Genomic DNA, 65,678 nt, shown 5'->3' on the forward strand with positions numbered 1-65,678 from the left:
TCGCTACACTCGCATTAACATCTGCTAACCATGTGTATGTGACAAATAAATTTGATTTGATTTGATTTGATTTTGATTTGATTTACTCAATGTTCACCTCTGGAAATTTGAATAAAGTTGGGTAATCTGATATGCATTACGTTACATTGGTCAAAACTAGGCCACGCCTAGCTACCATTCCTAATTTCCTTCTTCTTTTTGGGTGCCTAATTCCTTCTTCCTGATGCAGTACTCGTGGTGGGTTAAACTGATTTTGTTGCTAGCAGTTCCTGTGGGTCAGAGCATATTTTCAATCTTAAATTGCAGCAGTGGTATTATTTAAAAACATTTTTTATAGACGTTCCTATTGACAGATGTAGTTTGAGACGTCTGAAGAGGTGGAAAGCATTTCAGTCTGAGTACATACAGCAACTGTGAGTGGCCAAATGTTACTATTTCAAAGAGAGAGTAGGTTTTCTGTTTCTCCATGAAAATGTTTTAGAAGTGCATTTACTACCACTCTCCAATCTAAACTTTTTTATACATTTCATACGGTTTCAGATTAATTGTGACCCTGGTATTAAACTTGTAAATCTATATTTGTTTAAATCTGGAATCACATTGAATTGAAGCTAAAATACAAATGTGACCAACCTGCTTATCTTTCTCAATGTTGTCAATGCTACAACCTGTACATTTTTCATATACAGTAAACTTTGTATATCACATTTTTGTTTGTGTGCTGGATCCTTTCAAATGGCCTATTCACTCTTATCAGTATGCACTGTTGAGATTGCTTTGAGGCACAGTACACAGTACATCCTGTTCAAATCTAACCCAAACACAACTACTGATTTATTTTATTATTATAATTTTTTAGGAGGTGGATCAGCTTTAATATTGCAAATACATTGTGGCATCTATCAATGTAATTGTCTGCATCATTTCCAATTCCACATATATATATATATTTTTAGAATTATATATATTATTTTAAATACAGTATATTTGTTTATATATTTTCCTTCATTATTTTCCCCTAACCTTAGAAGTAAACTAATTGACAACAGCACTTAGTTTTCTATTTTAAGCTTTAAAATACTATATACATTTTGTGGACACAGTATATTTTACACAAGTTATCTTTTGATTGTTTTGTCCCATCCTTCATCTACCCTCACACCCTCACATCTATCTCTGAAGACCATCCTGTTTTGATTTATATTTGCCAAATATTTTTCAACTTTGCTGTGATGTTCCACAAAGTCACAGTATGTAATTTGTGTAGCTAATTGTATCATACTATTCATTCTGTCCTCTCACTGTAGGCAGGAATTGCTCTGGATTGTCGAGTAACTAGTGTACACATGCATTGCTTTATTGAATTCTTTATAAGCATTTGTATGGGTGAAATCTAGACGTGGGATACTGTACGTCCTACAATTCATATTATATTGTACGACCGCTATTCCATTGGTAGCCTAATGTAATGCAACCTAATGTAACATATCATACTAAAGCAGTCACACGTAATTTAGTGACAGGTGGCTCGGCTCCGGCAGCTGGATACTATATGGGACCCACTCCGCTTCTCACCACTTTCCTTCAATTGAAAATGAATAGGAAGCATTTTTTTCACCCCGTGGTGCTGCTTACTAGTGTATACCATGTGTTACACCTCGAACACAGAGGTTATTGCCGTATGGTACGTTTTATGTAGTCTTCATTCACGCGCCGCATCACAATAAAATGAATCATGCTACACATTAGCAACTTCTTTGGCGGTTAACTACTGCTACCACATGACAAAGCACAAACTGAAGAAATCAAACGCATGCGACACTCTGCACTCAGTGCCACCCAGCACAACCCAATCCAGCAAATGATTTGCAGCAATTCAGATTGCCTCCCAATGAAATGAATGGACTTCTCCCAATGAAATGAATGGACTCCTGCCCGAACGCATGCAGTTTGAGGCAACCGATGTGCACGAAGAGTTTGGTCAGGATGTGGCAATTGGTTTAAGCAGGCACAACTAAAGCATCAAATCAAATCACATTTTATTTGTCACATGCGCCAAATACAACAGGTGTAGTTACAGTGAAATGCTTACTTAAACGCCATTAACCAACAATGCAGTTTCAAGAAAATACCCCCCCCCCCCCACCCCCTCCCAAAAAAGTAAGAGATAAGAATAGCACCTAATTAAAGAGCAGCAGTAAATAACACTAGTGGGGCTATATACAGGTGGCAATGGTAAAGAGACAATGTGCGGGGCTACTGGTGTTGAGGTAATTGAGGTAATATGTACATGTAGGTAGAGTTAATAATGTGACTATGCATAGATAATAAAAGAGAGGAGCAGCAGCGTTTGGGGGGGGGGGCAATGCGAATAGCCATTTGATTAGCTGTTCAGGAGTCTTATGGCTTGGGGGTAGAAGCTGTTTAGAAGCCTCTTGGACCTAGACTTGGCTCTCTGGTACCACTTGCCTTGTGGTAGCAGCGATAGCAGTCTATGACTTGGGTGGCTGGAGTCTTTGGTCATTTTTAGAGCCTTCCTCTGACACCACCATTGGCTCATTTCTTTCCTTGTGGCCCCCACAACGGCCCATTTTTTCCTTGAGGCCCCCATATAGACTTGTCAAGTATGCTGTTCCATGTTCATCGTCTGGTTTGTTATTATGTAAAAAATTGTAGGCGACTATTTATCCACTTGCAAATAAAAGGCCAGAAAAACGTTTGCCTCCTCACTGCATCCACCATGACGATCTATCTCACAGCCTGCTTTCAGGTAAGACGCAGTGAGTCAGATTTAAAAAAATAAGATTGATGAATAGATATCAAATCAAATCAAATTTATTTATATTGCCCTTCGTACATCAGCTGATATCTCAAAGTGCTGTACAGAAACCCAGCCTAAAACCCCAAACAGCAAGTGATGCAGGTGTAGAAGCACGGTGGCTAGGAAAAACTCCCTAGAAAGGCCAAAACCTAGGAAGAAACCTGGAAAGGAACCAGGCTATGTGGGGTGGCCAGTCCTCTTCTGGCTGTGCCGGGTGGAGATTATAACAGAACATGGCCAAGATGTTCAAATGTTCATAAATGACCAGCATGGTCCAATAATAATAAGGCAGAACAGTTGAAACTTGAGCAGCAGCACGGCCAGGTGGACTGGGGACAGCAAGGAGTCATCATGTCAGGTAGTCCTGAGGCATGGTCCTAGGGCTCAGGTCCTCGGAGAGAGAGAAAGAGAGAGAGAAAGAGAGAATTAGAGAGAGCACACTTAAATTCACACAGGACACCGAATAGGACAGGAGAAGTACTCCAGATATAACAAACTGACCCTAGCCCCCCGACACATAAACTACTGCAGCATAAATACTGGAGGCTGAGACAGGAGGTGTCAGGAGACACTGTGGCCCCATCAGGGCCAAACAGGAAGGATATAACCCCACCCACTTTGCCAAAGCACAGCCCCCACACCACTAGAGGGATATCTTCAACCACCAACTTACCATCCTGAGACAAGGCTGAGTATAGTCCACAAAGATCTCCACCACGGCACAACCCAAGGGGGGGGGGGGGCGCCAACCCAGACAGGATGATCACATCAGTGACTCAACCCACTCAGGTGATGCACCCCTCCCAGGGACGGTATGAGATAGCCCCAGTAAGCCAGTGACTCAGCCCCTGTAATAGGGTTAGAGGCAGAGAATCCCAGTGGAAAGAGGGGAACCAGCCAGGCAGAGACAGCAAGGGCGGTTCGTTGCTCCAGAGCCTTTCCGTTCACCTTCCCACTCTTGGGCCAGACTACACTCAATCATATGACCCACTTAAGAGATGAGTCTTCAGTAAAGACTTAAAGGTTGAGACCGAGTTTGCGTCTCTGACATGGGTAGGCAGACCGTTCCGTAAAAATGGAGCTCTATAGGAGAAAGCCCTGCCTCCAGCTGTTTGCTTAGAAATTCTAGGGACAATTAGGAGGCCTGCGTCTTGTGACCATAGCGTACGTGTAGGTATGTACGGCAGGACCAAATCAGAGAGATAGGTAGGAGCAAGCCCATGTAATGCTTTGTAGGTTAGCAGTAAAACCTTGAAATCAGCCCTTGCTTTGACAGAAAGCCAGTTTAGGGAGGCTAGCACTGGAGTAATATGATCAAATTTTTTGGTTCTAGTCAGGATTCTAGCAGCCGTATTTAGCACTAACTGAAGTTTATTTAGTGCTTTATCCGGGTAGCCGGAAAGTAGAGCATTGCAGTAGTCTAACCTAGAAGTGACAAAAGCATGGATTAATTTTTCTGCATCATTTTTGGACAGAAAGTTTCTGATTTTTGCAATGTTACGTAGATGGAAAAAAGCTGTCCTTGAAATGGTCTTGATATGTTCTTCAAAAGAGAGATCAGGGTCCAGAGTATCGCCGAGGTCCTTCACAGTTTTATTTGAGACGACTGTACAACCTTTAAGATTAATTGTCAGATTCAACAGAAGATCTCTTTGTTTCTTGGGACCTAGAACAAGCATCTCTATTTTGTCCGAGTTTAAAAGTAGAACGTTTGCAGCCATCCATCCAGATATAATTGTCAAACCGACAGGCATGTCTGTGTGTAGCTGCTTTTAGCAACGTGGTTGTCACGAATTCCGCCGAAGTTGGCCCTTCTCCTTGTTCGGGTGGTGTTCGGCTTTCTAGTCACCTGCTTTCTAGTCACCATCGATCCATGTTTCAGTTTCGTTTTGTTTTGTCTGTATTACACACACACCTGGTTTCTATTACATATCACGTTCCTTATTTAACCCTCTGGCATACATTCCTGTTCTGTCCGTGATTGTTTATGTCGTTAGTGGTTGTGTTTTGTGCTAGTGTTTTTTGTATGTTCCTATTTGAAATTTTGCTTGATATTTTGAGTAAACTCAGTTATGTTACTCAATACTTGTGTCCTGCGCCTGACTCCGTTATAACTCTGCACCCAATCGCTGACAGTGGGTGTATTTACATACACTCGGGTTGCTCCTTATTGTATTGGGTTGCACAAAAACAGTCTGTGTGAAGCCATAAGTTAAATAAAATTATATTTCAACTTTATTTGCCAGCGGACAGGACGGTTGGTCATTATGAGACAAAAATATCTTAAGGAACGTATTATTCAATAGACTTTCCAAACACGGAAGTGGGTCTGTTGTAGACCCACTTCCTATGTCAAAATAAAAGTAATGCACGTGCACTAACTTGGGGGGGACTTTTATTTTGACATTTGTTAAGCAGAGAGGGAACGGGTCTACAACAGACCCATGTTTGTAGCCTAAAAGTGTTCCCAGATATAGGTTTGGATTGCAGAACTTGGTCAGATCCAGACCATTGCTTGAAAAACAAGATACAAAACGTCAATGTTAGTGGTTGTCCCTCTTGAGATGCTATACCAACAACATCGTCAGTGCACACTTCCTCAAAATAGTCTGAATGAATCTAAGATAAATCAAGAAATCTGCAATACATTTTGACGTGTTTGCTGAGGAGGTCTTACTCGCGCAATTTTAACTAAGGCGTTTGGTGCAGTATTTCTCAATAATGTGCATAAAAAGTAGCCTCTCGTTGAATGTGACAACGAACGCTTATTTGAAGAATCCTGTCCATAGTTCCCACTCCACTAGGAGGAGCCAAGCAGAATTTGTATTTATTTCAAAATACTTTAATCATAATCATACTTCATCAATATACACTACATGGCCAAAAGTATGTGGACACCCCTTCAAATTAGTGAATGTGGCTATTCAGCCACACCCATTGCTGACAGGTGTAAAAAAAATCGAGCACACAGCCATGCATTCTCCATAGACAAATATTGGCAGAAGACTGGCCCGTACTGTAGAGCTCAGTGACTTTCAAAGTGGCACCTTTCCAACAAGTAAGAATGGGACCGCCGAGTGCTGTAGCACTTACAAATCGTCTGTTCTCGATTGGCATCACTCACTACCGAGTTCCAAACTGCCTCTGGCCGCAACGTCAGCACAATAACTGTTTGTTGGGAGCTTCATGAAATGGGTTTCTACGGCCGAGCAGCCGTCCTGTTTTTTCTTCTTCTCAGTGTTACCTCAGTGCCTTGTTGCATACAAGATGCATGTTTTAAAACATTTCTTATTCTGTATATTCGTATTCTTCTTTTAACGAAGTAAGCCTTGTAAACAAAATATCAGATCAATAAAGGCATGACACAATCTATAATAGCCTAGTTACATTAACAGTAAACAAACGCAGGAAACAAAAGGTGAATGGTGATCCAAATAACCAAAACAGCCTACAGCCTACTACAGTGAGATGCAGCCATGCACAGCTGTCTTGCCAAATACACTGAGTTTACAAAACATTAGGAACACCTGCTCTTTCCATGACATAGACGGACCAGGTAATTCCAGGTTAAAGCTATGATCCCTTATTCATGTCACCTGTTAAATCCACATAAATCATGAATAGGAAGAGACAGGTTAAATAATGATTTTTAAGCTTTGAGACAATTGAGACATAGATTGTGTATGTGTGCAATTCAGAGGATGAATTGTGCAAGACAAAATATTTAAGTGCCTTTGAACAGGGTATGGTAGTGGGTGCCAGGCGTAATGCTTTGAGTATGTCAAGAACTGCAACACAGCTGGGTTTTTCACGCTCAACAGTTTCCCATATGTATCAAAAATGGTTCACTTACCAAAGGACATCCAGCCAACTTGACTGTGGGAAGCATTGGATTAACATTGGCCAGCATCCCTGTGGAATGCTTTCAACACCTTGTAGAGTCCATGCCCCAATGAACAGAGGCTGTTTTGAGGGCAAAAGGGGGTGCAACTCAATATCAGGAAGGTATTCCTAATGTTTTGTGCAATCAGTGTAAATAGGGCTATACAGGCCCGCTTCAAACATGGAAAATATTGCCGCTCGCTCATGACTTCAGCATTACGCTGTGATATGGCACAGTACACTTATTTTTTTTTTGTGACAAACCTTTTATTTACTTTTGTAAAAAAAATTAATTCAGAGGGGGCATATACAGGTATTTTTTTATTTTTCTTAATGCATATGAAGATAACCCCGTCCCATTTTCCCCCTCTGTCCTCATCCACCCACCCGCATTCTCCTTCCCCACTCGGATACCATACCTCCCACCCCGCCATTCTAACCTCGTGCCCCACCCCAAAGAAAGCATGGCTCCCACTCCTTCCCACCCCCTCCCGTACCACCCTTTTCCCGTGGGCCTGAAAGCAAAGAAAGTTACAAAAGTCAAAATAAATATATTTATAACTAAATACAGCAAAAAAAAGAGATGTCCTCTCACAGTCAACTGCGTTCACTGTCAGCAAACTTAACATGTGAAAATATTTGTGTGAACATAACAAGATTCAACAACTGAGACATAAACTCAACCAGTTCCACAGACATGTGACTAACAGAAATGGAATAACGTGTCCCTGAACAACGGGGGGGGGTCAAAATCAAAAGGAACAGCATTGAGATTGCCTGCAAGGAAAACAAGCTCAGTCCGATGATGCTGTGACACACCGCCCCAGACCATGACGGACCCTCCACCTCCAAATCGATCCCGCTCCAGTGTACAGGCCTCGGTGTAACGCTCATTCCTTCAACGATAAACGCAAATCCGACCATCACCCCTGGTGAGTCAAAACCGCAACTCGTCAGTGAAGAACATTGCAATTTATTGCCCCGGCCATATCTGCAGTCCTCATGTCTCCTTGCAGCATGCCTAAGGCATGTTCACGCAGATGAGCAGGGACCCTGGGCATCTTTCTTTTGGTGTTTTTCAGAGTCAGTAGAAAGGCCTCTTTAGTGTCCTAAGTTCATAACTGTGACCTTAATTGCCTACTGTCTGTAAGCTGTCTTAACGACCGTTCCACAGGTGCATGTTCATTAATTGTTTATGGTTCATTGAACAAGCATGGGAAACAGTGTTTAAACCCTTTACAATGAAGATATGTAAAGTTATTTGGATTTTTACAAATGAGCTTTGAAAGGCAGGGTCCTGAAAAAGGGACATGGGGATTTAGCTGAGATTGTTCTTTACAGAGTCAAGTTTATTTGTCCAGGCCTCAATTGTTTCTTGATTAGCACCATTCATTCTAGCTGTCGATTATTATAGTGTTTGAACATCTAAAAATAACTGTATCCACTGGTTAAATGGGAATGTGTGAGGTGGTTTCCATCTTAGAAGAAACTCACTCACTGCATGTCAGAAGTAATCTTCTCTGATTGATTGAGAGATTCAACGGCTTATCACCATTAAGAAACATAATAGATGGAAAGCCTTGAATATTTTAATTCATGCACTTCTAAATTAATTTTGTTACTTTGCCCCAGAAGCATTTGACTCAGGGGACACAGTGAACAGTTGGGAGTTGGGGACAATTTTATTGAAAAACACTTCCTTGGTGTTAAATACAGTCTGTTAACAAACTTAAAATGTATCAATACATTTTCCATAATCTTTTTTTATTTTACCAGGCAAGTCAGTTAAGAACAAATTCTTATTTTCAATGATGGCCTAGGAACAGTGGGCTAACTGCCTGTTCAGGGGCAGAATGACAGATTTGTACCTTGTCAGCTCGGGGGTTTGAACTTGCAACCTTCTGGTCCAATGCTCTAGCCACTAGGCTACGCTGCTGCCCCTTTACCAGTTAACGCGTGGCTAAGATTCAATTAGATCTGTGGACCATACTTTTTTAATAGCTAGCTCAGAATATGAGCTTTCCAAAAGTTGTTTATATATTATAAAGGTCAGTCCTTTTGAGAGCCTAGATAATTTATTTATAAATCCCCCCATTGGATATTTCGGTATTTGGGTTTCCCCAAGAGACTCCATAGGCCAGCATAGCTTGACCTAAGTTGTAAATATAGAAAAAAGGAGTTGTTTGGTATGTATGTGTCTTATAAACCTTGTAATGTTCTCAAACCATTGCTGTCCATGATATCGGTAAGGGTACGGATTCCACATTTGGACCATTGGGGAGGATACAAAAGGCCGCCCTCCAGCTCGCAAGGCATTATTGTGAAATATTGGGGTATGGGCATGCCATTTTGAATCCCAGTTACATTGTTTTTAAATTTTGCGCCAAATAGAAATGGTGTGAGCAATAACAGAACCAAAGCATACTTTACATTGTTTAAAGGATATATCAGTGAAGACCACCTCTTCCAGGGCAATAGGAGACACCATATGTCTCTCTATACTCAGCCAGGGGGCAGAAGAGTCATGTCTAAACCAATTTTTGATGGGGTGAAATGCTAGAGCGTGGAAATACATTTTTTAAAATTATGTACAGATTGTCCTCCTACTTTTTTCCCTCTTTGTAAATGTGTTAATTTTATTCAGTGTCGTTTACTTTATCATATACATTTTGAAACTGCACTAGGAATTGTATCCCAATAGCCAGAAGGAGGAGCCATGGGAAGCATTGAACTACAAAAATTCAGCCGTGGCAATATATTCATTTTGACAATAGATATTCTGCCGCTTAAAGCAACTGGGATGTTAGTTCATCTACTGAGGATGGATTGAATTCATTTGAGCGTTCTGTTAAAGCTTCTGGCAATGGTTTTATCTAAAGAAGGAAATATATCTAGTTCCAAATATTTACGTGTTAAGTGCCTTTTTCAAGGAGGGACGTGCAGGAATCAGGAGCAGGAGAGCAAGGAAGTCCCAGTGGCACAACAGTTTATTCCGAAAGTCCCAACTCAACAACAACATGGGGGGGAATACGCCCAAACGAGGTCGCCACACCCAGGGAAAATAAACGATACACACGGGGGAGAAACCTCTACTCCTACACATATACCAAACCGGTTCAACTGCTGTGTGAAAGGAAAAAAAAGACAGCAAAACAATCCCGCACAAAGACTAACAGACAGCGGAGGTAAATAAACCCACCGAAATCAACTAATAGGACACAGGTGTAAACAATACAGACAGACACAAACAAAAAGGAAAAATGGATCGGTAGCAGCTAGTAGGCCGGCGACGACGACCGCCGAGAACCGCCCGAACAGGGAGAGGAGCCTTCGGTGGAAGTCGTGACATCCTCCACCGGCACCCAGCATCTCTCCTCCGGACCGTGCCCCTCCCAATCCACGAGGTACTGCAGGCCCCTCACCCGGCACCTGGAATCCAGTATGGATCGCACTGTGTATGCCGGTGCCCGCTCGAAGTCCAGGGGGGGCGGAGGGACCTCCCGCACCTCAGCTTCTTGAAGCAGACCAGCTACCACCGTCCTGAGGAGAGACACATGAAACGAGAGGTTAATACGGTAATAAGGGGGAGCTGTAACCTATAACACACCTCGTTTATTCTCCTCAGGACTTTAAATGGCCCCACAAACTGCGGACCCAGCTTCCGGCAGGGCAGGCGCAGGGGCAGGTTTCGGGTCGAGAGCCAGACCCGGTCCCTCGGTGCGAACAACGGGGCCTCACTGCGGCGGCAGTCAGCGCTCGCTTTCTGCCGCCCTTCGGCCCGTTACGAAGATGGAAAAAGGCTGCTCTTGAAATATTTTTTAATATGTTCGTTAGAAGAGAGATCAGCTTCCAGAGTCAAGGTCCTTCACAGTTTTATTTGAGACGACTGTATAACCAGTAAGATTCATTGTCATATCCGACAACAGATCTCTTTGTTTCTTGGGACCTAGAACTAGCATCTCTGTTTAGTCCGAGCGTAAAAGTTAAACAATTGCAGTCACCCACTTCCTTACGTCTGAAACACAGGCTTCCAATTTAGGCAATTTTGGGGCTTTACCATGTTTCATCAAAACCTGCCCTCTGGTAAACAATGTGTGATCGCTGGATGATTATATTGCGGGTAATGAAGTTGCCAATGACTAGGGTTTTCAATTTGTCATAGGTAATGGTCGGAGGCTTCGGCGGCTCAGACCCCGTAACAGGTGGAGGAGAGACCTGAGAATGCTCAGGCTCTGACTCATTGCTAGGTGTGGAAAACTGGTTGAAAGTTTCTATCGGCTGAATGAGTGACACCGGTTGAGCATTCCGACAGCATTTCTTTCCAGAAGCCGTGAGAAAATTGTTAGACGGGGACTGTGTGGGGAGATTAACACTACTACTTGTACTTACTGGTGGCACGGATGCTGTTTCATCCTTTCCTACACTTAAATTACCCTTACCTCACGATTGCGTCTGAAGCTGGGCTTGCAAACTCGGCTATCCTCACCATAAGGCGATAGTTCTCCTGCATATTAAGAGTACAGCGACTGCAATTAGAAGGGTTAATGTTACTTAGCTTTTTTGGCTGGCGGAGGTCCTGCAGACTCATGTCTAAAACAGTCTTCTCAGAGAACAAAGGGGAGGACCATCTTCCTAAGTGAATTTCATAAAAAAACATGTTTTTTTAAACATTTGAAAAGTTATAGATAAAACTATACTAAATATATTCACGGCACCAAATAATTGATTAAAACACACTGTTTTTCAATGAGGGTCCACAGTAGCCTCAACAGCACTCTGTAGGGTAGCACCACGGTGTTGCCGGAGGACATCTAACTTCTGTCCTCCTCTGGGTACATTGACTTCAATACAAAACCTAGGAGACTCATGGTTCTCACCCCATTCTATAGACTTACACAGTAATTATGACAACTTCTGGAGGACGTCCTCCAACCTATCAGAGCTCCTGCAGCATGAACTGACATGTTGCCCACCCAATCAAATGGTCAGATCATGAATCTAGTACTGAAAGCATAAGCTACAGCTAGCTAGCACAGCAGTGCATAACATTTTGTGAGTAGAAAGACAATAGTTTAACAGTTTTGAACAAATTAATTTATTCAAAAATGAAGGAGGACGTACTTAGCTAACAAATGCAGCTAGCTAGTTGGTCTACTCAGACACCCTTCTCAAACAGAGGGATGCTATGTTAGCTCGCCGGCTATGACTATCCAACACAACACTGGAACTCTTCCAAGCCAAGGTAAGCTTTGGTTTTACAAATGTATTGCCACTGGGGCCCACCCGTGTCCCCCTCAACTACCAATTGGATTAGTTGAGCTTTCAGGTGTAGCATGCTTTTTCTTTGCTGACTACACACGTTGGTCAAAGTGGCCAATTAATTCTCGCATTTAGCTGTGGACACCACAAAGGTCAATCCATGTTTCAGTGCAGTATACACGGTCGGCATAGTAGAGACCGGCCTTGAGAATCATACACACTGAAGGTAGACGGGACCAAGGATCCTTCTGGATGTAGAAATAGAGAGAGCCATGACTTTCTTTATGTGAAAAAGGTGAAACCACCACAGATTTGGTGGTGAGTCAGGACGAGACAGTCAGGCAGGCAGCGTTTCTTAGCCAGTCAAAATCATGATTCAGCTGTCATAATTATTCTGGATATATACAAAAAAATAATTTCAGTCTACAAAAACTGGCAAGCGACATTAAACTCAGCTTCCAGCAAATATGTTTCTCTTAGATCCAGAAGTGGTTTCACCTTTGCACATCTAGAAAGTCATGGCTCTCTCTATTTCTACATCCAGAAGGAGCCTTGGCCCCGTCTATCTTCAGTGTGTACTAAGATTCTCAGATTTCATTACCTATTTCCTCAGTAACAATCTCACTTATGAGCCCTATGATTTCATTTTTAATACGTGTGACGTGTATGTGGCATTGTGGGGTATGGTGCTAAACCCCTTGGAAAGTTCATTTATTTTCGGAGAATATATTCCATCATAGACAGAAAAAGTCCACTGCCCCCTCCCCTCTTGACTCTATCGTGTCCAATGTCCTCCTCAGTGGTTGCTGGTTTGAAACAAGGAACTCAATAACGTCCACAATCGCTGACAAATACATGCGATTTCTTGCCAGCTGCCCATCATTAACAAGTGTTGACACTAATGTTCCTCATTGCACTTTGAAGTTGTTTTTCTTTCCATAGTGCAGTGCATTTCTAACTCTCTTTGCTTGATGGGTGCCTAGCAAATATTTTAGTAGTATCAATAGCATTCTTCAAAATACCGAGCTTTGTTGAAAGCCTTGTCTGCGTTAGCATTGGACCCAACACAGAACTTTCTACATGGAAAACAGAATGCCGCAATCTGCAGCAACCGAGTATTCCAGCCACTCTCTTCCTATGAACCATTAAATTAAATTAGCTGGAGCTCGGCAGCGGCTTGGCAGCTGTCTCATGGTTTGATGCTGCTGCTCATCACTCTCCTTCTCCTTTGTTTGGATACTTTGGCGAAGCCAATTTCTGATATCCATCGTGGAAGATTAGCTGGTTCGAGCTAGCTAAATAGGCTAAGGCTAATAACACTAACCCTTTTTACAGCTGGCTAAGAAGCTAACTAAACTCAGTAGTGGTGGAGCGTGAGGCAGAGTTGTGTGAAGCAGCTTCAATGGTACACTTGACCCCACCCTTATTAATCAAGATCAAATATTACAGGTGGAGGCATATCATGTTATTCCTTTAGCCCACCACAGAGATGAGAAGCATTTTCCCCACTTTTTATGGAAAACCAAAGGAGTCATCCCTAACTGCCCAGTGGCTTTCCATAGCCCCCTACACACAGATTTTTATTTTATTTTCGCCAACCTGTCGTTCAATCATTTAAACTGTTTTGCTATTTATATAAGGGCATAAAACTAAAACTGAGAGGGCTTAAGCCCCCTTTAGCCCCTTCATGGAGCCGGGTATGCCCCCTTCTCTACAAGTGTTCTAATCTAGGCCAACAAAAACGTCACACAATGTCTTCATAATATATGCGCAAACTGTTCCGACTGGGAAGCATGGGACAGGTTTTAGAGTTCGGAGAGTACAATAAGCCCTTCTCTGCCAGTGTTCTAATCTAGGGCAATAAATGTGTTAATAGTTTTAGCTTTGTGGACACAGGAAGGACTACATAGTGTGTGCTATTCTGTCTCACAACTTATTGAGAAGCATGCAGATCTTACAAATGAGAGCGTATATGCTGGGGCTTCTGTGTCTCTTGTGTGTTTTCAGTTCTGTGTGGTCCCTATGATTCATGGAACTTTATACAACGGTGGGTCTAATCATGAATCGTGCTGGTGTCTATTCCACAAGTTGCCACCGGCTAAATCGATGATGTGAAAATGCCTATTTACACTGTTCCATCTGACTGCGCAATCCATTGTCTCATCAGCCCAGCCAAGCAATTTATGAACTTGATCTGCACTATAAAAAGCATCTAGACATTATCTCACATTTCTTTTAGACTAACAGTTAGTTTTCAACAGAGATTTGTATAAATCTTGCTGTCTGTCTCTCCGACATTTGCAACATTGTTTCAATATTCAAATTTGAGCTCCTGCTGTCCCATAGTAATGAACGTGTCGTGAGTCGGGACGAGACAGACAGGCAGGCAGCGTTTCTCAGCCAGTTGAAATCATGATTCAGCTGGCATCATTTTTATGGATATATACAAAAAAATGTCAATTGAAAAAAGGTAAAATGAATCGCAGCTAATTTGCGGTCATTCCAGCTTCACTTTGAAGTGATTATGTTACTGTAGTTGTGTTATTGGATAGTTCCTCTGAACAATAGTGTCCTGACGAGTGAGCACATTTTCCATGTCAGATGAAATCGCGGCTCATCGGTTTATTGTTATGGATGTATCCAAATAAATGTTTAAACAGCTTAAACAAATGCAAATGTGGCTACTTTACTGTTATTCTGGCTTCACTTTTTGACGTGACTGAAAATTAGCCTTAGTTGGCTAGCTAGCAAGCAAGGGATAAGAATGTTACCAGCCAGTATGGCAATGGAACATTTAGAACGAACGACTGGGTCGCGTCCATAGATACAGAACAAACAGCCTGAACGACTGGGTCACATCCATAGATACAGAACAAAAAGATTGAACGACTGTGTCGCATCTCTAGAAACCCTAGATTTGTGTCAGGACTATATTTTGCTAAAGGATGAAATAGTATGAATAAATTAATCAAAATAACATTTTGAATGAAAATTTGTCAATTATTTGAATATGTTGGTAATCCATTGTATAAAAGTGACAATGCCCTCAAAGCCGGTGTTTAGAGGATATATTGGCACGATTTGCATGGTTAACAATACCCATGGCAAAATATATCCTCCAAACACCGGCTTTGAGGGCATTATCACTTAAATATAATTTCATATCTATTATGTTTTGCAGATTCCGTTTTCTGCGTAGACTGTTGTTTTCTGTTCCGCATTCACTTCTGTATTAAATAATCTGGCAGTGATAATGGCCTCACGCTGAGAGTCCACTGATGACCTTATTAGCTGCTGTACGACTAACTACAGTTACTGAACACCCTATGTATCTTTTGGCTGACATCTCTCTCTCTCTTTCTCTCTCTCTCTACCTAAGCCTCATGTACTCACCCACACATATCTACACATACCAGGGCTTAAGGTTTAATTGTCTGTGGATGGTTTTCACACACCACACATGGACTCCACACATGGACTCCCAGCCGCGCCCTCAGAGCATGCGCAGACCAGCTGGCTGGTGTGTTTACAGACATATTCAATCAATCCCTATCCCAGTCTGCTGTTCCCACATGCTTCAATAGGGCCACCATTGTTCCTGTTCCCAAGAAAGCTAAGGTAACTGAGCTAAACGACTACCGACCCATAACACTCACTTCCGTCATCATGAAGTGCTTTGAGAGACTAGTCAAGGACCATATCACCTCCACCCTACCTGACACCCTAGACCCACTCCAATTTGCTTACAGCCCAAATAGGTCCACAGACGATGCAATCTCAACCACACTGCACACTGCCCTAACCCATCTGGACAAGAGGAATACCTATGTGAGAATGCTGTTCATCGACTACAGCTCAGCATTTAACACCATAGTAACCTAATAGTAAAACTCGTCATCAAGCTCGAGACCCTGGGTCTCGACCCCGCCCTGTGCAACTGGGTACTGGACTTCCTGACGGCTGTCCCCCAGGTGGTGAGGGTTGGTAACAACATCTCCACCCCGCTGATCCTCAACACTGGGGCCCCACAAGGGTGCGTTCTGAGCCCTCTTCTGTACTCCCTGTTCACCCACGACTGCGTGGCCACGCACGCCTCCAACTCAGTCATCAAGTTTGCGGATGACACAACAGTGATAGGCTTGATTACCAACAAAGACGAGATGGCCTACAGGGAGGAAGTGAGGGCCCTCGGAGTGTGGTGTCAGGAAAATAACCTCACACTAAACGTCAACAAAACTAAGGAGATGATTGTGGACTTCAGGAAACAGCAGAGGGAACACCCCCCTATCCACATCGATGGAACAGTAGTTGAGAGGGTAGTAAGTTTCAAGTTCCTCGGCGTACACATCACAGACAAACTGAATTGGTCCACCCACACAGACAGCATCGTGAAGAAGGCGCAGCAGCGCCTCTTCAACCTCAGGAGGCTGAAGAAATTCGGCTTGTCACCAAAATCACTCACACACTTCTACAGATGCACAATCTAGAGCATCCTGTCGGGCTGTATCACCGCCTGGTACGGCAACTGCTCTGCCCACAACCGTAAGGCTCTCCAGAGGGTAGTGAGGTCTGCACAACGCATCACCGGGGGCAAACTACCTGCCCTCCAGGACACCTACACCACCCGATGTCACAGGAAGGCCATAAAGATCATCAAGGACAACAACCACCCGAGCCACTGCCTGTTCACCCCGCTATCATCCAGAAGGTGAGGTCAGTACAGGTGCATCAAAGCTGGGACCGAGAGACTGAAAAACAGCTTCTATCTCAAGGCCATCAGACTGTTAAACAGCCACCACTAACATTGAGTGGCTGCTGCCAACACACTGACTCAACTCCAGCCACTTTAATAATGGGAATTGATGGGAATTGATGTAAAATATATCACTAGCCACTTTAATTTTTTTAACCTAATATAATGTTTACATACCCTACATTATTTATCTCATATGTATATGTATATACTGTAATCTATATCATCAACTGCATCTTCATGTAATACATGTATCACTAGCCACTTTAAACTATGCCACTTTGTTTACATACTCATCTCATATGTATATACTGTACTCGATACCATCTACTGCATCTTGCCTATGCCGCTCTGTACCATCACTCATTCATGTATCTTTATGTACATATTCTTTATCCTTTTACACTTGTGTGTATAAGGTAGTAGTTTTGGAATTGTTTGTTAGATTACTAGTTGGTTATTACTGCTTTGTCGGAACTAGAAGCACAAGCATTTCGCCACACTCGCATTAACATCGGCTAACCATGTGTATGTGACAAATACAATTTTATTTGATTCCATGCACCACCCTCATTGGAGGAATGCAGATAACATTCTTACAAGAGAGAGAGTCACACACTTAAAATTCATATGAAATCATTCTAAACGACTAGCGTCATAACATATTTCCAGTGAAGTGAAATCTTAGCGCTACAGCACACCATGACATTTTAGATGATTCTGTGCTTCCAACTTTGTGGCAACAGTTTGGGGAAAGCCCTTTCTTGTTTCAGCATGACGGTACACCCATGCACAAAGCGAGATTCATACAGAAATGGTTTGTCAAGATCTGTGTGAAAGAACTTGACTGGCCTGCACCGAGCCCTGACCTCAACGCCATAGAACACTTTCGGGATGAATTGCAACGCCGACTGCAAGCCAGGCCTAATCGTCCAACATCAGTGCCCGACCTCACTAATGCTCTTGTGGCTGAATGGAAGCAAGTCCCCACAGCAATGTTCCAACATCTAGTGGTAAGCCTTCCAAGAACAGTGGAGGCTGTTATAGCAGCAAAGGGGGGAACAGCTCCATATTAATGCACATGATTTTGGAATGAAATGTTTGATCATGTAGTGTACCTTAAAAAAAGGGAGGGGCGGGGATCTGAAAACCAATCAGGACGTGACCAAAAATTTTCCTCATGCAGCGTGACACATCTCCTTCGCATAGAATTGATCAGGCTGTTGATTGTGACCTGTGGAATGTTGTCTCACATCTCTTCAATTACTGTGCGAAGTTTCTGGATATATTGGCGGCAACTGGAACACGCTGTTGTACCCGGCGATCAAGAGCATTCCAAACATGTTCAATGGGTGACATGTCTGGTGAACATGCAGGCCATGGAAGAACTGGGACATTTTCAGCTTCCAGGAATTGTGTACAGATTCTTGCGACATGGGGCCGTGCATTATCATGCTGAAACATAAGGTGATGGCGGCTGATGAATGGAACGACAATGGGCCTCAGGATCTCATCACCACCACCACCTCTGTGCATTGAAATTGCCATCGATAAAATGCATTTGTGTTCGTTGTCCGTAGCTTATGCCTGCCCATACCATAACCCCACAGCCATGGGGCACTCTGTTCACTATGTTGACATCAGCAAATTGCTCGCCCACACGATGTCATACACACTGTCTGCTATCTGCCCGGTACAGTTGAAACCATGATTAATCCTTGAAGAGCACACTTCTCCAGCGTGCCAGTGCCCATCGAAGGTGAGCATTTGCCCACTGAAGCTGGTTAGAACGTCGAACTGCAGTCAGTCAGTCAAGACCCTGGTGAGGACGACAAGCATGCAGATGAGCTTCCCTGAGACGGTTTCTGAGAGTTTGCACAGAAATTCTTTGGTTGTGCAAACCCACAGTTTCATCAGCAAATTGGGGACCAACTCCATATTAATGCACATGATTTTGGAATGAGATGTTCGATGAGCACGTGTCCACATACTTTTAAATTAATGTAAATGTAGTACATCACACATTAAAATACAAAAACAGTCGATGACACAACCAAGCCCAAGACGGGCCAGCCTACATCTATCCAACACAGGCTAGCGGGCACCAAACCACCATGGACCAGCCCACACCAAGACCAACACGGGTTAGCCCACACCAAGACCAACACGGGTTAGCCCACACCAAGCCCTGCACAAAAAAACATTCTGCGTGCACGAACGGCCTTTCAAAAAACCTGCCGAACACCAAAACAAACAAAAACATCACACAATGTCTTCATAATATATGACAACATTTTCTGACTGGGAAGCATGGGACAAGCTTTAGAGTTCAGAGAGTACAATAAGCCCCCCTTCTCTGCCAGTGTTCTAATATAAGCCAATAAACGTGTATGTCGTGGATTCTCTAATCCCAGTTAAAATAAGGAAACAAGGAGAGTCAAAGTCCACAAAAACACTAGAATAGTTTTAGCGCTGTGGCCGCAGGGAGGACCACATAGTGTGTGTTATTCTGTCTCATGGCTCATTGAGAAGCATGTAGATCTTACAAATAAAAGCGTATATAAGCTGGGGCTTCTGTGTCTCTTGTGTGTTTTCAGTTCTGTGTGGTCCTTGATGATTTATGGAACTACATCATTTCATACCTACTATGTTTTGAGGATTCTGTTTTCTGTGTACTGTTGTTTTATGTTCCACATTCACTTGTGTGTTAAGGAATCTGGCAGTGAGAATGGCCGCACACTGTGAGTCCACTGATTATCTTACTAGCTGCTGTACAACTAAATACAGTAACTGAACACCCTATGTATCCTTTGGCAGACCTCTCTCTCTGTCTACGCCTCATGTAGTCACCCACACATATCCACACATACCAGGGCTTGAAGTTTTAATTGTCTATGGGTGGTTTTTACACACCACACATGGACTCCACAAGTGCAACTCCATGGCCACCCCCATTGGAGGAATGCAGTACACATTTTTATAAGGTGGGAAAGAGAGAGAGAGAGAGAGAGCAAGATCATTTTAAACAGCTAGCATCGTAACCCCCCACTCCTATGAGAGCCATAAGCAAATAATAAAGGCAACTAACATCTGCATTTCTCTTGTATATCCCAAGGTAATTCTCCTATAAAACAGTCCTATAGCTATGTATTCAGTACCAGTCAAAGGTTTAGACACATCTACTCATTCCAGAGTTTTTCTTTATTTTGACTATTTTCAACATTGTAGAATAATAGTGTAGACATCAAAACGATTAAATAACACATACGGAATCACATAGTAACCAAAAAAGTGTTAAACAATTTTTTTATTTTTATATTTGAGATGCTTCGAAGTAGCCACCCGTTGCCTTGATGACAGCTTTGCACACTCTTGGCATTCTCTCAACAAGCTTCATGAGGTAGTCACCTGAAAAGGTGTACCTTGTTAAAAGTTAATTTGTGGAATTTCTTTCCTTCTTAAGGCATTTGAGCCAATCAGTTGTGTTGTGACAAGGTAGGAGTGGTATACAGCAGATAGCCCCCAGCTCAAATTAGCAAAGAGAAACGACAGTCCATCATTACATTAAAACATGACGGTCAGTCAATCTGGAAAATTTCAAGAGCTTTGAAGCTTTCTTCAAGTTCAGTCGCAAAAACCACCAAGCGCTATGATGAAACTGTCTCTCATGAGGACTGCCACAGGACAGGAAGGCCCAGAGTTACCTCTGTTGCAGAGGATAAGTTCATTAGAGTTACCGCCCTCAGAAATTGCAGCCCAAATAAATGCTTTGCCAAGTTCAAGTAACAGACACATCTCAACATCAACTGTTCAGAGGAGACTAAGTGAATCAGGCCTTCATGGTCAAATTGCTGCGAAGAAGCCACTACTAAAGAACACCAATAATAAGAAGAGACTTTCTTGGGCCAAGAAACACGAACAACGGACATTAGATATTAGACCGGTGGAAATCTGTCCTTTGGTCTGATGAGTTTTAGATTTTTGATTCCAACCGCTGTGTCTTTGTGGACTGATCTCCGCATGTGTGGTTCCCACCGTGAAGCATCGAGGAGGAGGTGTGAGGGTTTGGGGGTGCTTTGCTGGTGACACTGTCTGTGATTTATTTCGATTTTAAGGCACACTTAACCAGCATGGCTACCACAGCCTTCTGTAGTGATACGGCATCATATCTGGTTTGTGCTTAGAGAGGTTATCATTTGTTTTTCAACAGAACAATGACCCAACACACCTTAAAGCTGTGTAAGGGCTATTTGACCAAGAAGGAGAGTGATGAATTGCTGCATCAGATGACCTGGCCTCACCCGACCTCAACCCAATGGAGATGGTTTGGGATGAGGAGGACAACAGAGAGAAGGAAAAGCAGCCAACAAGTGCTCGGCATATGTGGGAATTCCTTCACGACTGTTGTAAAAGCATTCCAGGTGACTACCTCATGAAGCTGGTTGAGAGAATGCCAAGAGTGTGCAAAGTTGTCATCTAGGCAAAGGGTGGCTACTTTGAAGAAGCCAAAATATATTTTGATTTGTTTAACACTTTTTTGGTTACTACATGATTCCATATGTGTTATTTCATAGTTTTGATGTCTTCACTATTATTCAAAATAAAGAAAAACCCTTGAATGAGTAGGTGTGTTCAAACGTTTGACTGCTAGCTTTATTAAATAGTACCCGCAAAACACCAGTCTCAATGTCAACAGTGAAGAGGCGTCTCCGGGATGCCTCTTCACTCCTACATTTACATTTTACATTTAAGTCATTTAGCAGACGCTCTTATCCAGAGCGACTTACAAATTGGTGAATTCACCTTCTGACATCCAGTGGAACAGCCACTTTACAATAGTGCATCTAAATCATTTAAGGGGGGGTGAGAAGGATTACTTATCCTATCCTAGGTATTCCTTGAAGAGGTGGGGTTTCAGGTGTCTCCGGAAGGTGGTGATTGACTCCGCTGTCCTGGCGTCGTGAGGGAGCTTGTTCCACCATTGGGGGGCCAGAGCAGCGAACAGTTTTGACTGGGCTGAGCGGGAACTGTACTTCCTCAGTGGTAGGGAGGCGAGCAGGCCAGAGGTGGATGAACGCAGTGCCCTTGTTTGGGTGTAGGGCCTGATCAGAGCCTGGAGGTACCTGGAGGTACTGCGGTGCCGTTCCCCTCACAGCTCCGTAGGCAAGCACCATGGTCTTGTAGCGGATGCGAGCTTCAACTGGAAGCCAGTGGGGAGAGCGGAGGAGCGGGGTGACGTGAGAGAACTTGGGAAGGTTCTCTCTGTCTAGAACTCTGCCTAGAAGGCCAGTATCCCAGAGTCGCATCTTCACTGTTGACGATGAGACTGGTGTTTTGCGGTTACTATTTAATGAAGCTGCCAGTTGAGGACTTGTGAGGCGTCTGTTTCTCAAACTAGACACTCTAATGTACTTGTCCTCTTGCTCAGTTGTGCACCGGTGCCTCCCACTACTCTTTCTATTCTGGTTCGAGGCAGTTTGCGCTGTTCTGTGAAGGGAGTACTACACTGCTTTGTACAAGATCTTCAGTTTCTTGGCAATTTCTCACGTAGAATTGTCTTCATTTCTCAGAACAAGTATAGACTGACGAGTTTCAGAAGAAAGTCCTTTGTATATGGCCATTTTGAGCCTGTAATCGAACCCACAAATGTTGATGCTCCAGATACTCAACTAGTCTAAAGAAGGCTAGTTTTATTGCTTCTTTAATCAGAACAACAGTTTTCAGCTGTGTTAACATAATTGTAAAACGGTTATCTAATGATCAATTAGCCTTTTAAAATTATAAACTTGGATTAGCTAACACAACGTGCCATTGGAACACAGGAGTGATGGTTGCTGATAATGGGCCTCTGTATGCCTATGTAGATATTCCATTAAAAATCTGCCGTTTCCAGCTGCAATAGTAATTTACCGCAATAACAATATCTACACTGTATTTCTGATCAATTTGATGTTATTTTAATGGACAACAAAATGCGCTTTCTTTCAAAAACAAGGAAATTTCTAAGTGACCCCAAACTTTTCAACTGTGGTGTATTCAATTAGTGTACAAACATTAGGAACATCTGTTCTTTCCATGACATAGAATGGCCATTTGAATCCAGGTGTTAGCTATGATCCCATTTGAATCCAGGTGATAGCTATGATCCCATTTGAATCCAGGTGAAAGCTATGATGCCTTATTGATGTCACTTGTTAAATTGATGTCACTTGTTAAAGATGAAGGATAGGAGACAGTTTAAAGGAGAATTTTTAAGCCTTTTAAGCTTTGCCCCCAGAACAGTCTCAATTTGTTGAGGAATGGACTCTACTTGGTGTTGAAAGCGTTCCACAGGGATGCTGGCTCATGATGACTCCAATGCTTCCCACAGTTGTGTCAAGTTGTCTGGATGTCCTTTGGCTGGTGTAGTATTCTTGATACACAAGGGAAACTGTTGAGTGTGAAAACCCCAGCAGTGTTTCATTTTTGACACAAACCGATACGCCTGGCACCTACTACCATACCCCGTTCAAAGGCAATGAAATCGTTTGTCTTGATGATTCACCCTCTGAATGACACAAATACACAATCCATGTCTTTAAAAAAAATCCTTCTTTAGTCTGTCTGCTCCCCTTTTTCTACACTGATTTGAAGTGGATTTAACAAGTGATATCAACAAGGGATCATAGCTTTCACCTGGAGTCACCTGGTCAGTCTGTCATTGAAAGAGAAGGTGTCTTTAATGTTTTGTATACTCAGAGTATACAGTATTTATAGTTGAAGTCGGAAGTTTACATACACTTAGATTCGAGTCATTAAAACTTGTTTTTCAACCACTCCACAAATGTCTTGTCAACAAACTATAGTTTTGGTAAGTCAGTTAGGACATCTATTTTGTGCATGACACAGGTCATGGAGTACCTGTGGATGTATTTCAAGGTCCACCTTCAAATTCAGTGTATCTTTGCTTGACATCATGGGAAAATCAAAAGAAATCAGTCAAGACCTCCGAAAAAAATTGTAGACCTCCACAAGTCTGATTAATCATTGGGAGCAATTTCCAATTTTCATCTGTACAAACAATAGTACGCAAGTATAAACACCATGGGATCACGCAGCCGTCATACCGCTCAGGAAGGAGGCGCGTTCTGTCTCCTAGTACTTTGGTGCGAAAAGTGCAAATCAATCCCAGAGCAACAGCAAAGGACCTTGTGAAGATGCTGAAGGAAACAGGTACAAAAGTATCTATATCCACAGTAAAACGAGTCCTATATCGACATAACCTGAAAGGCCGCTCAGCAAGGAAGAAGCCACTGCTCTGAAACCGCCATAAAAACCCAAACTACAGTTTGCAACTGCACTTGGGGATCGTACTTTTTGTAGAAATGTCCTCTGGTCCGATGAAACAAAAATAGAACTGTTTTGCCATAATGACCATCGTTATGTTTGGAGGAAAAAGGGGGAGGCTTGCAAGCCGAAGAACACCATCCCAACCATGAAGCACGGGGGTGGCAGAATCATGTTGTGGGGGTGCTCTGCTGCAGGAGGGACTGGTGCACTTCACAAAATGGATGGCTTCATGAGGAAGGAAAAGTATGTGGCTGTATTGAAGCAACATCTCAAGACATCATTCAGGAAGTTAAAGCTTGGGTTTTCCAACTGGACAATGACCACAAGCATACTTCCAAAGTTGTGGTAAAATGGCTTAAGGGCAACAAAGTCAAGGTATTGGGGTGGCCATCACAAAGCCCTGACCTCAATCCTATAGAAAATCTGTGGGCAGAACGGAAAAAGCGTGTGTGAGCAAGGAGGTTTTACCCAACTTATTGTGGGAAGCTTGTGGAAGGCAACCCAAAATGTTTGACCCAAGTTAAACAATTTAAAGGCAATGCTACCAAACACTAATTGAATGTATGTAGACTTCTGACCCACTGGGATTGTGATGAAAGAAATAAAAGCGGAAATACATAATTCTCTCTTCTAATATTCTGACATTTCACATTCTTAAAATTAAGTGTTGATCCTAACTGACCAAAGACAGGAAATATTTACTAGGATTAGATGTAAATATTTGAGTATACCTTTTCACGTGACAACACTGAAGAAATGACACTTTGCTACAATGTAAAGTAGTGAGTGTACAGCTTGTTTAACAGTGTAAATTTGCTGTCCCCTCAAAATAACTCAACACACAGCCATTAATGTCTAAACCGCTGGCAACAAAAGTGAGTACACTTTGGGCCCAATTAGCCATTTTCCCTCCCTGGTGTCATGTGACTCGCTAGTATTACAAGGTCTCAGGTGTGAATGGGGAGCAGGTGTGTTAAATTTGGTGTCATCTCTCTCACACTCCCTCATACTGACTGGTCACTGGAAGTTCAACATGGCACCTCATGGCAAAGAACTCTCTGAGGATCTGAAAAAAATAATTGTTGCTCTACATAAAGATGGCCTGGGCTTTAAGAAGATTGCCAAGACCCTGAAACTGAGCTGGTTTAACTGGACAGGTTCCACTCAAAACAGGCCTCACCATGGTCGACCAAAGAAGTTGAGTGCACGTGCTCAGCGTCATATACAGAGGTTGTCGTTGGGAAATAGACGTATGAGTGCTGCCAGCAATGCTGCAAAGGTTGAAGTGTTGGGGGGTCAGCCTGTCAGTGCACAGACCATACGCCGTACACTGCATCAAATTGGTCTGCATGGCTGTCGTCCCAGAAGGAAGCCTCTTCTAAAGATGATTCACAAGAAAGCCCGCAAACAGTTTGCTGAAGACAAGCAGACTAAGGACATGGATTACTGGAACCATGTCCTGTGGTCTGATGAGACCAAGATAAACTTATTTGGTTCAGATGGTGTCAAGTGTGTGTGGTGAGGAGTACAGAGACAAGTGTGTCTTGCCTACAGTCAAGCATGGTGGTGGGAGTGTCATGGTCTGGGGCTGCATGAGTGCTGCCGGCACTGGGGAGCTACAGTTCATTGAGAGAACCATGAATGCCAACATGTACTGTGACATACTGAAGCAGAGCATGATCCCCTCCTTTCGGATGAGTGGGCCGCAGGGCAGTATTCCAACATGATAACGACCCCAAACACAACTGCAAGACGACCACTGCCTTGCTAAAGAAGCTGAGGGTAAAGGTGATGGACTGGCCAGGCATGTCTCCAGACCTAAACCCTATAGAGCATCTGTGGGGCATCCTCAAACGGAAGGTGGAGGAGTGCAAGGTCTCAAACATCCACCAGCTCTGTGATGTCGTCATGGAGAAGTGGAAGAGGACTCCAGTGGCAACCTGTGAAGCTCTGGTGAACTCCATGCCCAAGAGAGTTAAGGCAGTGCTGGAAAATGATGGTGGCCACACAAAATATTGACACTTTGGGCCCAATTTGGACATTTTCACTTAGGGGTGTACTCACTTTTGTTGCCAGCGGTTTAGACATGAATGGCTGTGTTGAGTTATTTTGAGGGGACAGCAAATTTACATTGTTATACAAGGTGGACACTACCTACTTTACATTGTAGAAAAGTGTCATTTCTTCAGTGTTGTCACATGAAAAGATATACTCAAATATTTCCAAAATGTGAGGGGTGTACTCACTTTTGTGATATATATATTAGCGACTCAGTTGGGGTCTCAACCTATGGTTGAAAATTACAATAGTACACAAGTTGCAATTGTGATATTTGGTTGTGCAACAACAGTTTATCTCTTTAAATGTCAGTCACAAATCTGCTGACAATTTTTAGATTGGTAAATTCATCTAGCCAGCTATCTAAACCTGTAGTAATCATTGCCGAATACTGCCCGGCCACTTAGGGCATGTGCCCAGGGGACCTGACCTCCGTGGGGTTCCCCTTGATTTTTTTTTAGTCACTCTCACTCAGATATCACATTAACATGACATAAGTCATAGCAAAATATGTAGAACGGCAGAAAGCTTGCTTTAAAACTGCAACGTTTTCTCTACACCCCAAGGCAAAATGTATAGAATTGCAGGAAATTAACTTTAAAATTAAATATTGTCTCCCTGCTGTCAAGAGGGTACCACTAAAACAATTTGCCTGCGGAGTGGGGGGGGCCCCAACCAAATCTCGCTTAGGACCCCCAAAAGGCTAGGGCCGGCCCTTGTTATCAGGAGCAAGGCAGCAGCAGCATAGTAGCAACTGTTTATTCATGTCTGCACATGTACACACACACACACACACACACACACACACACACACACGCACAAATGAGATATGCTGAGACAGGTATCTCCCATTGCACAGACAGAGAGAGAGAGAGAGAGAGAGAGAGAGAGAGAGAGGTATTTATTCTCATCCACTACGGGAGAGGAGGATATCACGCTACCTTGTTTGAGAATGTGATGAAAGAGTTGAGCTAATGTGTTTGTGTTTCTGGATTAATTTATGACCCCTGCAGCTGTGCAAATAGCAGTGTTGAGCAACATTCCTCACTGCAAAGGACAGGCTGTGTTTCACTATCATAACAATAGACCATCACTGTATAATTAATCTGAGGAGCATAAAATATGGAACGACTTTACATTTCTTTTGAATACATTCATCATAGGTCTCAATGCGCTGCCCAGAACACCACAGCATATCGACAGAACAATGTTAGATATTATAATGGAGACGGGAGAAGGAACTTTACTGCAAAAGGCTCTGAAAGCCCTTAAACACTGTATAAATAGGTTGTTGTAACATTGGTCTTATTCTGCATTGGTAACATCAGTTTGATCTTTGATGTGGAATTATATGTAAAAAGAAACATTTATACATGAGTTGTCATCTGCATGAATGGACTGACACAATTAGTAACAGTAAGTACTGATCATTTTGTCCTTTACATTTTACTAGGAAAGTCAGTTAATAACAAATTCTTATTTTCAATGACGGCCTAGGAACAGTGGGTTAACTGCCTGTTCAGGGGCAGAACGACAGATTTGTACCTTGTTAGCTCGGGGATTCGAACTTGCAACCTCTCGGTTACTAGTCCAACGCTCTAACCACTAGGCTACCCTGCCGCCCCATGTCTAGATGTGTAGAATTATGTAAACAAATAAACTATATATGTTGATATGGACACAATTATTATGGTGACTCAGTTAGGCTAAGTTTGAACAATTTCAGCTAATTCATTCAGTGTGGACCTCTCTGGTGTCCTAGTACTGCTTCGGGGCACATGCAGCTCATCGCTGCAAACACATGAATGTTTATTTACTCATCCCAGCCTGCCTTCATCAAGCGGGAACCAGGCTTTGATATTCATTACAGAGTAATTTGCTGGTAATATCTCAGCCAACGTTATGACTGTAATTATGTCTGTCAGTCAAACCAGGCTTTTAATATAATTGAGTCATAAGGAATTAGCATAAAGTCCAATTTGTTAGATTATGCGTGAATTTTGAGAATGATAGAAGTGAATGACAATGACTGGGAGGATATTTGACAAATTACTTGACAGAGGATCATTTACGGACTTAAACAGACACATACTGATGTATAGTTAGCGCGCGCATACACACACGTACACGCACGCACACACATGCACACGCACGCGCACGCGCGCGCACACGCACGCACGCACGCACACACACACACACACACACACACACACACACACACACACACACACACACACACACACACACACACACACACACACACACACACAGTGTTATGAGGGCCAGAGGCTTCTGTTCCCACTAAATAAAGACAGAATGACAATACTGTACACTAGGACTGCTGATTTGCTGACATGGCTGGTTTGGCCAGTCTACAGGTACATCTTGTAAACCATATGTACAGCCTGAGGCCATCAGTACAGTAGGTGTCAAATTGTGGTGAAATGCCATGCTCCAGTCCCATGTGTGCCATTCACATCGTTTTCAGACCTGGAAGGGAGAGACTTTGGTCCGGTGTAATACCGTGATCCTCTGGAGGCAGCCGAGCGCAGAAATCCAATTTGCTCTGTGGAAGTATTAGCCTCCTGTGTTAATTCTCTCTGAAATGACTTCCATTGGATCTATCTGCTGAGCGGAGAGACTGGGAGGGAGGAGGGGGCTGCTACTGAGCCTTGTGTTGGCATGGGAACTGGGGTGGACATAAGCCCAGCATGAAATAAATGCATCCAGCGGTCACCAGTTCAGACACAGAAACACCCCTCAGAGCAACCTTGGGTTGTCTTCTCCTTCTAGTGCAGTGATGATGAATGTGATGAATTACTGATGTTCTCTCTTTTCTGTAGCATCGTAGTCAGAGCATTGGAATGCCTTGAGCAGCCCAAAAACATGCTAAAAGCATGATTGTAATGACACGCACATTGACGTAACATGCTTTCATTTGTGTCTCAGCTGCAGGCATACACATACATTTCCAAGGAGATACGCTCTTGGACCCACTTCAGAAGAATTGTTGACAGATAAATAATAGGAAAGTTAGTCAACCACATTTGAGGCTTTCATGTTAGGCAGAGTCTGTCCATTTATATGTGACACAGGTGACGAGTTAAACTTGATTTCTAGTCGTTTGTGGGATTAAGCCATCAAACACATCAATCACATATACAGTTGAAGTCAGAGGTTTATATACACTTTAGTTGGAGTCATTAAAACTAGTTTTTCAACCATTTCAAAAATTTCTTGTCAACAAACTATAGTTTTGGCAAGTCGGTTAGGGCATCTACTTTGTGCATAACACAAGTCATTTTTCCAACAATTGTTTACAAGACATATTATTTCACTTATAATTCACTGTATCACAATTCCAGTGGGTCAGATGTTAACATACACTAAGTTTACTGTGCCTTTAAACAGCTTGGAAAATTCCAGAAAATGATGTCATGGCTTTAGAAGCTTCTGTTAGGCTAATGTACATGCTTTGAGTCAATTGGAGGTGTACCTGTGGATGTATTTCAAGGCCTACCTTCAAACTCAGTGCCTCTTTTCTTGACATCATGGGAAAATCAAAAGAGAAATCAGCCAAGACCTCAGAAAACAATTTGTAGACCTCCACAAGTCTGGTTCATCCTTGGGAGCAATTTCCAAACACCTGAAGGTACCACGTTCATTTGTAAAACAATAGTACGCAAGTATAAACACCATGGGGCCACGCAGCCACCCTACCTACCGCTCAGGAAGGAAACTTGTTCTGTCTCCTAGAAATGAACGTACTTTGGTGTGAAAAGTGCAAATCAATCCCAGAACAACAGCAAAGGACCTTGTGAAGATGCTGAAAGAAACAGGTCCAAAAGTATCTATATCCACAGTAAAACGAGTCCTATATTGACATAACCTGAAAGGCCGAAGCCACTGCTCTGAAAAAAACAGACTACGGTTTGCAACTGCACATGGGGACAAAGATTGTACTTTTTGTAGAAATGTCCTCTGGTCTGATGAAACAAAAATAGAGCTGTTTGGTCATAATGACCATCGTTATGTTTGGAGGAATAAGTGGGAAGCTTGCAAGCTGAAGAACCTCATCCCGAAAGTGAAGCACAGGGGTGGCAGCATCATGTTGTGGGGGTGTTCTGCTGCAGGAGGGACTGGTGCACTTCACAAAATAGATGGCTTCATGAGGAAAGAAAATGATGTATTTATATTGAAGCAACATCTCAAGACATCAGTCAGGAAGTTAAAGCTTGGTCGCAAATGGGTCTTCCAAATGGACAATGTTTCCAAGCATATTTCCAAAGTTGTGGCAAAATGGCTTAAGGGCAACAAAGTCAAGGTATTGGGGTGGCCATCACAACGCCCTGACCTCAATCCTATAGAAAATCTGTGGGCAGAACGGAAAAAGCGTGTGTGAGCAAGGAGGTTTTACCCAACTTATTGTGGGAAGCTTGTGGAAGGCTACCCGAAATGTTTGAGCCAAGTTAAACAATTTAAAGACAATGCTACCAAATACGAATTGAGTGTTTGTAAACATCTGACCCACTGGGAATGTGATGAAAGAAATTTAAGCTTAAATAAATCATTCTCTCTACTATTATTCTGACATTTCACATTCTTAAAATTAAGTGGTGATCCTAACTGACCTAAGACAGGGAATATTTACTAGGATTAAATGTCAGGAATTGTAAAAAACTGAGTTTACATGTATTTGGCTAAGGTGTATGTAAACTTCCAACTTCAACTGTATCCTCTGCCTTGAACTAATCTGTATAAATATATTTGCCCAGATATAGCTCTCATCAATATTCAAATTCGTCCATCTTCTCCTAAACTCATCGCCAGTTTTCATCCAAGCAAGCGACTCTGCTGCGAGGTTTACCCTCTGTCTTCAGCAGACTGTAATATAGACGGCAACCTCATCATGTCTCAGCAGGTCTCTCAGAGCTACAACCACAGGCCTGTAGTCTTGTCTCTGTAAACAGCAGTGTGGAAAATCCATCCAGTCCTCTTCCACACTGTTGGTGATTCATTTGACACGGGAAGTTTCCGGGTCTGCCACTTCCTGTCCAATGTACCTTAAGCCAGTCTGATATTACTGACGACTTATTGAAATGAGACTCTTCTTCTCCTTACATCTCTGAGCTCATGAGCTCATGGTCAAATTAAAATGACCCCCACTCAACAACATCTGGTATACACAGTATGCATGGATAACTGGTGCTAAAATCAATCATTTCTAATGGAATGGCTTAAAATGCTTAGCTTTTATTTGGGCGGCAATGTTCTGTAAAACAAACCAAAGCTGTGTCAATGCAGTACAATTATAGGGGTTTAGCTGAGCAGTAATGTAATTATAGTGTATGTGTTATTTTTGTCCAATAGGTGACACTGTTGCCCCATAGTCAGTTGAAGCAGACAGTTCTCTGATTCAACACCAGAGGGAAGCAGCAAAGTGGACTTGGCAATATCTGCAGCACTTGATGTTGACTACGAGAAAGCAGCTCTCACACATCTCAGATATAATCAGCAAGGGAGGTGAACAATCATCTGAATTGTGGTGTGTTTTCTCAGTCGGATCTCACAGTATGGGGTGGTAGTTACCCTAGTGGTTAGAGTGTTGGTCCAGTAACTGAAAGGTTGCTAGATCGAATCCCCGAGCTGACAAGGTAAAAAATCTGTCATTCTACCCCTTAACAAGGCAGTTAACCCACTGTTCTTAGGCCATCATTATAAATAAGAATTTGCTCTTAACTGACTCATCTAGTTAAATAGATAAATGTGGCCAGTTTATTGTGCAAATAGAACAGAGGTTTCAACATCCACCTGCATATTATTGAGTTTGTTCGAGGAGTATGCTGAAAAGAAAACGTTGCATACTCAGAAAACAGATAAGCCATTCCTCAATGTATTCCTATTAGTGTAATGGAGACACTACAATCTAAAGATTCAAATCAATGTCACAAACTGAGGTACAGCTCACACTATCTATTGTATCACAATAGAGCTAATGTGATCTACTGGATAGATCTGCATGGGATATGCAACTTTAAAATGGCTAAATAGGAAAAACTACAACTACTTCCATTACTTTTTAAGAAGACTACAAACACACTTCAACTAATTCAAAAGGAGGACCATTAAAACAATAAATGCCCTATCATAGCTACACTCAACTTATTGAAGAGAAGCTTCACTAAGAGCATAGAAACACTCCATCCACATCCAATCAGAAGCAGTGATCTTTGTTATGGTTGGGGAGTGCAATGAGTGCAGAGCCAGGACTGAGCTACTGTTGCTTAGTAAAGGCCTGCCTCTACTAGGCTGGTGATAGTGATCCCTGAACAGATGAGATTCCTTCGCCCATATGGCTGCCCTCTGGGACTCCTTTGTGCTGTGACTGATGGGCTCGCGTTAATGCCTGTGAACTTTATGAGCTCTTTCTCTTCCAACCCAACCCATAGTAGCAGCTCCACCCATCCCTCTGCTCTCTCATTTCAAAGGAGAGCCCACGTTGTCCTGTCAAAGTGTGCCTTTCGTTTTGTACACAAATGTCCCACCCGCCCTCTACTCTATCCCCCCTCCTCCCCTGCACCCCTCCACCCTGCACACTCTCTGGTCCAGACTTTGTGTTTGTGAAAAGGACCGTCTCAAATGTCCTCTGCAGCCGCGGCAGCTGCTCCTGGACCTCACCATTCTTTCAGGGCCTAAACAAAAGGGGGGTCTCAGTGAACCTTTGTGTTGTGCCCCTCCTACAAACCCCATCCTTTGACAAGGGTGTAAGAGTTGTGGCTGCATCTTTTGTGTGAGCTTTCTTTATTGGGGGGAGGGGGGGGGCTCCACATGACCACACAACCACATTAGCCATCTGATCAGTGCCTAGACCAGCACCTCCCCTCCATGGGGCCCTCGTAGGCCCCTCGGGGCCATGGCTCAGCCTGTTTACACAGGCAGCACTCAGAGCACTGCTAGCGAGCACAGCCTCCATAGCCTCCTCAACCCCCCCCACACACACACACACACACACACACACACACACACACACACACACACACAGCAATGATATAGAGCTGAGGAGAGAGATGTGTGTGGGGGGACATCTGCCTCAGCATCGTCTGGTTGAGGAGCCGTGTTTTGGCAAAGGTTGACGTGCGTCAGCACTAGGGTTGCTAAGGGAGGGCATTCTACTGGCAACTTTTTCAGTTCACAAGTTTTCATTTTACCCTTATTTAACTAGGCAAGTCAGTTAAGAACAAATTCATATTTACCTCTGCCTTGTTCAGGCAACAGATTATTTTCCTTGCCAGCTCAGGGATTTGATCTAGCAACCTTTTGATTATAGGCCCAACTAGGCTACCTGCCAACCAGTAACCTACCAGAATGTTTGTATCTTTAAAGGATTTTATGTAATCTATCAAAATACTTCTTGGGTACTTCAGATTATCACAGGTGTCTGTAATTATCTGTAGCCCCCTTTCTGGTCTTATCACATGTCAAATACTGTATATGAAATAATAACTAAAATAACTAAAATAAAAAGCTATAAAACATCCTAAATATAACCATCGATTTAGTGAATACCATTGGTGTTTAATATGAGGGTTTCAGCGTTACATTTATTTTACACACTTTTATTTATTTTGCTATGTAAATAAGGATTTGTTGTCAATGTTTTTTTTATTAATTAGGGTTCTTTCACATATTCTCCTATGATCCAGATACTGGAGCATTTAGTACCCTTATCTGTGCTATGAAGCATTAGTGAAACGCAAACAAACCCTGGCTGAAAGGAATCCTGGATCTGCATGAGTAGTTACCGGTAAGCTTTGCAACCGTAGTCAGCAACTGAGCTCCATGGTTACAGCACTAGACATGACAAAGATAGAAACATCACCACGCCTGATTGTAGCTGCTCTGTGTGGGAGATAGTGGTAGAGTAAACAAGGAAGAATTTCAAGTACAGGCACGCAAGGATGGAACTGAAGAGCAAATTGTAACGATTTGACGAAATGATAGTGATGCAGTCATGGAGCTGACCTTTATTATTTACATAATCAGAGGAATTACCATATCTTTATGTTGTGAAACATATGACAATTAGTTATCAGATGAATTATGAATTCAAACAGGATAAAGCCATCCACTGGTGATTTGCATATGAGCAGCTGAGAAGGAGTGGAATTGTGTGCGTGTGTGTGTGAGTGTATGTGTGCACACGTTTATTGGTAAGGGTCCTGACCTCAGGTCCTCTGACCCCAGCAGCAGGTTCATGGTGATAAGTGATATTAGCATAACCAACAGACTAGAGGACATAACATATCACTACAGACACAGCCAGCTGAGCCTTACATCCCTCCAGACACAACTTCCCACTGGGCACAGACGTCAGTTCAACATCTAGCTTTGATTTACATTTGAGTTTGAGTTTTCAACTAATGTGAATTCAATGTGGAATCAACAAAAAATGTCACCATGTCATTGGATTTTAGTTCAAAGTTGGGTGAAAGAAAGACGAAATGCCCTTTGATTTTTTTTTTGCAAATCCAATGGATTCTTTTGATTGAAATGATGTGGAAACAATGTTGATTCGACCAGTTTTTGCCCCATGGTTAGTTTCATCCGAACCACCACTATAGCAGCAATAACACATTGATTCCTAAGGTAACACTTCAGAAACAACATTATTGTAACGATCGTCTTCGGGAGAAAGAGAGGAGGACCAAAGCGCAGCGTGGTAAATGTTCATAATTATAATTAAAGAAAGCACTGAACACTGAATCACTACAAATGTACCAAAATGAATGAACGAAACAGTCCTGTCTGGTGACATACACACGTAACACAAAGACAGAAAGTCAACACCCACAAAACCAAGGTGGAAAAAGGCTACCTAAGTATGATTCTAAATCAGAGACGACTATCGACACCTGCCTCTGATTGAGAACCATACTAGGCCGAACACAAAAACCAACATAGAAAAACAAACACAGACTGCCCACCCCAATTCATGCCCTGACCATACAAAAACAAAGACAAAACAAAGGAACTAAGGTCAGAACCTGACAATTATTCCTTTGATACTTCCCAAGCACAACTTTAGATTCTATGAAAAGCTTTACCCACGTAGTTCAATCCAGATAAAACAACTTGACAAGAGGATGCAATGTTTACACTTTGTTGGGATGCTATAGATGCATATGGCGAGCAGAAGCAATGCCCAATGATGCAGTGGTGGAAAAAGAACCCAATTGTCATACTTGAGTAAAAGTAAAGATACCTTAAAAGTAAATGACTCCAGTAAAATAATACTTGAGTAAAAGTCTAAAAGAATTTAGTTTTAAATATACTTAAATATACAAAAGTAAATGTAATCGCTAAAATATACTTAAGTATCAAAAGTAAAAGTATAAATCATTTAAAATTCCTTATATTAAGCAAGCCAGACAGCACAATTAAAAAATGTAGTTTTTTACCATAACCATGGGCACATACATCATTTACAAAGAAAGCATTTGTATTTAGTGAGTCCGCCAGATCAGAGACAGTAGGGATCACCAGGGATGTTCTCTTGATAAGTGTGAATTAGACCATTTTCCTGTCCTGCTAAGCATTCAAAATGTAACGAGTACATTTGGGTGTCTGTGAAAATGTAAGAAGTAAAAAGTACATTGTTTTCTTTAGGAATGTAGTGGAGTAAAAGTAAAAGTTGTCAAAAAATATAAATAGTAAAGTACAGATACCCCCCAAAATTACTTAAGTAGTACATTAAAGTATTTTTACATAAGTACTTTACACCACTGCAATCATGTGCAATGAGATAGCTGCAGTTTATGGGATTAAGATCATCAAGTAAAAAGGTGGCCATTCACTGACCATTTACTCATACCAATCGAATCACTTGATTGACTGTCCCCTAAAAATAGAACCAAATAGAAACACAGACTTCCTGCAGACTAGTGGTAATGGAGGAATCCGATGGCTGTAGCCTGGGCAACAGGGCGGCCTAGAACAGAAGCCCAATCTGACCCCCCATCACATCCTCTTCCCTCAGCACCATCTGCTGCTGCTGCTGCTCCTGGGGCGTCGTCAGCTCATTGTGCAGAGGGAGGGGGGCATTAGTGTTGAATAGACACTTGAGAAGAGCCATGTGGCTGGAACAGAGCCTTTATAAAACGGGTTGAGACGGGGGCAACCGGGGTTGTTTGAGGAGGTACAGATAATGAAATATTGTGACACAGGGCAATTAAAGCAGCCACTGCTGCCCACCTTTGCACATTAGACACTGCACATATCAGAGCAGCTGTGAAGTGCAGAGATAGAGCGATCGAGAGAGCACCAGCCCTTTTGGGATGCACAGCTGCAGAGCACATGCTTTCATATCAGTGCATGAACCTCATGGGGGTATTACTACTAACATTGCATTAGGCTTCAATCTCTCTCTTCGTGCAGATAAGTGAATAAGGCATCCTACTGCTCCTATTACTGGGGGGGGGGGGGGTGAATGAGTCCTGGCTTGTGCCAGGCACAGTGCTCTCCTCCTCTTTCTCCTCCTCCCTTCCTCCTCCTCTCCTCTGTCTCATTATGCGGGGCAGCAGGGGGAGTCAGTGTTTGTGGGCCAGTTGCCGGGTAGATTTAGGGGGGTTGGTTGTAGGTTTTGGGGGGTTTGGTTGGGTCTGCAGGCGCTTGCTGTCTGACGGGGAACAATATCCCCGGCTGCACACCTCCATACACGCTGCACTGGGCCACTAATTAAACAAACCATTCTTGGTGGCTGATTTGATGGAAGCGTTTGGCAGCTCAGTGCAGGGCCGCAGATCTGGAGGTCAGATAGGACTGCTACTGAGGGGGGAGGAGATGGAGAGGGGGTATTCAGAGATAGAGTGTCAGAGTTAGGGCATGAGGGCTGGGGCAGCTGTTGAATAGTACATACAGGCACAATGCTTAAGAATGACATGAAGCATACTGGCCCAGAATGACATTGTAGTTTGTTTCCAAAAGCACAAAAGCCCCGGAAAGTTCTGAATTTCCAATGAATGGCGGCTATTCACAAACTGTGTGTTCCAAGAGCAAAAGAGCACAGTGAAAAGCTGGATACATTTCTTCTTTGTTTTGTTCGGCTGTGACATGTGAATGGAATAAGATTGCTTTTTGTTATTCTCTGTCATCTTTAGGTGAAATAATTGCCACAAAATCAATGGTCCACATAACAACCAAAGGTAGTTCCTCTATCACACACCACCACTCTAGTTAAACAGTAGAACCCTGGATCTGAGTGGTGATCTTAAACAGCCATAAGAGACATTAACAACACCTCCATCCACTGCCTCTAAAGCTATCACATGCAATATGCACCCACAGGACTGATTAGAGGCTGTCCTCAGTGCACAACACCTATAAATACACACCTTGAAAATAGAAGTTAGAATCAGGTGCAAACTCAAAGTAACCAAAGAAAACTCTCTCCTAATCCTGCTGCAACATGCAATTGGAAGTAGGTGTGCATGTTGTGCACAATGGTCATAAACACTACAGGGACATTTGATCAACGTGTATAGGTGTGCCTAATTACCATACAAGGGAGTAATTACGTCATTCAACCAAATCTCAACTCTTAAGTGACTGAGGACATAAAGTGACAATTAATCATCAATGTATTATTGATCAATCAATCTGGTTAGTTGCCATCTGGGGGTGGCAGCGTAGCCTAGTGGTTAGAGCTTTGGACTAGCAACTGGAAGGTTGCAAGTTCAAACCCCCTGAACTGGCAGTTAACCCACTGTTCCTAGGCCATCATTGAAAATAAGAATTTGTTCTTAACTGACTTGCCTAGTACAATTAAAAATTAGTGACAGACACAACAATTGTTCTCCTGTACTGCTGTGTGATAAGGCACCAGCTCACTTTCTGTATGTGTGGAAGAGAGGTCTGTTAGGGCTAGCAGATATGGGAGTCAATTCAGTTGAACCTTCATAATATCACAGAATGGGTTGGGGTGCTGTAAAAACATACTACAATCTGCTGTCTTGTAGTATCTATTTTTTTAATTGATGTAGTTCTGTTCTTGCCTATTACTGTTCTCTATTATGTCATGTTTCACATTTTGTGTGTGACCCCAGGAAGAGTAGCTGCTGCTTTCGCAACAGCTAATGGGGATCCTAATAAAATAGCAATAAAAAAAACAAATACCAAGATGAAGATAGACCTCTCACAGGTAAATGCTTCCAGTGGTCAGAATAGATGTGGGCCTGCAAGGGCAGTAGTTTGTAAACAAAGACACTGCATAAACATGGATATAACAGGCCATGATGATAGGTAAATTAGGATAGAACACAGTACATCAGGCCTATGGGATGTACAAGTGTTGGCGTGGTGGTAAGAGCACCAAAAACTGTGCAAGTGCCAACGGTTATTTAAGAATTATTGTTGGAGCTGATTTGATTTAGTTTTTAGTATGGAGAGAACATTCAAGATCCAAAATAAAATTTACACTCAACATTTTATTGATCATTTCATCATACATGACATAAAGTGAAACTTTTAGAAAATAACAAATATATTCTTTCATTTATCTTCTTTTTTAGTTTGACAATCAGGAATTCAACAGGAAAACATTTCATTGAACAATAAAGCTTTTTTTTTTATGTAATCAGGAGTTCAACATTGTAGCATTTTTGATAATAAATGTTCATATTGAATGTCTAAAGTAAAACCTTCAGAGCATTACAGTACATTTCTTGTTTCCTTTCTTTTTTGAGTTTTTGTCATATTCAAATCATCTAAAGTGAAACCTTCAGAGAATTAAGACAATTCTGGAAAGTTGGAAGTATATCGCTGAATGTAACGGTTGTTATTGCCGCTCAGCAAGAAGACATTTTTAAAAAGTTTGTTTTTAAGAATGCTTCTTCTTGGCACCGCTTCTTCTCCTACTGCGCGTGCTTCAACGTGCGACGTTCGCTCTGTGGAACACAGGATGCAGAACTCGCTCCTCCTTTCTCTCCAAACCTCATCCGCACAAAGAATGAGGGCCGTTTTGTCGCTCTTGTGGCATACCTGACCTCATTCACATAAAGAATGGAAGTCATCTTGGCATGGACGGGACAAGAGACGACGAAATCACAGGGGCCCATTCGGGCCGGCCACGCGATGCCTGGATCAGAATCCTCCTCGGGAGTATCCAGGGTTGAGAAACAGTGTCATCCTGTAAAAGGATGAGTATTTCCTTATAGGATGAAGGTTTACAGCATCTCAAGAGAGAAGATCAGCGTTTAGGGAGGGTGATCTCTGGAACCCAGTCGTTCAGACCGCGGCTCTCCTCACAGAACAGGTGCAGCTTCTCCAAAGCAGGGTCCTCCCAAGAACCATCAGCTGAGTTCTGTTGACAAACAAGAGGGGAAAGAAACATTAGTCACATGGACACAATTGATGGTTTATTAAAGAGTTCAATAAAGTAGGTTTGAGTTGAATTAGTACATACTGTGATAAGACAGCAGTGGGCATCTTCAAGCTGGCCAGCCTTGTCACCAACAATCTCGGCCAGGCGCTGCATGTCGTTCACTCTGACAATGCTGATTTCGTTGTCAAAACAGTAAGACTGGATGAGGGTGAAGTGGATCTGGAGAGCAATATCACACTCCCACTCCTCATCAGTTGCCAGGACACAGAAAGACACACTGTCTGGGTCACTGTTGAGATAAAAAAAAAAAAACATTAGTCAATATTATCATACAATAACAGTGACTTCAGTAATGAGTAAATGTACATATTATTAAAAAAAATCGAAATAAAGTACAAATTCAGTACATAAAATACTTACTCATTCATTATTTTGGCACTTTCATAGACACCAACAGTGAGGCGATCCTCACACTGGGCAGACTTGAGAGCTTCCTTCAGAGATTTGCCAATAGTTTCCATTGTAGAGCCTAGTTCGAGGATATGCTGATAAGGTCTCAACAGAAGTGTGTTTGTGCTAGTTGTAAGAAACAGCTAGTATTTATAGGGAAGACGTGGCACACGCGCGTTTTGTGATTGGCTGCTGGGAGACAATGCACATGCGACCCCTAGCAGGCTCGTGCCTATAGACAAATTTTCAGAAGAAAGGACAGGGCAGTTTCCGTTCGATTGAATGGATGCAAATGCAGAACTTTTATGAATTAATTAATTCAGATTTGTGCAGGGTCGGTTTGAATGATGAGATTATTAGCCTACTATAATATCCATAATTACCACTCATATCCAAGTGGCACATTTAAGGCTTCAAACTACATAAAGATATCGCTATATTATCGAAATCTGGTCAACTTTTCTGGTGCACACTTCATGATTTAAATAGAGTAAATGCATGATATATCAAGTAGATTTAGCATACATTTAGCATACACCTTTATGTATTAAGAAAGATTTCTGGAAAAACTCAATATTATTGTGTTACTTCAATATCCAGATAACTCACAACTTGTAGGCATATACAATTTTGCTGATTAGGCAAGTATTGGAGAACAGAATTGGCGCAAAGTTCCCATTTGCAAACGATAATGGCACGCGCCGCTGTTTTGCATTTGTAAAACCATGGCTGACTTCAGGCGCGTGGCATCTGGAGATGCCTGTATCTCTCTCCATAGCAACAAGATCCCATCTGTCCGTGGGGGTGGGGGAAGGTGAAGAGGTCAACAAAGAAAACTTCTGCTGCACGATACAAGCAGAGATAAGTCGGCACATGCAGTGCATAATGGCCAATGACTGCCACAGATATTGCGCATAGCCAACATAAAACCTGTGTCTATAAATAAGAAATTGTAATAGAGTGTATTAGTAGCCTTGACTGGTAAAACGAACAGAGGCAAGCGCAATAGTTTGGACATTACAATATTGTAGAAGTCTCGCAGCTTTTCCTATGTTATTTGATTGCATAATATACCCAAAGTATCCTACACTGTGACCGCACTGTTTCAACTTGCAAGTTGCAAACCCAACTTCATCGTGCATGACCCATTTAATTATTAGGCTGTGAACCAACATGATTGAAACTACTAAATGAATAGAACGTTGCTAATGGAAAGTAGTCTAGTTGAAGTTATCTGGTTGCTTGGCTAATTTGCATCTGCACAAAGAACTTTTGAGCCATGGGTCAATGTGCAGTAGGCTATGTCATTCGCCAGAGCGAGCTATGGCTTGAGCCAGAAACACCTGTCACGCGCTGCTGGGAGGGGGCACCGTCCGGCAGATGTGCTTCTTCATGAACAATGCGTCCTATATCGACTTGCACGCGCCTGCCCTGTTGCCAAGCTGGGTTAGGTTGAGCCTTCCAAAAATAGCATAGTCTTTGAGCTGCTATCGGATGAATCAATCCAAGGAACCCTATCTGTTAACTTTGTAAACTGTTGTGCATTAGGCTAACTTACTGTATAAAAAACGATGGGTTGTTGTTGCCTGCAACATGGGCCATTTAAACCTCTCAACTAATGATTGCCTAATTTATAAACCAATGATAATTAACTATTCTAATTGCTCCATTCATTTCGTTTGTTATGTGGTGTAGCAAAATAACATGATTTAATCAAAACAGCATATTTATTTATTGGGTGTGTTTATGCCCAAAACATTTCTGAATGATTCATTCTTGGGCTGCAACTCATGCGCGTGGCCTATATTAAATACAAGACTACCCTATCAAAGATTCATAGTCGTTGAGTTTTGACCATACGCTCGCTATATTTACATTTAAATTGGATAAAAACTCAGACAACAGACTTTTTCTTTCAGCGAATGTAAAGACTCGCGGACAATAGGAGCGGCGAGCCACCGGGTGGGAGAAGGGGGGGGGGCTCTGCCGGGATGAGGGGGTGTCTTCATAGCAATAGTCCACCATCTGCCGCGCTGCTTTCCACCAAACAATGGAGCTGAATCAATCACCGCGAACCTGTTATCTCGACCCTCTAATTACGCATGCATCAGTCCTATTCTAGATTATTTTATGCACCTTAAATGCCACCTAAGTGGATACAATTTGGCCAAACTGCGTAATATTCGAATTTGTGTGTAGGCTATTAGGCTTTACCCGGCAAATATAACTTGGCCTTAATGGTTAACCGTGCCAGCTGCTCAACTTTATAACTAATTGTATGGTAAAGCATGGCTATAATTTTCATTGGTCCATGTGGCAAAAGTAAATAAATAAAAGTTCGGACAGCGGATAGCGATCACGTGGTCAGTATATTGTGCGACACGCACGGTCTGCTGGCACGCGCTGTTAATTTACATTTGTATTGAGAGGGTGATAATAGGGGTTTCTGCGAGCACAATAGGGGCCGTTTTTGGTCAGGCTCTACAGATGGCCATCCTCCACCTGCCCTCTCCTAACGGGGAGATGGTTGCCCTTCTGCGCACTTTACTTTCACTATATTATTGTTTGAGTTTGGACATACTTTCACCTAAAACTGAAACATACAGAATCTTAATCAAAGACAATTTGGGCACTTTTAAGCACTTTACAAAGTTGTATTATCTTTGGATTTTTTGTTTCAGTAGGTTTAAAGACTGATTTAATAAATTATCAAATGCATCTCCGAAAGCATATTTTGAAGCTATTGGCATTAATTAGCGTGTCATGTGAAACAATCGAAACTCAGGCAAAATATGACAGCCAAAATCTCAATTTATTGAGTTCAAACTTGGAGAAAATATGACCTAAATCCATCTGAAATAAATATAAACATTTTTGTTTTCGGTCGGAGCATGCCCGGCACAGAAAAAGACGTGTCATTATGCCTCCTATCAATTTGCCACGAGCGGTGAGACAATACAATTAGCATACTATTGCGCCATTCAGGTCAACCAATCAGGGTGCTGCTTATTCACAGGCGCCACTAGCCCAAAGGTATAAAATCGCAGCACAGTCTCTTCAGAATCACTAATCTTTTCGGATTTACTCTCCGGCGACACTAACTCCCACTCAGGAAGTTTTGGAATATTCTGCATCATCATGACTCTTGAGGAAGTGCTGATCCGGAAGCCCGTTGAACGTGTCCAGTGCACCGGCAAAGCGCTGGAGGAAGTTCTGCTCTCCGCTAAAGACAACAACTGCCTGACTGTCGGTGTCTATGAGTCTGCTAAAGTTATGAATGTGTAAGTATGAGTTTCTTGAAATGCATATGTAAACTGAATTTCTATCTATGTTTGCTTATTTTGAAGTCATTTTGCATGTACTTATGGTTCCTCTGTTTTCTTTGCAGTGACACCGACAATGTGTGTTTCTGTGTCCTGGCAACCGATGAGGAGTGGGAGTGTGACATTGCTCTCCAGATCCACTTCACCCTCATCCAGTCTTACTGTTTTGACAACGACATCAGCATCGTCAGGGTGAACAACATGCAGCGACTGGCCGAAATTGTTCGTGACAAGACTGGCCAGCTTGAAGATGCCCACTGCTGTCTTATCATGGTGTGTACTATTTCAACCCAAGCTGACTTTATTAAAACATGCAATAATATATCATGGTTTTAACTGTTCATTGTGTCCATGTGACTAATGTTTCTTTCCCCTCTTGTTTGTCAACAGAACTCAGCTGATGGTTCTTGGGAGGACCCTGCTTTGGAGAAGCTGCACCTGTTCTGCGAGGAGAGCCGGGGTCTGAACGACTGGGTTCCAGAGATCACCCTCCCTAAACGCTGATTTGGGACTTTACTCTTCTCTCTTGAGATACTGTAAACCTTCAACCTATAAGGAAATACTCATCCTTTTACAGGATGACACTGTTTCTCATCCCTGGATACTCCTGAGGAGGATTCTGATCCAGGCATCGCGTGGCCGGCCCGAATGGACCCCCGTGATTTCGTCGTCTCTTGTCCCGTCCATGCCAAGATGACTTCCATTCTTTATGTGAATGAGGTCAGGTATGCCACAAGAGCGACAAAACGGCCCTCATTCTTTGTGCGGATGAGGTTTGGAGAGAAAGGAGGAGCGAGTTCTGCATCCTGTGTTCCACAGAGCGAACGTCGCACGTTGAAGCACGCGCAGTAGGAGAAGAAGCGGTGCCAAGAAGAAGCATTCTTAAAAACAGACTTTTTAAAAATGTCTTCTTGCTGAGCGGCAATAACAACCGTTACATTCAGCGAAATGTTTCCCACTTTCCAGAATTGTCTTAATTCTCTAAAGGTTTAACTTTAGAAATGTAATAATGACAAAAAATGAACATAAAAAAAAGATAAAAGATAGCACTTATAATGCTCTAAAGGTTTCACTTTAGAATGTTTTGCCTAACTTTTCAAAAATATATATTTTTACTTATGTTATCTATTTTTATACATGTTTATGTTTGATAACATTACATTGTTAAACATTAAAAGGGGAAAAATGAATAATTATTTAAATGTTTATAAAAAACGAAGACCCTAATAAATTGAATGAATATCGTATTTGTCGTCATGTGTTTTTTTTACTCTCCTTATTAAGTTTGGAGAGTAGCCTATGCCTACTAAAATGGGGAGGTTATTGTGTTGACAAAAAAAATGTGCTCAGCAGGCACTTAAGGGTGTCAACTGCTCGCTGTTGTCCCACCAGTAAAAGTCTGTTCTGTCCCTTCCTCCCTTCTTGGCTGATCTGCATGTGTATGGGGGCGTACAATAGCAGAATGCGCTCTGTTGTCACATCCAGCAGTCCACACAGAGGGATTATTGTCTGACCGGCAGATGTCTGTGTAGCCATGCTGTACCATCTGCCGCTTTCTGCAGGTGAGGCCGGACAGGGGAGGAGTTGAGGGTGTTTTGGGTGCCTAAGGGTCCGAAGTAGACTGGTTTGGGGAGAAGGGTGCAACTGCAGCCCACAATTCGGGGCATTCCTGCCTCTGCAGCAACCCCACTTTATACTTATATTAGGCGGGGGGGCGACACCATGTGTTCGCTAGCTAGCAAGATAGCACACAGTGTCACTAATTAGCTAGCTAGTTAACACAGTGTTACCCCAGCCTCCTGCCCGATGTGCTTGCGGGAGTCCCCGCCTGCTGTGTACCTGAGGAAACCATATCGGCAGGCGGGGGCTCCCGCAAGCACATCGGGCAGGAGGCGGGGGTGACACTGTGTGCTAGCAAGCCAGCACACATTGTCACTAACTAGCAAGCTGGTTAGCACCCAGTGTGGCTCCATCCTCCCACCTGCCGTATTAGCGGGAGGTGGGACGACCGGTCAACAGTGTACTTTGCCCCGCCTTTCGGGCACCGCTTTCCCGTAGTTCTGTTAACAATGGTGAGGGCAGATGTTCGGCAGGTGGGAGAGAAGGACAGTGTCTAAAGGCAAAAAAAACTCATAGACTTAGATTTTTCTTTTGACCCACATTCAAAAGTGTGTGTCTGTGTGGGGGGCTGCAGTTGCACACTATTGGGATTGGGGGTTTAAATAGGGGGCTGACTATCATCTGGTGCTCTGCCAGCTGCTGTGGGCTATTGTTTACATGGTTTCTAGCAGGACACTTGTGAAGCTTTTGTAAACACTTAATACAAAGAATAGCAGCCCTAAATTTGCTTTCATGAGGTTTATATTTGACCTCCACCTGCTTCAAATAAAAAAAACTGCATGAATGTCAATTAAGTCTTTATTGCACTTTATTTAGAGCATCAATAAGTCACAATGGTAAAAGTTCCATTTGGTTGTCGAATATAATACAGAGACAATCACCTGCACAAAATCAGTCTTCTCTAAGGGCAAGAAAAATCACGAAGACAAACAAGCATACTGATTTCAGAGACTATCATTCATCAAACAACCAAGGAGTTGTCTAAAAGCAATGCTCTTTCAGCACATTCTTCATATTTCATGTTATTGTGCTATGAATAAAAGTATATAAGTATCACTTCTTTTTTTTTGTGTGTGGATTTTTTACCCCTTTTTCTCCCCAATTTCATGGTATCCAATTGTTTAGTAGCTACTATCTTGTCTCATCGCTACAACTCCCGTACACAGTGCCATCCAACCTGGAAGCCAGCCGCACCAATGTGTCGGAGGAAACACGTGCACCTGGCAACCTTGGTTAGCGCGCACTGCGCCCGGCCCGCCACAGGAGTCACTGGTGTGCAATAAGAATGATTTCCCTACTGGCCAAACCTTCCTTAACCTGACAATGCTATGCAAATTGTGCGTTGCCCCACGGACCTCCCGTCTCGGCCGGTTCTGACAGAGCATGGGCGCGAACCCAGAGTCTCTGGTGGCACAGCTGGTGCTGCAGTACAGTGCCCTTGACCACTGCACCACCCGGGAGGCCCCCATAAGTATCACTTCTATACTAAAAAGGGTGCTTCCTAAATTAATTTTGATGGGACTCATTATTTCATCAGGCACTTTTACGACTCTATTTCAGCTTCACAAAAGATTACCAATAACAATCTTACTTTGTTAGAGACATCATGACCAGCAGTCCAATGTTTCAGTATCTGTGTGTTACCACAACTGTTCATCTACAGTGGTTCCTGTGTTACATTCACACAAAACACATTTTCACTTTCATCCCAAAGTGCAATAAAACATTTGTAGCTGTATGACCCTGAGTGAATTTTCAATGGATTAAAGCAGGCTTACAAGGACCCACGTCCAGGCTGGTCACTTACTGAAGGACACATAACCTGGAGGAGTGCATCAGACTTCTGTAAGCTCGGAGGCCTTCTCTTTTAGGGTCCCGGACCAACCCTCCGACCACAGGCACAGTCTCAGCGCCACGCCTTTTCTGGGCACGGTGTAAGAGGATGCGGTAAAGTCCGGTGATGGGGCTGCGGCTGTCCTTGCCCTCATTGTTGCGTATGTGTTCCATGTTGACACCCAGCTCCTCCAGGGAGGCCCTGATCTCCTCCTCCTCATCATCCAGCTCCCCAGGCTCTGCATCCGCCAGGCGCAGAGGGTTGAGGGGGACCGTTGGCACCACAGTCCACGGGTACTCCACAGGAAGCAGCCAGTCACAGCCCAGCATCTGGTCCACTGCATAGCGTTCCACTGGCACAGGCTTCAGGATGCCCCGAATCAGCCGCTGGCATGGGCCTGGCACCCAGGGCGGGAGGGTGTAGACCCCCTCTATAACAACGAGCCTCAGCTTGCCCATGGTTTCGGCTCGGAAGGGCATGGTGCCAGTCACCATGAAGAAGAGCAGGACGCCCATGGCCCATACGTCCACTGGCGGCCCCACATAGCACTCGTCCCTGAAGAGTTCAGGCGCAGCATAAGGGGGAGATCCACAAAAGGTGTCCAGGGTGTCACTGCAGTTGGTGACCCTGGTGCTGAAGCCAAAGTCAGCCACCTTCACACAGCCATTACAGGTGTACAGTACATTCTCAGCCTTCAGGTCCCGGTGGATTATGTTTTTGTCGTGCTGCAAATAAAAACAATAAACATACTGTATGAAATAATTTAATGATTGAAATTGACAAAAATTATATCTTTATATCAAGAATCTCTGTATTGGACTGTAATAAGACCTGGGATCACATGGCTCATTCTACAGTAGATGTGTATTCAATTGAATGTTACGGACCATGTATTTGATGGCGGATAGGATTTGTGCAAAGGTGATCTTGGCCTCGGCTTCTGACAGCTTGCCATCGGAGCAGATGTGTGTGTGGAGGTCCCCTCCCCCGGCATACTCCAGCACCAGGTACAGTCGGCTGTGTGACTCCACCACCTCGTACAGACGCACCACATTGGCATGCTGCAGGGCCTCCATGATGGAGATCTCCCTGGAGAGCAGCCTCTGGGCCTGAACATCCAGCCGCATTTTATCCAGCACCTTGATGGCCACCTTGTCTGGGGGAGAGAAGGTGAGAGGTGTTGGATCACTTGAGACAGGTGTTTTTCTCAGTTCATTTTCAACATGCTTTACTGTGGTGGTTTCACAGTCACACTAATGAATTGCTATGCTGTTAGCATCATTGCATGGATGATGATACCAGCTGCACTGATTAAATATTGATGACATTTTTCACGGTCAGCAATGTGGCCCTTGCCTTTGGTGAGGGAGTGGAAGGCCATTTTGACGTGGGAGAAGGTTCCAGAGCCGATCTCACCTCGGACCTTGTAGAAGCCAATCCTACGGCCCACGGTCAGCTCCTTGATGACCTGCTCATCCTGACACATTTTGGTGGTGAGCTTCTCCAGAGGGCTGAGGCATGGTGGCGGGGTATCCTCCTCCTCATCCTGCCGACCTAATGAGCTGACTGACAGGCTATAGCGGCTGTGGAGAGTCCTCCTCCTGGTGGACACCTGGTACTGCCCCCCTGGCATCCTTACTACTGCTCAGGTCATGGCAGGTTATGAACTGTGAACAGGAAATAAATTATACACAGTCATCTTGAGAACCCAATAGTCAATAGTAGACAGTTACTATGAATTTAATTATATATAGGAGAGTGGGGTAAGTTGAGCATTTTTTTTTAACATTCGGCATCATTCAGCCATGGGAAATATAGTATTCTTTCTAACAAAGGTACAGTATCTACATGTATTTCAGGATGTTGTGTATTCTTGGAAATAATCAGAATTCATGTAAACATCACAGTTTTGGAAGCATAGTTTGTACAAAAAAAGTGGCCGCTTGGCACAAATTACCCTGGGTTAAGCCACCTATAAATTTCTGTATTGAATTAAATCTTACTACCTTTTTAAAAACATGTCTATCTTAATTTCCCAAACACAATTTAACACAATCTTTTTTTGTATTTGAATAATTGTAAGCATCTCTTAACACAGGCTTAATACCTAACAAACACTTTTAACATACAGTACGTCAGGCCTACAGTTGCAAAGGGAGGGTATTTTACTGAAACTTTCTGAAGTTTAGCAGTAAAATACCAGAATATTGGTATCATTCAAGGATTTTATATAACCTATCAAAGACTTCTAGTGGCCCTTTTGGATACTTCAGATTATCACAGATGTCTGTAATTATCTCTGGCCCTCTTTCTGGGATTATGACATGTAAAATACACTGAACAAAAATATAAACGCAACCATTTCAAAGTTTTTACTGAGATACAGTTCATATAAGGAATACAGTCAATTGAAATTAATAAATTAGGCTCTAATCTATGGATTTCACGACTGGGAATACACATATGCATCCGTTGGTCACAGATACCTTAAAAAAGGTAGTGGCTTGGATCTGAAAACCAGTCAGTATCTGGAGTGACCACCATTTGCCTCATGCAGCATGACACATCTCCTTCGCATATAATTGATCAGGCTGTTGATTGTGGCCTGTGGAATGTTGTCCCACTTCTCTTCAATGCCTGTGCAAAGTTGCTGGATATTGGCGGGAACTGGAACACGCTGTCGTACACGTCAATCCAGAGCATCCTTAACATGCTCAATGGGTGACATGTCTGGTGAGTATGCAGGCCATGGAAGAACTGAGACATTTTCAGCCTTCAGGAATTGTGTACAGATCCTTACGACATGGGGCTGTGTATTATCATGCTGAAACATGAGTAGATTGCAGCTGATGAATGGCACGACAATGGGGCCTCAGGATCTCATCACAATATCTCTGTGCATGGAAATTGCCATTGATAAAATGCAATTGTGTTTGTTGTCCATAACTTATGACTGCCCATACCATAACTCCACCGCCACCATGAACACTCTGTTCACAACATTGACATCAGAAAAGTGCTTGCCCACACAACGCCATACATGCTGTCTGCCATCTGCCCAGTACAGTTGAAACCGATATTCCTCTGTGAAGAGCACACTTCTCCAGTGTGCCAGTGGCGTTTGAAAGTGAGCATTTGCTCAATGAAGTCGGTTACGACGTCGCACTGCAGTTGGTCAAGACCCTGAGGACGACGAGCTTCCCTAAGATGGTTTCTGACAGTTTGTGCCGAAATTCTTCGGATGTTCAAACCTACAGTTTCATCAGCTGTCCGGGTGGCTGGTCTCAGATGATCCCGCAAGTGAAGAAGCCTGATGTGGAGGCCCTGGGCTGGCATGGTTACATGTGGTCTGCGTTTGTGAGGCCGGTTGGACTTACTGCCAAATTCTCTAAAACAACATGGGAAGCGGCTTATGGTAAAGAAATTAACATTTAATTCTCTTGCAACAGCTCTGGTAGACATTCCTGCAGACAGCATGACAATTGCACCCTCCCTCAAAACTTGAGACATCTTTGACATTGTGGTGTGTGACAAAACTGCACATTCTATTGTCCCCAGCACAAGTTGCACCTGTGTAATCACCTGTCAGGTGGATGGATTCTCTTGGCAAAGGATAAATGCTCACTAACAGGGATGTAAACAAATTTGTGCACCACATATGAGAGAAATCAGATTTTTGTGCATATGCTTTTTTCATTAAGTAGGCTATTTGCTCTTGAAGCATATGGTCTATCTACTAAAAACTCAAGGACACAGATATAACAATTTTCTAATATATGTATATATGAATACTTTTTTAAAAAGCACACTACCGGTCAAAAGTTTTAGAACACCCACTCATTCAAGTTTTTGTTTTTTTTGTTTTACTATTTTCAACATTGTAGAATAATAGTGAAGACATCAGAACTATGAAATAACACATATGGGATCACGTAGTAACCAAAGAAGTGTTAAACAAATGAAAATATATTTTACGTTTGAGATTCTTCAAATAGCCACCCTTTGCCTTGATGATGGCTTTGCACACTCTTGGCATTCTCTTAACCAGATTAATGAGGTAGTCACCTGGAATGCATTTCAATTAACAGCTTCTTAAAAGTTAATTTGTGGAATTTCTTTCCTTCTTAATGCGTTTTAGGCAGTCAGTTGTGTTGTGAAAAGGTAGGGGGGTATACAGCAAATAGTCCTATTTGGTAAAAGACCAAGTCCATATTATGGCAAGAACAGCTCAAATAAGCAAAGAGAAATGACAGTCCATCATTACATTAAAACACGAAGGTCAGTCAATCTGGAACATTTCAAGAACTTTGAAAGTTTCTTCAACTGCAGTTGCATAAAACATCAATTGCTGTGATGAAACTGGCTCTCATGAGGACCACCACAGGAAAGGAAGACCCAGAGTCCCAAAGGAAGACCCAAGGTTCATTAGAGTTACCAGCCTCAGAAATTGCAGCCCAAATAAATGCTTTGCCGAGTTCAAGTAACAGACACATCTCAACATCAACTGTTCAGAGGAGACTGCATGAATCAGGCATTAATGGTAGAATTGCTGCAAAGAAACCACCACTAAAGGACACCAATAATAAGAAGAGACTTGCTTGGGCCAAGAAACATGACCAATGGGCATTAGACCGGCGGAAATCTGTCCTTTGGTGTGGAATCCAAATTGGAGATTTTTGGTTCCAACCGCTGTGCCTTTGTGAGACGCAGAGTAGGTGAACGGATTATCTCCGCATGTGTGGTTCCCACTGTAAAGCATGGAGGAGGAGGTGTTATGGTGTGAGGGTGCTTTGCTGGTGACACTGTCAGTTATTTATTTAGAATTCAAGGCACACTTAACCAGCGATACACCATCCCATCTGGTTTGGCTTAGTGGGGCTATCACTTGTTTTTCAACAGGACAATGACCCAACACACCTCCAGGCTGTGAAATGGCTATTTTACCAAGAAGGAGAGTGATGGAGTGCAGCATCAGATGACCTGGCCTCCACAATCCGACCTCGACCAAATTGAGATGGTTTGGGAGGAGTCGGACCGCAGAGTGAAGGAAAAGCAGCCAAGTGCTCAAGACTGTTGGAATAGCATTCCAGGTGAAGCTGGTTGAGAGAATGCCAAGAGTGTGCAAAACTGTCATCAAGGCAAAGGGTGGCTATTTGAAGAATCTCAAATATATTTTGATTTGTTTAACACTTTCCTGGTTACTACATGATTCCATATTTGTTTTTCCACAGTTTTGATGTCTTCACTATTATTCTACAATGTAGAAAATAGTAAAAATAAAGAAAAACCCTTGAATGGGGTTCTAAAACTTTTGACCGGTAGTGTATAAATGACCAGAGTTACGATAGATTGCCGTAGATTTTCTGTTAACTACCAAGATTCCGGTAACATTGGTGAATTACTGGTAACTTTGCCACCCCTGCCAGGCCCTGTTGTTACATCATGTCCCAGTGATTATGCCTTGCATTTCACCTGGGAAGAAAACTCTTCAATTTGCTCAACTTGCCATTGGCTGAACCATGGCTCCTAAATATTTGGTCAAATTATACATTTTATGTATGGTTTCTAAAAACAACGGTGGCCAAACTTACTCCTTTGGCTCAACTTAACCCACTCTCCCCTACTATTATATAATATTATAGTAGTTTTACAGGGCATCAAAATTAGATTTTTTAGAAAGAAAGTTATTGTCAGTGTTTTGCAATGATTTATACAATAATACCAGTTTGAGAAGAGAGAACATCTTTTTGCATATCTCACCATCAAGTTTGAAAGCTGTCGCTCTGCTTTTATCCCATGTCAGACATTTTCATGACTCTCAGCACCTTTGGATACACAAACAGCAGCTTCAGAAGTCATGGTAAAATCCATCAAATCCTTTCTATGGAGCAAGCGGGAGATCTCCAATCCTCCTCAGTGTCTTTTAAACTCTGAAATACAAATATCCAAATCCATTTAGCTTTTAGGTTCAGACTTCCACTGACGGTCTCAGAATATGTCTATATCTGTTCTCCCAGGTTTCCCCAGCTCTGATCTGTACGCCTGGTAATGGTCCTGGAGAGCATCAGCCTATTCAAGCTGCAGAGTCAACGTAAAATTAACTCTCCTCACCTCTGACGGTGTCTCCTTCTATCCCCTCCCCTCGCAAATAAGGGATCAAGTTGGTGTCATGCACTCTAATCCCCAAGCTCTATTTAGATGTATCCCAATCTCCTCAAGTTGCTAATGTGAAAGGCTACCGAGCATGCAGAATAAGGGTAGATGGGATCATAACATGTACAATATTCCCGGCCAACTGAGCTGTTTTGGGGCGGCAGGTACCCTAGTGTTTAGAGCATTGGGCCAGTAACCGAATGGTTGCTAGATCAAATCCCTGAACAGACAAGGTAAAAATCTAGCGTTCTGCCCCTGAACAAGGCAGTTAACCCACTGTTCCCCGGTAGGTTGGCATTGCAAATAAGAATTTGTTCTTAAAACTGACTTGCCTAGTTAAATAAAGGTTACATTTAAAAAATATATATATATATACAGCGCCGTGAAAAAGTATTTGCCCACTTTCTGATTTTCTCTATTTTTGATACTGAATCTTAGCAGATCCTCAACCAAACCCTAATATTAGATAAAGGGAACCTGAGTTTACAAATAACCAAAAAAATTGGATGCTTATTTTATTTATTTAATGAACAAAGTTATGCAGCACCCAATTCACCGGTGTGAAAAAATATTGCCCCCATACACTCAATAACTGGTTTGGCACCTTTAGCAGCAATGACTGCAACCAAATGCTTCATGTAGTTGTTGACCAGTCTCTCAGGCAGGACCGCTTTAACTCAGCGACATTTGTGGGTTTTCCAGTATGAACTGTTCGTTTAAAGTCCTGCCAACAAATCTGAATTTGGATTAGGTCTGGACTTTGACGAGGCCATTCCAAAACTTCCGATTTGTTGCTTTTTACCAGACATAATTGTCACTTCCTGATCTGGTTCACCAGTTCTTGTGATTGTCTCCGCACCCTCCAGGTGTTGCTTATTATCCCTAGTGTATATATCCCTGTGTTTCCTGTCTCTCTGTGCCAGTTCGTGCCAGTTCTCTGTACCTGCATTTGCCTACTCCCTTTGTTATAATAAATATCGTAGCTCTACCATCTGCCTCCTGTGTCTGCATTTGGGTCTCGCCTTGTGCCCTTATAATAATGGGATCCATCTCATCCAAAAAGTTGACTCAAGTTTGACAAAAAGCACCTTGATGATCATCAAGAGTCTTGGAATAATTTACTATGGACAGATGAGTCAAAAGTATAGACTGGAATATGTTCCGGGATTGTTCCCCATGGCATTGAGGAGTACATCACGTCAGTCATTGGCTTTATTAATAAGTACATCGATGACATTGTCCCCACAGTGACCGTACGTACATACCCCAACCAGAAGCCATGGATTGCAGGCAACATTCGCAATGAGTTAAAGGCTAGAGCTGCTGCTTTCAAGGAGCGGGACTCTAACCCGGAAGCTTATAAGAAATCCTGCTATGCCCTTCAATGAACCATCAAACAGTCAAAGCGTCAATGCAGGACTAAGATCGAATTGTACTATACTCGGATGTGGCAGGGCTTGCAAACCATTACAGACCACAAAGGATAGCACAGCCGAGAGCTGCCCAGTGACACGAGCCTACCAGACGAGCTAAACTACTTCAATGCTCGCTTCGAGGCATATAACACTCAAACATGCATGAGAGCACCAGCTGTTCCTGACTGTGTGATCACGCTCTCCACAGCCGATGTGAGTAAGACCTTTAAACAGTTCAACATTCACAAGGTTGCAGGGCCAGATGGATTACCAGGACGTGTACTGCAAGCATACGCTGACCAAATGGCAAATGTCTTCATTTACATTTTCCACCTCTCCCTGACCGAGTCTGTAATACCAACATGTTTTAAGCAGACCACCATAGTCCCTGTGCCCAAGAACACTAAGGTAACCTGCCTAAATGACTAACAACCCGTTGCACTCACGTCTGTAGCCATGAAGTGCTTTGAAAGGCTGGTCATGACCCACATCAACATCATTATCCCAGAAACCCATTATCCCAGAAACCTCCCTCTGCAACTGGATCCTGGACTTCCTGACGGGCCGCCCCCGGGTGGTAAGGGTAGGTAACAACACATCCGCCTCGATGATTCGTAACACAGGGGCCCCTCAGGGGTGTATGCTCAGTCCCCTCCTCAAACGTTCTGCCATCCAGGACCTCTAAACCAGGCGGTGTCAGAGGAAGGCCCTTAAAATTGTAAAAGACTCCAGCCACCCTAGTCATAGACTGTTCTCTCTGCTACCACACGACAAGCGGTCCTGGATCGGCAAGTCTAGGTCCAAGAGGCTTCTAAACAGCTTCTACCCCCAAGCCATAAAACTCCTCAATAGCTAATCAAATGGCTACACAGACTATTTGTATTGCCCCCTCCTTCTACGCTGCTACTCTCTGTTATTATCTATGCATAGTCACTTTAATAACTCTAACTCTACCTATATGTACATATTACCTCAATTACCTTGACTAATCGTTGCACCGCACATTGACTCTGTACTGTACCCCCTGTATATAGTCTCGCTATTGTTATTTTACTGCAGCTGTTTAATTACTTGTTCCTTCTATTTATTATTCATATTTTTTAAACTGCATTGTTGGATAGGGGCTTGTAATTATGCATTTCCTGGTAAGGTCTACAACTGTTGTAGTCATTGCGTGTGACTAATACAATTTGATTAGATTTTTGATTTGATTACACCTGGCAAAACCAAGCATTGCATTCCACAGTAAGAACCTTATACCATCGGTCAAGCATGGTGGTGGTAGTGTGATGGTTTGGGGATGCTTTGCTGCCTCAGGACCTGGATGACTTTCCTTAATAGAAGGAACAATGAATTCTGCTCTGTATCAGATAATTCTACAGGAGAATGTCAGGCCATCAGTCTGTGAGCTGAAGCTGAAGTGCAGCAAGACAAAAGATCCAGAACACACAATCAAGTCTACATAAAAATGGTTAAAAGGTAACATATTTGAAGCTTTGGAATGTCCAGACCTAATTCCAATCGAGATGTTGTGGCAGGACTTGAAATGAGCAATTTGTGCTTGAATATCCACAAATGTTGTTGAGTTAAAGCGGATCTGCCTGGAAGAGTTGTCCAAAATTCGTCCACCGCGATGTGAGAGACTGAACAATAACTACAGGAAGTGTTTGGTTGGAGTCATTGCAACTAATGGAGCACAACCAGTTATTGAGTGTAAGGGGAATATGACTTTTCACACAGGGTGTTGCATAACTTTGTTTATGAAATAAATTAAATAAGTATGTCATTTTTGTGTTATTTGTTCACTCAGGTTCTCAGGTTCTCACTCAGGTTGAAGATCTGATAACATTCAGTATCAAAAATACGCAAAAAGTAGAGAAAATTTGAAAATGGCAAATACTTTTTCACAGCACTGTAAGTGCCCTGCATAGGGTTTTAGGAAGGTAAAGGAATGCGCATTTGTGGACCCTTTGGCCTTGACTGTAGAGAACACCTGTGCTATGCAACCAAAGGGCGTCCTGCCATGCCACACAAGGTTGACCTGTTGATTGCAGTGAGCGACGGTGAGGACCAGACGTTGAGGATCAGACGTCATGTAACACTGTTACTCAATGTTCCCAGAGAGAGATTAGCTTGGCCTATTCCCTTCATAGACACAGCACACCACAGATAAAGAGATTACAGTAAATCTAACAACAACAAGGGGCTCAAATGCAGCCCCTCATTTTCAGGTGTACTGAACTTGCCCCTGTGCGAGAGAGAAATACAACGGGACTCCGACCAGCTCTTCGCAGTCTAGAGATAATTAGTTAAGAGACATCTATACTGTGTCTACTGGTGTACGTTTTATGTGCTAAATGGAAAACAACATGCTTGATGTTCATGGATTTAGCCATTTATTTATTTGACATAAAAGCAACAAGGTTCATAACAGTTCTACTACTTAACCCATCTCAATTTAACCCCTACATACAGATACCTGCAACCCAAGGTGCCCTACATGTTATTCTTTCTTCTATGAGGGAGAGGGGTGGACAGCTGGGCTGGGTGGAGGGGGGGGACAGCGTCTTAATTCCTTGAATGTGGGAGTCTTCCTGGTATCTTACGTAAAGGAACAGTTAGCTTCCTTTCTCTCTCTGGGGATGACTGGTGCGGGGGGGGGGGGTGCAGACATCTATCTATTGGATTAAGGGCTTGAATAGACACAGGCTTTGTTTACCTGAGTAGAGGACCCGTGTTAAATCACACATGTCGGTTCCCCATACGTTACCACAAAGGGCATAAGGTTGGCAGTGTAGACAGCAGACTCCAGCAATAACAACACTCTTCTGCAAGAAATGACCATTATTTGATTAAAGGATTAGTTCTAAAGTAAATGCATGAATTCGTGAGATTTGTTGTGATACTCTTAACCCTCATTGTCTGTGAAATTAAACTCAAATAACAAATGTACTTTCAAATATAGTTAGAAGACAATGATCTTTCATATATAACTGCCGTCATGAAAATATTGTGATGGAAAATTTTATGTTGGCTTTTCTATATTATACATTTCTTCTAATAACCATTTTCTGTGCTCATGCAAGCGACTGATTGAACGAATCCTCACTATCAGGGTCTGGAATTTGGCAGTACACCCAGAACCTTGTTAAGAAAAAGGGATATCTCAGTTTCAAGGTCTCAGCTTAGAGAGAGGAAGCCTTGTGTGTCACGCCCTGACCTTAGAGAGACTTTTTTATTCTCTATTTGGTTACGTCACTTGGGCGTGACTTGGGTGGGCAAATCTATGTTTCTATTTCTTTGTTGGCCTAGTATGGTTTCCAATCAGAGGCAGCTGTTTATCGTTGTCTCTGACTGGGGATCATACTTAGGCAGCCCTTTTTCCCACCTTAGATTGTGGGATCTTGTTTGTGTGTCGTTGCTTTTTGCACTGCATGTAGCTTTACGTTCATTTTTGTATTTGTTTGTTGAATTTTCAGTGTCATTTAAATAAAAGAAAAATGTATGCCTACCACATTGCATCTTGGTCCAATCCATCTCTAAAAGATCGTGACATTGTGAGGTGTTGGTCTGTCACATGCATGACCCAGTCTTGTTCTGTCACATGAATAGTATTGTAAAAAAAAGGTATTGTTACAATGACACATTTGTTGTTGTTTTGGATTTGAAATGATACAATGACTATGAGGTTATAGTGCAGACTGCCAGCTTTAATTTCAGGGTATTTTCATCCATATCGGGCAAACCGTTTAGGAATTATAGCACTTTTTGTACATAGCCCCACCATTTTAAGGGACCAAAAGTATTGGGACAAATTCACTTATGTGTATTAAAGTAGTAAAAAGTGAAGTATTTAGTCCCATATTCCTAGCACGGAATGTATACATCAAGCTTGTGACCCAATTTTTTGGAATGCATTTGCTGTTTGTTTTGGTTGTTTCAGATTATTTTGTGGCCAATAGAAATGAATAGTATATAATGTATTGTGTCATTTTGGAGTGACTTTTATTGTAAATAAGAATATAATATTTCTAACACATCTGCATTAATGTGAATGCTACCATGATTACAGATAATCCTGAATGAATCGTGAATAATGATGAGTGAGAAAGTTACAGATGCACCAATATCCAGTGGCGTGCCGTGGGCCTGGGTCCTGGCCCTTCAGTGAAGTCCTACACAGTCCCACCCGAATTAATCCACCTCTTATTACCATCATTATGGTGCCATGGCTCTAGACACTATACATTTAGACAGAAACGCAGTATAACCAGGCGTTGCGTCACCTTGAAATTGACATTTTTATTCAGAGAATTGCAGGGGAAGAGTACAATACCTTTTCATTGTGCAGCTTCGTTGCCCTGCGCGCTTGTTCGTTGAGCTGTAGATCCACTCGGGTGTCCCCAAAAGTTTTCAAAAGCACCATTGCTTGTAAGTGCCCAGCCGTACTTTGGTGTCTCATTGCTGCCTTGGTTAGACAACTCAAGTTTGCAAAGCCAGTGTGGCTCCAAACACCAAATCGATCACTTGCAAATAATAGGCGTTCCCAGCAGTACAGTTTGCAGTGCTTCTCGGAGCCTGTGAGCCATTGATAGCACTCGTAGTTGGAACTTTGAAAGTGGTGAATGAGCCCCTTTCCCGCCTGTGACAGGCTTTGTAGCGTCGGCGTCGACCTCTCCTGACAATGTCTAACTTTTCTTGAAAAGTTTGTCTTGAGAATGGCGTTATAATTATATCCTCGACCAAATCGATATCTTCTCCTTCCGCCATTGTGGGTTGAAAAAACAGCTGAGTAGTATGCAAATTAATTTGTTTATCAAATTCAGTTTCCTAGTTCTGAGATTCTGCATAGACCTGCCCATATAGGACCTGCCTCTCAATATTGGTAATCCAATCAAAAGACGTGCACGCACTATGCCTGCGAGCTGGCTCCTGTGTAACACTGGAGCCAGCCAGCAGGCGTACAATAGCCAACTCGAAAGCTGACTGGTTGACACTAAACTTTAATTTCCATTCACTTTAAGCTACAAGCGCCCGCACTGTTGATTCTGAAGGCCTGAGGGCAGATTTTAGACCCCTGACAACACATGATGGCTGAATATGATTGGATAAAAGATCTAACACAAAGACCAGCCCTCCAATTCTCAACCTGGGGCTGGAAGCAGTGCAACCAAGAGGAAAGCTATGAAATGAAGAGTGCAACTCTTACTCTGGGGAATAATTTAATACATATTTGTGGGAAAATATATTTAAAAAAAATATATATTCTGATGATGTTTAGGCCAGCAGAGAAGGCCTTGCTGGCCCTGACGGCCCACCACTGCCAAAATCATACCCCCAAGACATCCTAACCTCTCACCATTACAATAACAGGGGAGGTTTCATTTCTTGGGGGGTATGATATTTATGCCTCTGTAACCTTTCCTTTAAAAACAATAGGTCAATTCCTGAGCCCTGGGACTGCTGCTGGATCCTCTGTGTTGTACTTTGCACCCTGGTAAGTTTAGCACCAAACTGACAGCAGAAGAAACAGTGTTAGGATTGATCTGTCCATCAAACTCAGCCATGCATATCTTTACCGAGAGCAGCAAATCAAACCAGATGTACCTTTGCACCATCCTGCCAGTATAAAACCGAAGTTGATTATTGTGAAAGCTAGCCTACCTACTATACAGTTGGAGTCGGAAGTTTACATACACTTAGGTTGGAGTCATTAGAACTTGTTTTTCAACCACACAAATTTCTTGTTAACAAACTAGTTTTGGCAAGTCCGTTAGGATCTCTACTTTGTACATGACACAATAAATTTTTCCAACAATTGCTTACAGACAGATTATTTCACGTATAATTCACTGTATCACAATTCCACTGGGTCAGAAGTTTACATACACTAAGTTGACTGTGCCTTCAAACAGCTTGGAAAATTCCAGAAAAGGATGTCATGGCTTTAGAAGCTTCTGATAGGAGGTGTAGCTGTGGATGTGTTTCAAGGCCTACCTTCAAACTCAGTGCCTCTTTGCTTGACATCAAGGAAAAATCAAAAGAAATCAGCCAAGACCTCAGAAAGAAAATTGTAGACGTCCACAATTCTGGTTCATCCTTGGGAGCAATTTCTATGTTTATCTGTACAAACAATAGCAAGCAAGTATAAAAACCATGGGAACACGCAGCTGTCATACTGCTCAGGAAGGAGATGCATTCTGTCTCCTAGAGATAAACGTACTTTGGTGCAAAAAGTGCAAATCAATCCCAGAACAACAGCAAAGGACCTTGTGAAGATGCTGGAGGAAACAGGTAGAAAACAAACCTGACTCAGTTACACCAACTCTGACAGGAGGAATGGGACAAAATTCACCCAACGTATTGTGGGAAGCTTGTGGAAGGCTACCCGAAACATTTTACCCAAGTTAAACAATTTAATGACAATGCTACAAAATACTAATTGAGTGTATGTAAACCTCTGACCCACTGGGAATGTGATGAAAGAAATAAAAACTGAAATAAATAATTCTCTCTACTATTATTCTAACATTTCACATTCTTAAAATTATGTGGTGATCCTAACTGACCTAAGGCAGGGAATTTTTACTAGGATTAAATGTCAGGAACTGTGCAAACTGAGTTTAAATGTATTTAGCTAAGGTGTATGTAAACTTCCGACTTCAACTGTATGTGTCAGATGACTAAAATAGCAGTCATCTTTACATGGAGCAGATTTGCCTATTACTATCAAACCAGTTACAAATACAGGTATATTTGCTCCTCTGTCAATCAAAAATCTAATTTATTTCAATCAATCAAATTTATTAATTAAGCCCTTCTTACATCAGCTGATGTCACAAAGTGCTGTACAGAAACCCAGCATTAAATCCTAATCAGCAGGCATCCTAGGTGCAGAGGCTCGGTGGCTAGGAAAAACTCCCTAGAAAGGCCAGAACCTAGGAAGAAACCTAGAGAGGGACCAGGCTATGAGTGGTGACCAGTCCTCTTCTCGTTGTGCCAAGTGGAGATTATAACAGCACATGGCCAAGATGTTCAAATGTTCATAGATGACCACCAGGGTCAAATAATAATAATCACAGTGGTTGTAGAGGGTGCAACAGGTCAGCACCTCAGGAGTAACTGTCAGTTGGCTTTTCATAGCCGATCATTCAGAGTATCTCTACCGCTCCTGCTGTCTCCTGCTGTAGCCCCGGGCAGGGCCAAACAGGCAGGATATAACCCCACCCACTTTGCCAAAACACAGCCCCGTCCTAGGGACGGCATGGAATAGCACCAGTAAGCCAGTGACTCAGCCCCTGTAATACAGTTAGAGGCAGACAATCCCAGTGGAGAGAGGGGAACCGGCCAGGCAGAGACAGAAAGGGCGGTTGGTTGCTCCAGAGCCTTTTCGTTCACCTTCACACCCCTGGGCCAGACTACACTCAATCATAGGACCTACTGAAGAGATGAGTCTTCAATAAAGACTTAAAGGTTGAGACCGAGTCTGCCTCTCTCACATGGATAGGCAGACAATTCCATAAAAATGTAGCTCTATAGGAGAAAGACCTGCCTCCAGCTGTTTTCTTAGAAATTCTAGGGACAGTAAGGAGTCCTGAATCTTGTGACCGTAGCGTACGTGTAGGTATGTACGGCAAAAACAAGTTAGACATTATTCCTTAGCTCTGTACTGCCAGTTTATATCCCACCGTTTGTATCTTCAATATTTCAAACTGCCTCTCTCCCTTCTGGTCCCTCTTTCTCTTCTCCTCCATATCGGACTACTTTCTGTTCTGCTCTGCATCTTTAGCCTCAACTGCACACAAAAAAACACAATATAAGGAAAACAGGGGACTCTAAATATATATTTTGTTATATGTGTGGCATTTTGCTGTATGAAATTCGGTTTCAGAGACGGAAAGCTACAGTCCAGTGATTCTCAATGTACCAGAGGCACCATTGACGCCAGTGTCTCTTTTATGAGGGAGTCCTGGATATACAATTTCATAAAATATATTTAAAAAATATATACAATATAAAACAAATAGAATACAACACATTTTGCACAGACAAAGACAAACATAAATATCCACAAAACACAGTCAACTAAAACTAAAGAGCTGCAACTCTGGACTTGTTCACGTGCTGTACGTTTTGTTGCTAGGATTACTTTGCTACCTTCCAACTTTACAGTCTTTACTTTTCAATTGCCGTTTTATATTTACATTTTTTCCCCCTCGCCCAACTATTTTCATTCAACTTTGTCACCCTGAACGCTATATCTGGACATGGTTCTATAAGACCTGCCCGAAACCAAGTAGTAACATTATGTCTTCTAAATGCAGTCGCTGTACTCATAATATACAGGAGAACGCCGTATAGTGAGGATAGCCATGCAGCAAACCCAGCTTCAGATGCAATCATTCGGCAAGGGTAATTTAAGTGTATGAAAGGATGAAACAGGCTCTGTGCCACAAATAAGTACATACTGTATAGTAATTTAAATCCCCTCCCACAGTCCCCGCAGCCGGACAATTTTCTCATGACTTCTGGAATGAAATGCTGTAGGAATGCTCAACTGGTTTCACTCATTCAGCCTACAGAAACATTCAACCAGTTCTCCCCATTAAGCAACGAGTCGGAGTCAGAGGCCGAGCCTTCTCTGGTCTCTCCTCCACCCATTTCGTGGTCTGAGATGCCGAAGCATCCTACCATTAGCTCAGACAAATTGAAAACCCTAGTCATTGGCAACTCCATTACCCGCAGTATTAGACTTAAAAAGAATCATCCAGCGTTAATACACTGTTTACCAGGGGGCAGGGCTACAGACGTTGAGGCTAATCTGAAGATGGTGCTGGCTAAGGTTAAAAATAGCGAGTGTAGAGAGTATAGGGATATTGTTATCCACGTCGGCACCAACAATGTTAGGATGAAACAGTCAGAGGTCACCAAGCGCAACATAACCTCAGCGTGTAAATCAGCTAGAAAGATGTCGGCATCAAGTAATTGTCTCTGTTTCCCTCCCAGTTAGGGGGAGTGATGAGCTCTACAGCAAAGTCTCACAACTCAATCACTGGTTGAAAACGGTTTTCTGCCCCTCCCAAAATATAGAATTTGTAGATAATTTGCCCTCTTTCTGGGACTCACCCATAAACAGGACCAAGCCTGGCCTGTTGAGGAGTGACGTACTCCATCCTAGCTGGAGAGGTGCTCTCATCTTATCTATGAACATAGAACCCTGTCTAACACCTCGAGCTCCACAATGAGATAGGGTGCAGGCCAGGCAGCAGGCTGTCAGCCAGCCTGCCATTTTAGTCACTAGCACAGTCAGTGTAGTCAGCTCAGCTATCCCCATTCAGACTGTGTCTGTGCAACGATCTAGGTTGGGCAAAACTAAACATGGCTGTGTTTGCCTTAGCAATCTCACTGGAATAAAGACCTTCTCCATTCCTGTCATTATTGAAAGGGATTGTGATCTCTCACATCTCAAAATAGGGCTACTTAATGTTAGATCCCTCACTTCCAAGGCAGTTCATAGTCAATTAACTAATCACTGATCATAATTTTGATGTGATTGGCCTAACTGAAACATGGCTTAAGCCTGATTAATTTACTGTGTTAAATGAGGCCTCTAATCCTAGTTACACTAGTGACTATATCCCCCGCGCATCCTGCAAAGGCAGAGGTGTTGCTAACATTTACGATACCAAATTTCAATTTACCCCCCAAAAATGACTGTGTTTTCTTCTTCTCACTGTGTTCCCTGAATTCCTATCGGACCTTGTAGTCATGGCAGATAATATTACATTTTTTGGTGACTTTAATATTCACATGGAAAAGTCCACAAACTCACTCCAAAAGGCTTTTGGAGCCATCATCGACTCATCGAGTGGGTTTTGTCCAACATGTCTCCGGACCTACTCACTGCCACAGTCATACTCTGGACCTAGTTTTGTCCCGTGGAATAAATATTGTGGATCGTAATGTTTTTCCTCATAATCCTGGACTATTGCACCACTATTTTAATGCGTTTTCAATCGCAACAAATAATCTGCTCAGACCACAACTAAGGATCATCAAAAGCCGTGCTATAAATTCTAGGACAACCCAAAGATTCCTAGATGCCCTTCCAGACTCCCTCCACCTACCCAAGGTATATCAGAGTACAACAATCGTTTAACCACCTAACTGAGGAACTTAATTTAACCTTGGGTAATACCCTAGATGCCGTCGCACCCCTAAAAACAAAAAAACCATTTGTCATAAGAAACTAGCTCCCTGGTATACAGAAAATACCCGAGCCCTGAAGCAAGCTTCCAGAAAATTGGAAAGGAAATGGCGCTACACCAAATTGGAAGTCTACCGACTAGCTTGGAAAGACAGTACCGTGCACTATCGAAGAGCCCTCACTGCTGCTCGATCATCCTATTTTTTCTGAGGAGAATAAGAACAATCCACAATGTCTTATTGATACTGTTGCAAAGCCAACTAAAAAGCAGCATTCCCCAAGAGGATGTCTTTCACTTCAGCAGTGATAAATGCATGAACTTCTTTGACAAAAAGATCATGATCATTAGAAAGCAAATGACAGATTCCTCTTTAAATCAAGGGAGACACACATGTTTTTAAATATTATATCTCTTGACACATTGATTAAATAGTCATGGCCTCTAAAGCTTCAAGCTGCATACTGGACCCTATTCCAACTAAACTACTGAAAGAGCTGGTTCCTGTGCTTGGCCCTCCTATGTTGAACATAATAAATGGCTCCCTATCCACCGGATGTGTACTAAACTCACTAAAAGTGGCAGTAATGTAGCCTCTCTTGAAAAAGCAAAACCTTGACCCAGAAAATATAAAAAACTATCGGCCTATATCAAATCTCCCATTCCTCTCAAAAACAAAAAAAGATATTGTGCAGCAACTCACTACCTTCCTGAAGACAAACAATGTATACAAAACGCTTCAGTATGGTTTTAGACCCCATCATAGCACTGAGACTTCACTCGTGAAGGTGGTTAATTACCTTTTAATGGTGTCAGACCAAGGCTCTGCATCTGTCCTCGTGCTCCTAGACCATAATGCTGCTTTTGATACCATCAATCACCACATTCTTTTGGCAAGATTGGGACCCAAATTGGTCTACACGGACAAGTTATGGCCTGGTTTAGATCGTATCTGTCTGAAAAATATATCAGTTTGTCTCTGCAGATGGTTTGTCCTCTGACAATTAACTGTACATTTCGGTGTTCCCCAAGGTTCCGTTTTAGGACCTCTATTGTTTTCACTATAAATTTGACCTCTTGGTGATGTCATACAGAAACATAATGTTAACTTTCACTGCCGATCCCTCACTGGATGCCTGTGTTTCAGACATAAGGAAGTAGATGGCGGCAAATGTTTTACTTTTAAACTAGAAATGCT

General features: G+C 42.6%; 3 protein-coding genes across 3 annotated transcripts; 1 reads left to right on the top strand and 2 right to left on the bottom strand.

Moving 5' to 3' along the window:
* Nucleotides 1-38,613: 38,613 nt before the first annotated feature.
* On the bottom strand, nt 38,614-40,045 carry LOC135543926 (growth arrest and DNA damage-inducible protein GADD45 gamma-like). The gene is made up of 3 exons (XM_064971247.1): nt 39,901-40,045; nt 39,562-39,769; nt 38,614-39,459 (listed from the first exon to the last, which is right to left on the bottom strand). Exons 1-3 carry the CDS (start codon nt 39,999-40,001, stop codon nt 39,346-39,348), a joined length of 423 nt encoding a protein of 140 aa, XP_064827319.1. The 5' UTR covers nt 40,002-40,045; the 3' UTR covers nt 38,614-39,345.
* A 2,956-nt stretch (nt 40,046-43,001) lies between these two features.
* LOC135543925 (growth arrest and DNA damage-inducible protein GADD45 gamma-like) lies at nt 43,002-44,427 on the top strand. The gene is made up of 3 exons (XM_064971245.1): nt 43,002-43,211; nt 43,319-43,526; nt 43,644-44,427. The coding sequence occupies exons 1-3, from the start codon at nt 43,069-43,071 to the stop codon at nt 43,755-43,757; spliced, it is 465 nt and encodes a 154-aa protein (XP_064827317.1). The 5' UTR covers nt 43,002-43,068; the 3' UTR covers nt 43,758-44,427.
* Nucleotides 44,428-46,595: 2,168 nt separating this feature from the next.
* Nucleotides 46,596-48,340, bottom strand: nim1kb (NIM1 serine/threonine protein kinase). Its single transcript, XM_064971248.1, has 3 exons — nt 48,064-48,340; nt 47,595-47,863; nt 46,596-47,432 (listed from the first exon to the last, which is right to left on the bottom strand). The coding sequence occupies exons 1-3, from the start codon at nt 48,338-48,340 to the stop codon at nt 46,677-46,679; spliced, it is 1,302 nt and encodes a 433-aa protein (XP_064827320.1). The 3' UTR covers nt 46,596-46,676.
* Between the last annotated feature and the right edge of the window lie 17,338 nt (nt 48,341-65,678).

The sequence above is a fragment of the Oncorhynchus masou genome, chromosome 8 (assembly GCF_036934945.1).
Source record: "Oncorhynchus masou masou isolate Uvic2021 chromosome 8, UVic_Omas_1.1, whole genome shotgun sequence".
Taxonomy (NCBI): domain Eukaryota; kingdom Metazoa; phylum Chordata; class Actinopteri; order Salmoniformes; family Salmonidae; genus Oncorhynchus; species Oncorhynchus masou.

Bases quoted from the DNA above. Each gene is read 5' to 3' on its own strand.
- LOC135543926 (XM_064971247.1), bottom strand. From the start codon at position 40,001: ATGGAAACTATTGGCAAATCTCTGAAGGAAGCTCTCAAGTCTGCCCAG. The intron at 39,770-39,900 runs GTAAGTATTTTA...TTATCTCAACAG, and splicing joins AGTGCCAAAATAATGAATGA to TGACCCAGACAGTGTGTCTT. The intron at 39,460-39,561 runs GTATGTACTAAT...GTTTGTCAACAG, and splicing joins CCCACTGCTGTCTTATCACA to AACTCAGCTGATGGTTCTTG.
- LOC135543925 (XM_064971245.1), top strand. From the start codon at position 43,069: ATGACTCTTGAGGAAGTGCTGATCCGGAAGCCCGTTGAACGTGTCCAG. The intron at 43,212-43,318 runs GTAAGTATGAGT...TTTTCTTTGCAG, and splicing joins TCTGCTAAAGTTATGAATGT to TGACACCGACAATGTGTGTT. The intron at 43,527-43,643 runs GTGTGTACTATT...GTTTGTCAACAG, and splicing joins CCCACTGCTGTCTTATCATG to AACTCAGCTGATGGTTCTTG.
- nim1kb (XM_064971248.1), bottom strand. From the start codon at position 48,340: ATGCCAGGGGGGCAGTACCAGGTGTCCACCAGGAGGAGGACTCTCCAC. The intron at 47,864-48,063 runs GCAAGGGCCACA...TCTCTCCCCCAG, and splicing joins CTTCCACTCCCTCACCAAAG to ACAAGGTGGCCATCAAGGTG. The intron at 47,433-47,594 runs GTCCGTAACATT...TTTTATTTGCAG, and splicing joins TATCCGCCATCAAATACATG to CACGACAAAAACATAATCCA.